A 72,089-nucleotide genomic window follows, 5' to 3' on the forward strand; every position below is an offset into this window, starting at 1 on the left:
CCAGTCCGACAGTAGTTGGCTGTCAGCTCTACCCAAGAGGAGCCCTAAGGGAAGAGAAAACACGCAGATGGGTTCGTGGGCATTTTACCTTATTGGTGCTGGGCCAGAAGGTCCCCGTGCAGCACCCAAAAGACAAAAGAGCAAAAACACACTCAACCATCGACCTTAGGTCAGGCAAGAGGACTCGAATGATTTAAGCAGATTACTATTGGTTTTAAAAAGAAAGCAAGACATTTAAATATGAAAAGAAAACCGCCATTACTTTTTTTACCTGGCAAAATACTGGATGGTCCACCAATGAGATGGCAAGAATCTCTGTGAGTGTGAGTACTAGACAATCATGCATGTTACCTGGGGTGGGATTTCGTGCTCTGCTCAAAAACCTTGTGCTATGCTTCAGCCTTTCTTTTAGTAGCCCACTTGGTTAGTATATAGTGTGCTTTTAATAGCCCTCGGACACTTAGTGGCCTAGTTTCTAAGGTGTACATTTGGTCATACATGTAATTCTGTGTAATTCTGCTTGCAGGAATTCTTCAATTTCTGATATTATTTCTGTCTTTATTTCATTTCGTGACATTTTGTTCTCATAATTACTGTTCATTTTGATGTTGAAATCATCTCTGTATATACATTTGAAAACAATAAAGTAGCTAATCAAGTTTTTTGAGAGAAGTGGTTTTAACTAGCCCTCAGCAGTTTTTACCAGACAATGTACACCAGGCTATAGTGTTAATCATAGGCCTGCATGTTGTCACTGAGTAGAAAATATTACTGGCATCGGCAAGGACCTTTAATGGAGCAAATTCTATACATGCAATTCCAAGAACAAAATTTGAATAAAAGGATATTAATTTTGTTTTGCCCTACACTATGGTGGCCCTCACTGAAGGGACATGAAATATCGCAAACATGTGCAAGCACGCATGCACTGACGCTAAATTATTTGCAAATATTTGCACATACGTATGTGATGTCGTGAAATTATTCGCGAATGTGTGCACATACCGTATGCAATGTCGTGAAACTATTTGCGAATATGTGCCCATACTGTATGCAATTTTATTCGCGATGTCGTGAATTTTATCCATACTTTGTCGCATACCTTTGAGGTGATGTCATATACACATAATTTTGTATAGTGCCGCAGGCGCCTACAGCGCTATACAATCTGTGCTAAGGACAAAAGAAGCGGCCAGGCCCCTTTAAGGATACCTACACAAATTTATAAACATGAGCTTGGGTACCACACACTGACTTGCCTCTCTCACAAAAACCACATCATGGTACAATACAAACCAGGACACAGCAGCATATACTATTGGTAATTAACTCTACATGTCTGGATTTCAGACTGGATGCTAAAACTCCCCAGATTATTAGAAATTTTATTGAAAGGTATACGACAAAGTATGCAATAAAATTCGTGACAACGCAAATAAATTCACATAAATTATTCGCGAATAATTTTACGACATCGCATACATGTACGTATGTGCAATAATTGCGAATTATTTTTCGATATCGCATATAATTATATGCGCACACATTCTCTTTTTTGCATCCTTGTGGAGACATCTATTGTTCTTTCCTTTGTCCCTGTAGTTAACACTTCCTTATAGACTTTGTACACAAAATTCCTTGTGGAGTAACCACCCCTTTAGAAATTCCCTATGGAGACCAATTGTTCTTTACTTTCCCTTTTGTTATAAGACTCCATAAGGCAGTAAATATGAGGGCACACGTTCTCGATAACTTCACGACATTGCATATGTAGGCGCACATATTTGCAAATAATTTCACGACATTGCATACGGCAACTCAGGTGGGATTCGAGCCCACGACTCCCGCATGACTACAGCAGATGCCTAACCTCTAGACAACTGAGCATGCCCGGTGACGAGGGGGCCAGTTTGAATCCTGTATTACTAGCGGCAGGTACCACAAACAATTAATTTGTTAATGCGGTACACTCTGCTAATTTAACAGTTAATCTGTTATCTGTTAGCAGTACTTCAAGTGTGACCCTTTGGACTCTACAAGGAAAATGGCTTGTCTATACCACATCATCAGAGCACAAGTGCCCGGCCTTAAAGGAAGCACACCAATGGAAGGGAAAAAAAAGTCACCCACTGCCAAGCATGATTAGTCATCCTAGCTCTGTTATGAATTGTGACAAAATGTATGAATTGTAACGGCCATATTTGAATGGCCATATGCATTTCAGATTATCACATGATAATTCTATATTAAATGTTACTTTAACATACATGTACATGTTCGAAATGTTACTGCAGACAATCAAGGAATTTTCAGGATTTGAATGAATGCTAAATAAGGAGGTTTTCCAAATACTTTGTAAAGAAAATGAACCGGATATAAATCTTTTTTGTATGACGACTTCATGCTCAACTGTCCATATACATGTATGTTACTTAGAAGCCTGTAATCCTGAGGTGGAGGCAGTTGATGCTTTAATGTCTCATTGCAGGGAGGAAGCTGGTTTTATGCTTTCCCCCTTTCTGCATGTTAGGCCTATAGCAAGGTTTAAAAAAGTCTTTGATGATGACAGTGCCGAATTAAAGGGAAGATAATTGTTCAAAAATGACCAACACAACTTTCATTCCCAGAACTACTCCATGAATATGTTAATACATGACCCAGTAATTTTGCTGAGATCACAAACAACACTGACTCAGCCAGGTACTAGAAATCTACATGACCATTGACGTGCCTTGAAAGTACATGTATAGGGGAACCAGCAAAGGCTTCAGAGATTATCCTATCCTCATGGTAGCTGTCAACTAAAAGTTACAGTATTATGGATACATTGACAAATAGATTAAGTTTAATCGAAGTCAGAGTAATCCTCTGCAGGAAGATAGAGTTTAAGTTTCTTTCCTACTTCACTGCTTAACTTGGACTGGGATAATATTCTCTTAATTTGCCAGGAGCCTGCAATGGCATCAATTCTTATGTTAAAAGATGGTGCTAGAGTGTAGAGTCCCACCTATGATTACACGGTTTTAAGGTGTTTACACAAACTGTGACAGCCAGCACCTTGTTATTGTCACATTTGTCATGCTTTTGATCTGTTAAGGAAATGGGCTCAGCCAGTACTCTTGACTTAAAATGCCCCACCCTCAAACTAAAGATGTTGGTAGCACTTGGTTGGTTGGTTGCCAAGCAGGGACAAACTATTGATAAATTGAATTTAGACCATGTGCATTGTAAAGAGAGCCAACGTGCTATTCCAAATCAGTGATCTGTCACCCAGGCCAAACTGGGCTCACAGTTACTTTAAAGGCATACCCAGCAAACGGACGCCTTGGACGCCTTTGTGTTTTTATCTCAAACACTTCCTCAGCCGGACTGAACAGCTCCGCTGGAACAATGGAGTGACAACAAACCAGCTATGAATACTGAGCTTCAAGAAACTTCATGTGGCAGTGAGCAAGGATACAATTGCCAGGTGGATTAATATATATACAAAAAAAGTAAGCCCAGCAGGAGTAGACATTGGACTCTTCAAACCGTATTTAACTAGAGCGACCCCCAACTTCAGCTGCAAATAGGCTAGGAGTACCCATCTCAGAAATTCTGCAGACTGAAGGATGGAGCAAAGAGAATACTTTCCAGATATAATACAAAAAGCCCCTCACCTGTCAGCAAGATGCTATGGCTGACACATTGTTGCAAAAGAGCTAGATTGGAATTGTTGTTGTTGGCTGATAGTACCAGACTTCAGTTTGTATTCGAAACTTGAACTGTATACTGTGTACTGTTAAGTAGCTGTCTTAATAGAGACCCAGGGGTCGATTTTACAAAGCTCTATGATTCATCTCAAGTTAAGATGAGTTGTTTGCCATAGTGATTTGTATTGTGACATCACACTTTGCTTAGCAATAATGATTGATGCACAGTTATGATCAACTTTAACTTTTTGTGAAATTGCGCAGTGGTCTTTCAGAAATAGTTTCTTTAGCTTAACAACAATGAACAGCACTATTCCTAGACAAAGGTTTCCAAAGCTCTGATACTTAAATTTCTACCACATCAAAATGTTCACTTTGCATTACTGTTGTGGAGAGAACAAAATATATATATTGATTGGCCCCTTGTAGTTTGTCTACAGGATCACTTCAGTGTTTCATGTATTACTGGAGACCTTTCCATAATTAATACACAGTAGCCTATTCAACCAAAGTTGCTTTTCAAGGGGTAAAACAGGACAAGCATACAATTTAAAGTTTTGTGTGTTGTCCGAAAAGTAAGGGAAAATTGCTGTAAGAAATCGGTTATCTTTTTTGAAGCAGCCTGTGTAGCTAAAACACACGGATTTTAACTCTAGTAAGAACAAATGGACTAATGTAAGTTACAACCACACTGGGGCGACACTGTCCTAACTCAAAAAGCATACGAACAGAGGCACATTGAACCTGGGATTACTAATATGGCTAACCTGAGTTTATGTGTGCCTATTGTGTTAATTGTTAGTTGTAACACTTGAATGGTATACAATTTATGAATTGTAATGATTATTGATGTTGATTATAAGATGCTTATATAAATAAGTGAATACTAAGTAATTAACTGCCTGCCACTGGGCAGAATCAAGAAATTGTCATATAAAAAAAAAAAGATGATTGACTTTTCATGAAAAAATTGAGGTTGCATGGGTGGCAGGTTAGCGGTTCAGACAGCCACCACATACATTTTGTGATACTTGTTGGACTTAGTAAGCCAGTTTTTAAAGATTTGGGCTTAATTATATCAACTTGTATTTGGTGTAGTTGCCATAGCGCTCACAAGTTTCATGGGGCTATGTTTCCAACCGAAGGTTACATCGGTGGAAGCTCAACTAACGGTATACTTAGATGACATTTGGATGGAATCACAAATCAGTATACTATTAATCAGTTGTTATGAAATAATTAATTATTGGGGCCTGGTGTAGGGCTCTTTTGTTTTTTCATGTGACCGGTTTGCTGGTGTGTTCTGAATAAAAAAGTATAGTTAAAGACTGTGGCTTAAATTCACACAACAAAGTTTCTTGGTTTATCATTTTGGAGTCTGATTATAATGACCCACTCGCCCAAACAGTGAAACAACAAGATGGCAAAAAAAGCTCTACTCCACCAAAACAGAGGTGGTAAAATTCAAAAGAGAGCTTAACTATTAAGAAATCCCACCTTTAGATAATGACGCAACTATACTCTCTATGCAAAACAAGTAAAGCAGAAAGGAAAAGCTGAAGGCCAAGAACAGAAAACCTGGGGAGACAAGGTATTACATGGAAAGTATCAAAAAAGGACAAAAGAAGCAGATGTAGACCAACAGAAGAGGTACCAGTGGCTAAGAAACACAGGGCTGAAAGCAGGGAGGGCCTTATTATTGCCACCCAAGACCAGAGTCTCACCACCAAATCAATTCACACTCGCATCATGGATGGAATGAACCCACATTGTAGGATCTGTGGGAAATACAAAGAAACTGAAGATCACATCGTCTCCGGTTGTCCAGAGCTAGCAAAGACAGAGTATATTCGTCAACATAAGGCTGTGGCATACCTTCACTGAAAGATCTGCAGCAAGGGGGGACTTTTTGGACCCTAGGAGGCAGCAGACTTATCAGGTAAATCCGTTGTTCTCAGAATTTCTCCGAAAGCAAGAAGGGGGCAGGCAGGGGGTGCTGGAGCCCCCCCCCCCCCCCCCCCCTCCACACACACACACTCTTGCTCCTAAAATGAGATTTAAAGAAATGCACAAATAAATGGGCTGATGATAATTAAATAGAACCCCCAAACCATGTTCTTGCCCCTGCTTAACCCCCTCCCAAATTGAAAAGGTTACACCACTGAAGAAGAGGACCAACAACATGAGGGCCAGGAACTTGCCAAAGATATGGAAGATGATATTAGATGACTAAGAACAGAGATCTGTACAACAAAAAGACAAAACCCTGGAGGATCCATAAGAAGAGAGTAAAAGTGTTTGTGTCTGTTTCTATTTATGATTTGCTCTTGTCCATACCCAGAACCACAGAGGTATTTTTGTTTTGAGAGTCAAGCGTTTCAATAAACAAAGTGTTTTTTCTCTCATTTCTTTAAATTCTTTTGAAGCTTGTTAAAAAATTGTAAATCTCAACACATAGGTACATGTAGCCCTTAGTCATGTAAGTGAATAGTAGTTGTGTAATATATATTGTGTGTGAGGAGTTTGATGCAAGGCCTCTTTTCATGGAAGGTTTTTGAAAAAAAAGTTTAGTTGATCATCACTTTTCACCTAAGAATGCATTTCACATGTATTGTTTTTAAAGACAATGAATCACAAAACTAAACTTTTGTTATATTAGTTTGACAATGAAACTTTAATTCAACAGAATCAATAGAACATCAAAGTTAAGGTTTTAAAAGAAGCAACAATATAAAAAATATGTATAAATTAATTAGGGAATAACAGTGCGAGGAGCTGGTCTTCACTGCGTGGTAATGACCGGGTTGGTGGCTGGCCGCTGTTAATGGACAGAGCCGACATGTTAATACTACATGTTAATACACCCCCACGTGATCGCTTTTTGACCAATCAGAGTCTACAAACTGTCCAAGGTATTTATTAATGATAATTATATTTATTAGGGTTGCTATCACTGACAGATTAAGCTTGTAGATGATTGATTCCTTATCAGTTTTACCCATATAGAGAATACGAATTTACTGGAAAATCAAACAATGGATCCCAATACTAAAATCTTTTTAAAAATGAATAGTAATAAATCACATTTATTACACTGAAATGGAAAAAAAAATCTCTTGTGACTGTTACTGTATAAAATACCTACAAATGGCAAAACATTTCAAGGCACTTTAATGAACACAAGAAAAAAAGAATAAAGATTGTTTTTTATAAGTGTTATGATAATGTATAAATCAACAATATTGATTTTTAATCCCATATAAATGTAGATATATGATAAAACAAACCTGGGAAAGGTTCATTTAAAAAGGTGGTAGTTTTTCGAGATATCGCCGATAATCTTGAGCAGTTATGTCCACGCAGGAAGAATAATCCGTAATTGGAATACACAATCTGAGAAAGGTTTCATGCAGAAACGTTTCTCAGATTGAAATTTTTTGAACCCCTCTTTCTAAAACCAGATTCCTTAGAAGGGAATCATTTTCAAAATGTCACACATTATGAACAGCTGCAGTACTTCTTTTATGGTCGTTAATTTTTGGAGTAATACCAAAAGTATACCCTCCCTTTAAATCAACAATATTGATTGAAACAATTATAATAAGTACTGATTTTACCCATTTGAATAAGTTCTGGTATTCTCAATCACAAGCCCTGTGTTTATGCAAGTATGCCGAAAATATAAAACACCATAAAGGAAGAACAGACCACACAAAAGTTACCATATTTTTGTAAGGCCCTAAAAGCATTCATGTTGTAATGTAAATTTGCTAACAATTGATAAATTTGGTCATCACTGACACTGCTTATAACCAAGTCATAACCAAGTCAGTAGAGGGCAAATTGATTGATTGTTTAATATCCCAATGCTTTTGGTATTCTCCATTTACATACTTTATGTAGCTTCAAGTTTGAATATCTTTCAAGTTGTTTGAAGTTTTTTTTTAACAGTTTGTTATTCAATGTAACCCCAGTAACAGTGTTGCTTTAGACCCCATAAGGTGTATTGATTGGAAAACCAGGTATTCAAATTAGCTGTCATAATTTAAAGTTGGCTCTATATGTCATGGGCTGTTTTTTGATGATGCTATCCAATCCAAACATAAACTCCAGAATTTCATCGTTATAATAAAAATATTAGGAAAAACAGGTAAAAATTGTCCAAAGCCACCCCATTTTACGGTAGATTCTTTATGTTTTTACCAGTTATAGGGAATACAAATTTACTGGAAAATCAAAATAAGAACCCAACACTTAATCTGTTTAAAATTGAATAATAACAAATCAAATGTAATTACACAAAAATAAAAACAAACTAAAAACTAACAATTCTTGTGATTGCTATTGCACATTCCAAAAAAAAATAATGAATAAAAAAATACAAATGGCAAGAAAAATCAAGGCACTTTAATGAACAATTTTTTTTTTAAATTGTAACTAGTGATATGATAAAGAGGATGGGCCATGATATGAAAACTCTCTTTAAAACACGTTTTAAATCCTTAAATACACCTATATCTTCCAAGAAAACACTGTGACAGGACTGTAGAATGCACAGATTTTCTTTTACAAAGGTAGTTTTCACGTTTCTTCTCACCCCCCCCCCCCCAGGCAAAATCAGAACAGAAATCTCCAGAAATTCTAAAAAATCTTGACGTCTTAGTACGTACTCCTCCGCCCAATGGCTGCTTGTTGTTGTGCATTGATGCATTGCTCAGTGCAGGACATCCGGAGACAGAGTATGTAAAGTGACGTCACGATTTGTTTGCTGCCCTCATTTACGGGATTTTGATAAATTTAGGAGGCGAGCTACTTAAAGGTGTAAAAAACCACCTGCAAATATCACTTATTTTCTTACTTTAATGTCAAAAAGAGAAGTCGGTCAGATCTAAATATAATTAGAAAGCAGAAAACTACAAAATAAAGTCAACTTTAATGATCATGACCCGTTCGTTTATTTTAAATAAATGCTGATAAGGAAAAGCAGCTCGCAAAATGCTGATTAAGCATCTACACACAGCTTACACCAGTCCTAGCACAGGAGCTCTAGGCTTGAGGTCTTGCTGATAAAAGTATTCTGCTGGGTCTTGAGGTTTTTTTAATAAGTATAATGTACTTATTATAAAAGAATCTTGATTGTCTGTGAAGCAGTTTTGTTTAAAAAATACATAAATATGTATCGGATTGCTCCAGTTCAACAATAGTGCGTGCAGTATACATACACATTTTTTTTTTTTAGCCCAATCAAAGTCCAAGCTATAACCAACAATGCAGAACGCTTATATCTTCCAAGAAAACACTGTGACAGGACTGTAGAATGCACAGATTTTCTTTTACAAAGGTAGTTTTCACGTTTCTTCTCACCCCCCCCCCCCCCCCAGGCAAAATCAGAACAGAAATCTCCAGAAATTCTAAAAAATCTTGACGTCTTAGTACGTACTCCTCCGCCCAATGGCTGCTTGTTGTTGTGCATTGATGCATTGCTCAGTGCAGGACATCCGGAGACAGAGTATGTAAAGTGACGTCACGATTTGTTTGCTGCCCTCATTTACGGGATTTTGATAAATTTAGGAGGCGAGCTACTTAAAGGTGTAAAAAACCACCTGCAAATATCACTTATTTTCTTACTTTAATGTCAAAAAGAGAAGTCGGTCAGATCTAAATATAATTAGAAAGCAGAAAACTACAAAATAAAGTCAACTTTAATGATCATGACCCGTTCGTTTATTTTAAATAAATGCTGATAAGGAAAAGCAGCTCGCAAAATGCTGATTAAGCATCTACACACAGCTTACACCAGTCCTAGCACAGGAGCTCTAGGCTTGAGGTCTTGCTGATAAAAGTATTCTTCTGGGTCTTGAGGTTTTTTTAATAAGTATAATGTACTTATTATAAAAGAATCTTGATTGTCTGTGAAGCAGTTTTGTTTAAAAAATAAATAAATATGTATCGGATTGCTCCAGTTCAACAATAGTGCGTGCAGTATACATACACATTTTTTTTTTAGCCCAATCAAAGTCCAAGCTATAACCAACAATGCAGAACGCTGTGATTGGCTATTAAAAAATGATGTATTAGTCAGGAAAGAACACTTTGCATAACCCCTCATCCTCTCCACCCCCCCCCCCATTTTTCACAAAATTCCAAAGAAAAGCAATAAGCACAAAAGACACAGGATATACAAGATCATCAAGGCTTTGAGACTACGGCTCATGTGATAGGACTGTGGTGCAAGATGTGTGTTAACCCTCAGAGCAGCCACGAGGATAAAAAATAATCCAATAGTTACCAAATATGGTCATAATTTTTTTTCAATGGGCCAATAAGGCCAAGATTCCATGTAATCCTCACTCCTGGTACACCCCACAAGCCTGTATTGGACAGACCCTAACCAGTGCGGAGTAAGGAGTGTTGAAAGACAGCAGCCACCTGTCTCAGTGTAGTAATTGATTGACCTTGTGTCAAGTATTCCCTTGGGACAGGGTGGTATGCACTTTGTGAAAACAACTTGCGCCGCATACTGGTCGTAAATAACATAAATAACACAAGTCTAAGTCTTGACTGGCACTCCAATTCACTAATTATATAGATTAAAATAGGTTTGGGCTTGCTGTTGGGGGTTTTACGTAAAAAAAAATGGGTGGATAAAAAAAAAGACTTATGGATGAACCGCGTGAGATTTTTTTTGTGGCTGCTCGGAGGGTTGATATGCATGTTTTGCGAGCTGCTTTTCCAGTCGTTTTTTGAAGGCCCTCTGTTCATTGAACACTTTGGATCTTATTACAGTCCAGCTCATGTCTGCTGGCAGGTTGCTCGATGTCTCCTTAAATGTGAGAATTTCTGCTTTACCTGTTATGGAATATAAAAGAAATTTGTGTTACTATTACAATAATAATGAGAGTTGAGCTTTTGTTACAAACAAACTAGGTCTTCAGGCATGACGTTTTCGATTGGCAATCGATCCCAGCCATTTCCAAGCCGAGTACCAGTGCATCTGATGCCTTCCCAGAAAATGTTCATACATTGAGCAAACGTTGGCTTTTGGTAGGCAATGTTGAATTGCACACATAGTCACGGACGTAACCCAGAATCGGAAAGTAACAGTCCGAGTCTGCAATACATCCACAAGGCCCATCACACTCCATCGAAATGCCAAGTTAGCTGAACTATCTCAAGTCATTCATGTTGATCAGAATCCCGAGTGCCTAAAGCCGATTGTGACAACAGAAGGAAGAGCATCCGATATAAGATGACATCAGGATACTTGAATTGACACGCCAGAAAAGTCACCAAACAAGGCTCAAGCCCTATACCTTTCTAGCTCAGTAATCAGATGACTCTGAGAGCAGATGACTCTGAGAGAAAACAGCTTGAAGAACTCCTTCTGAAATACATGTACTCAGACAATGTCTCCGTCAACTCGTAGGACTTGGTCACACCTCAGCTATAAAGCACAGCATTCCCCTCAACGACAAACAACCTTTCAGTCTTCCATACCAACGAATACCACCTGCACTCTACGAATCATTTAAAGACGAACTAGCAAGAATGCATATGGAAAAGGCAAAAACTATCCCACAAGGCTGTTCACTGTACACACATCCCCCGATAGTTGTAGCTCATAAGAAAGACGGCTCTATAAGACTGTGTATTGACTACAGACAACTTCACAGCAGAACAGTAAGAAACATATTTCCCCTTCCCCGGATCGAGGAATCATTGGACGCATTGGAAAATGCGACCAAACTCCCCTGTTGACCATTCCATCATCTTACACTTGTTCTTAGAAATGATGTCATTAGTCTTATGTTATTTTTGTATGACATCATTTCTAAAGTTATAAATCCTCACATCTAGAAAACTATATAAACCTATTTCCCCTTTATCTTAAGTAGAGTACGAAGATTTTGAGTGTTCTCCTTCGTCAGGATTTGGTTCCTCAAACCTACAAGCTAGGTATGCACCAAGTATTGATAAGTCAATAAAATAGTTTGACCTGTTATACTTGTGTGTGTTTAATCATTACATCGTCCAGTAATTATATCCAGAAAGGTTCACTCTGCCGCTCGAGCATATGACGAAATCGCCCCTCTTTAATTTTGATTGTGCGTTTACATCATAATAACCATAGAGTCCAGAATAATTTATGTGTTACAATTGCTTGGAATTTTCATTCAGTCAAATCTTAAATGGGATAAACACGTAGACTACATAGTCAAACGGGCTAACAGCCAACTCCACATGCTCCGGAAACTCAAATATCATTTTTTGCCAACCACTGACCTTGTTCAGATCTACATATCTTTCGTGCGACCAATTTTGGAGTATGCATGCACCTGCTGTTTGGTCTAATACAATCACGAGAGACCAATGTATCTCTATAGAGCGCACCCAGAATAGGGCATGTCGCATAGCCTTGTGACCAGACTACTGCAGATACTCTGATGCACTACAAGACTGTAAATTAAAGATGCTTGAGTACGGATGCAACCAACTGTGCATCGTATTTGCAAACTCTTTTAAACAATCCAAACTTCAGAAACTTCTCCTTAGAAAAAAATCATCTACATATATGCCCTCAGAAACTGCAAACAGTTCTCAGAACCCGAATGCAGAACCTCCAGATTTAAGAACAGTTCTTTGACATTCCTAGTGAGCCTTCTAAACAAATGAATAATGCTTCTGGACTTATTTGAATGTTTTCTGTTATTTGCTTTCTTTAGTTTGTCAAGTCGCTGACCTTTTAGAATCCCTTGCATTTCTTTTTTGTTTTGTGGTATTCATATTCATCACCTAACTATTCCTTTTTAAATTCCCTTTTCCCAATATTACTTATTAACCTTTATCTTAGTTTAAACTTTAATAAACTCTTTGCTTTTTATGGGAGTCTCCAATTTTAACTTTAACGCCTTTTTAATGATTGATTGCATATCTATCCTATTAAATTTTTTAATATTTTTAATAACCATTGAATTTCCCCTAATTCAGCCCCTGGCTGCCATGGAAAAACTGTTTCAATGATAATAAACCATAAATAATAACAATATTTAGCACCCTAGATTTGACATCTGGCTACTGGCGGGAGGAACAAGACAAGCACAAAATGGCATTTTCTACACCTACAGGACTCTTTGAATGCAATAGGATGCCATTTGGCTTACAAAACGTCCAAGCAACATTCCAAAGACTGATATCAACCTGTTTAAGGGACCTCAATTTCTTTACCTGCCTTTCATACTTAGACGACATCATTGTATTTTCTTTCACATTTGAGGAGTATATTCAACGTCAAGTCTTCACTTGTTTGAAACAGCACAGTCTTAAGCTAAAACCTTCCAAGTACAATCTCCTTCAAAAGAAAGTTAAATACCTCGGCCACATAGTGTCTGCAGTAGGCAACTAAATTTGAACTTATTTTGAAGAGTTGTATTTAATTATTTACACTTTTTTTACAGCCTTTGTTTTTGTACATACATTAAAAAGCGACGTCATTCAATGTTTCAACCCAACAAACACTTCTAGAGTACTCAACAAGTATATAATTGAAAAAAGTTTGATGATCGGAAGTATATTTTTTGAGATATGGTGGTCTCAAGATTAATGTCAATTAATAAACCATGATAACTAAGTCAATTAATTAATTATGTTCAGGTCTTTATGTTTTATGATAACTTCATGACCTAAGCTTTGATATGGTACATAACTTGTATTGATAGGACATTGTTAGGTGTAAGACTATCTAATAACAAAAATCCCTACACAAAACAAATGGGAAAAGGCCGGAAAAATTCATAATAAGAAAAAATAGTAAAAATCTGATAAAAATAATAGGCATTTCAGCTATAGGGCCATCCGCTAGAGAAAATCTTGACAAAAACCGTATAGCGATTCAGTAAAGAAAATCTTGACAAAAACAATAGCGTTTCAGCTATAGGGCCTAAACCCCTAAATACACATCTTAAAAACAAACATGAAATTAAGAAATCACAATCAGGTCCAGTAAAAAAATCTCCATTGGTACAGTGCACTATTAAAAAGTAAGTTATATATTATGGTGGCCCTGAAGGGACATACCCAGTCGTGAATATTTTCGCGACGTCGTGAATTTATTCACGACTAGTCGCGAATATTTTCGCGACGTCAAGAATTTACTCACGACTAGTCGCGAATATTTTCGCGACGTCAAGAATTTACTCACGACTAGTCGCGAATATTTTCGCGACGTCGTGAATTTATTCACGACTAGTCGCGAATATTTTCCCGACGTCGTGAATAATTATGCGACTAGTCGTGAATATATTCGCGACTAGTCCCGAAAATATTCACGACTAGTCGTAAAAATATTCGCGACTAGTCGTGATATTCGTGACTTGTCGCGAATATTTCTTTAGTAGCTTGAGTGGTGTGAGTGTGTAACTACCAAACCGGCGAAGATGGCGGTGACAGGGTCCGCGCGCTAGTTGAACATGCATTAACGTTATATATCACATGTATCATGCTCTCTCGCTCACACGCTGCATTATTCAGTCATTATTAAGTCAAAGATACTCTAGATGATGGATCCAGCCTGTCACCACCCTCTATCGCCGGTTTGGTTACACACTCACACCACTCAAGCTACTAAAGAAATATTCGCGACAAGTCACGATTATTCACGACTAGTCGTGAATATTTTCGCGACTAGTCGTGAATATTTTCACGACAAGTCGTGAATATTTTCGCGACTAGTCGCGAATATATTCACGACTAGTCGCATAATTATTCACGACGTCGGGAAAATATTCGCGACTAGTCGTGAATAAATTCACAACGTCGCGAAAATATTCACGACTGGGTATGTCCCTTCAGGGCCACCATAATACATCTATTTTCTTTACCCCCAATCCATGATGGCCAGATCTTAGAGGTACACGAAAATGTATACAGTGCTCAAATGGATGGCTGAATCTCAACATAGTGCTGCCACACAGACAAATAATTGTGTTCTATTTTAAAATGAGTAAATGAGTTTGTTTAACCAACAACTGGAAAACGTTTTAAAATAACTATACTTACGTGGCAAACCAGTCCCTTCCACATATTTTAGAAATTCAGTCAGCATTACCCTCGTACTTTTTTTGGTCCATTTTGTACGTGGTTTTTCTGTAGGAAATAAGATAAAAGTGCAAAATGTTAAGAAAAGTATTATACATTCAACCACTAAAAAACAAATTTATTTCACATAACAGTAGAATTAGTAGTCTCTTGCGGTCAAACAATAGGATTAAAGGGGATTAACTCTTGGAGAACAAAGGATATTTCTCTCGAGGTGGTTGAGAACAAAGGATTCAGAAAAAGTTTATAGGTCAAACAATAGAAGTCAGAAAAGGTTTATAGGTCAAACAAAGGATTCAGAAAAGGATTATCGATCAAACGAAGGATTCAGAAAAGGATTATCGATCAAACAAAGGATTCAGAAAAAGTTTATAGGTCGGACAAAGGATTCAGAAAAAGTTTATAGGTCAGACAAAGGAATGGGGAGGGGAAAGATTGGACCAATGTACAGATAGATAGATGACGTAATGGAAAAGTGTATAGGTCGGACAAAGGAGGGTAGAAAGATTGACGCGGAGGGAGAAAACTTTGAGGTCGGACAAAGGAATGGGGAGGGGAAAGATTGGACCAATGTACAGATAGATAGATGACGTAATGGAAAAGTGTATAGGTCGGACAAAGGAGGGTAGAAAGATTGACGCGGAGGGAGAAAACTTTGAGGTCGAACAAAGGAGGGTAGAAAGATTGACGTGGGAGGAGAAAACTTTGAGGTCGGACAAAGGAGGGTAGAAAGATTGACGTGGGAGGAGAAAACTTTGAGGTCGGACAAAGGAGGGTAGAAAGATTAACGCGAGGAGGGGAGAAGGGTTCTAGGTCGGACAAAGAGCGAAGGAGCACTTAAGTTAAATAAATGAGGTTGTAGCGTATGATCAAAGCTTTAGGAACCTTTCCCACATGTATTTTTAATTACGTACAACAATTGCGTAAAGAGGTTAAGGAGTATAGCTAATAGTCTTCTTATCTCTCCTTCTTCTAAACTAATAAATAAGAAATATCTTGGAGGATAATCTATCACGTTGTAAAAAAAACTTCAAACACATCTTATTATGTATTATTTTCCCCCGTAACACAGCAACTATAGTAAACAGGTAATTAAATATAGAGCTGCATTTTACGTTACATAACAACAACTACACAATCCCATATTATAGGGAAAAAAAATAATAATACAAAATAATAATAATAATAATAAATAAAAATAAACAAGTGTAAATTATAAAAGGATTTGCATTTAAGTCATTGGTTTATTTTTAAAGGAAGAATTATAGGGATCGTGTCTAACTTGAAGAATTATTTAAGAACTTTGTACTACGACGTTAGTTGTGAAAGCAGTTTGAGTAGTATTGAGAAGTTGTATCGTGCTGTTAAGAAAGACGGATAGTTTAAAGTATCTCGTTATGAAATCAAAAACTTTCTTCAAGGGGAGAATACTTATACATTACATAAACCTGCTCGTAAAAACTATCCTAGAACTAAGATTCTAGCCGTGGGAACGGATGAAATTCATCAGTTAGATCTGGTAGATGTATCCAATTTAGCAAAGTATAACGATGGTAATAGATACCTTTTAACCTGTATTGATGTATTTTCAAAACATGCATGGGTGGTCCCGTTAAAAAATAAGACGGGAAAGGTATTAGTTGAAGCGTACACAAAAGTTTTACATAAGGGTAAGAGAAACCAATTATGATTCACTCCGATAAAGGTAGTGAATTTATGGATAAGTTATTTCAACGATTCCTAAAAGATAAAAACATAAGATTTTACACCACAAATAGTGAAGTAAAAGCTTCGGTCGTGGAAAGGTTTAATCAAACTCTGAAGTCCAGAATGTGGAAATACTTTACGTATAAAAATACCCTCAAATACATCAACGTCTTACCAAAATTGGTATCTGGTTATAATAATTCTTTTCATCGATCAATAAAAATGAAACCTTCGGAAGTAAATGGTGAAAACGAGAGTAAAGTATGGAAAACTCTGTTCTCACAAGACAAACATATTGTAAAGTTTCAATTTGAAGTAGGTGATCTAGTGAGAATAAGTAAACAAAGATTACAGTTTGAGAAATCTTACCTCCCGGGATGGTCTGAAGAAATATTTACTGTATCTCGACGTAATAATCGCCAAACCAGACCCACGTATAAACTTATAGACTATAACAAGGAGGAAATATTGGGGTCGTTTTATGAAGAGGAATTACAACAAGTTCGTAAAACGGACGATGTTTATAGAGTCGAAAGAGTGATTCGTAAACGTAAGAAAAATGGCAAACCCGATTTTTTTGTTAAATGGCTGGGTTATCCATCATCATTTAACAGTTGGGTGACTGATTTTGAACGGTAAAGATCGACATGGCATCAACTACTCAGTTCTACGTGACATTACCCAGTAATTCATCCATGGGGATGTATCCAAATAATACGTTAAATAGCTACACCACACGTTTAGTTAATCAAATTAATCTTAAAGGTGAATGGGAGGTAGCCATAACGGAGATCCATTACCCTTTGTCTGACCTGGGTACATCTGTTTGGCTAGGTGCATAATTTGTGACCGATCTCTAGGGTTCTTAAATAGCACAATGTAATGACAGTTCAAACTGATGGTTCTACTCTCCTTAGACTGATGAAATAAGTTTTGTACGATGTATATCACCGATAAATTTTGATGATGAGATCCTTTGGTAAATAGTTTAGTCACTTCTGGATCACTCCCGCACTCACTCATTAGATCGTCCAAGATAATTAGATTTCTGACTCTCGGGTCGATAAGATCGGTCCATTCCGTTGGAAGGCCCTCGTGAAATTTAATATCATGAATATCACGAGAGAGTTCATCGTAAATCGGCTGATATTGACCATAACACCACAAAATTCTATCAGGTGCATTAACAAATACATCTTTTCTATTTTTAAGCAGTTTAATCACCCACCAAGTCTTGCCAGAATTACTAGGTGCAGCTATACAAAATGTAGCAGGATGTTGTAACTTAGTCGTCATGAGTATATAAGCGTTACACAATTACCTTTTATAAATTTGAGAGATACATTTCATAATCCGTCTTATCGGATGCATTAACTGATTCAGAAAGGTAATTTTCAACACCATAAACTGCGTCTAAAACCGTGGAGAACTCCACATCAAATAAAATACAAATAACAACAATTATTGCTAATAGAACTACTGAAATGATTAATCGACGGATAAAGTTTGATCGGCCGTTCTCCATGGTATCCTTTGATCAAATGAATGTAGTAAATATTTGGTCTGATACTTATGGTCTTTCAAATCCATAAGGTACTGTATTATATCCATTTATAACAACCCATTTATCGTAAACAACACGATAGTCCTTTTTCATTTCTTTTGTATGAATTGTTTTCGTCTTGGCATTTAGAGTTATTTTATGCGGATCAGTGACAGTGATAATCGGATCGTTATGACGATTTTTTTACCATGTCTACAACTGAATCAAAATTGATCTGTTGAGCAATTCTGAAATTAAGCGTGAACCCTCTAACCTTACAGAATGTTTTCCCCGTATTCAACTTATAGGCATAGTTTTTAGGTCCACCCGATACAAAGCACTGAATGTACTGACCGTCTTTGGGATTAATTTCATTCGTTAATTCACCCAAATAATCGCCAAGAGGTGGTTTGTATTCTCCTGGTCTATCTACGTATATAATACTATCTGTGTCGTAATACAGCACTCTGTCTTGAAGTTTCTCCAATACCTCATATAATCTAAGTCGTGCATGTGCAGTGGTAAATGCAGCGATTACAACGTTCGTACGAGGATTAGGGTCTGTGAATTCTGCCTCTTTCTCAAATTTAACCTCCGCCACATCGTCATTGATAAAATTGATATTATTTATGATAGTATCTTTTGCTTGAAGTAGTTCATACAGCTTTGCTGGTTCGTGGATTATTGCAGTTTCAGGCATGTTCAAACGTTGTCCAAATTTTCCCCAAAAACTATTCAACATAAGTTTTGCTAGGGCTCTTAATCCTGGATTTTTCTCTATTTTACTCTTATCTAATAAAATCCCCTCTCGTTCATAATATTCACGAACGTACGTTTCAACGTCTTCGGGTTTACTACACCAGGATGGGAACCCAGAACTTTCTTGTTTGAGTTTCAGAAATGTATTGATATACTCTGAAAATAACCCCCCCGTTTTAGAGGCTGGATCATATTGTTCTTTCTGATCAAAGTGCCACACTGAATGGATCTCAATAACCTTGTAACCAATCGATAATGATTTCAAAATCTCATCAGATACCCAGGTTCCTTGTAATGCTCTCTGTTCATCATTATGTCTACATGGTGATTGTTGTTTGGTTTCAACACAAGTCCTGCATAACGGAAACATCAACTTATCGTCCGTTTTACATGGGAGAAGTGGATGGTACAAGGTTTTGGGGGGCAAAAGAGTACATTTAATCAGTCCGTAATACGAAGACACATCTCGGAAATTTTTCGTGATAACTTTTGGATGTCCAACTGGATATGAACAGTATTTGTTCGTGTAGGGGTATAGGGAACAAAAGTCTACATAGTGTATCTGTTCACCCTCTGCCACTTCATAAAACAAACATGTTGCGTTTGTCCTCCCGCCGTAAAATGCATCTCTTGGATTTAAGTTAATGACAGGTTTGGGCATAGTTTGATTTATCTTCTCTCTCATAGTGCACGGAAGGTTATTCCAAATATTATTAAATCGACATTCCCACATCTCAACATAGTTATAATTCATGTATGATTTTAGGAACATCTCCTTCCGAATGGTTCGATCGTAAAGCTCAATCATGGGTGTATTATTGATTGGATTGATAATGCCCCGGTTGGGATAACAGCGTGGGCAACCGTGATAAAAACATCCATGAAACTCATACAATGTTTTTTCCTTTTCACTAAACCCATCGACTTTGTACTTTCCAATTCTTTTTTCCCCGCTATTCTGCGCATGTTGAATATGAATACCTTCTGTATAATCCACATACTTCAACCATCGTAAAGCCGCAGCCGATTGTTTATCGGTACAGTTGTAGCCGTTAGGCGGTAGCACTGCAATGGTTTTAGGGGTTAGGAAATTCCGTCTGAATACCAGATTACAGGCTGAGGCAATCGTGATACAGTTCTGAAATGGGTCTACTCCTTTGTCAGAGAGACCCGTAGAGGTTACCTTCTGAAACAAGTATCTGAATTGAACACAACAGCGACGTAAGATGTCTACATCGCTCACGCAGTAAGCCAACAATTTGTCTTGGAGGTTAAATGTTTTGCCCAACATCTTTTCTTTCTCGTACCATGAGTAAAACTCTGTCCTTCTTTCTGGACTTATACTATTGGGGTCGTAATATAGAGGTTCTGGAAGATCTCCATGGTATGACTGATTTGCTTTTGTATTGAAAAAGTGGGGGAAAAACCCCTTTTTCAGTTCATTTAGGCCAAACGTGGCTGGTAGTTTTGAGAGAGCCATAGGTAAGAAATTTATTGAATCTATTACTTTTCTGTTTATCCCAGGTAGATTAATGCTCATGATCTTTGCTCCTGTATAAATCATCTCGGGAATTACAGCATGTTTGTATAAATAATTCAGAACGAAAAATCCATCATACGCTTTCATGTTATGGGCCATGATAATACTGTCTTCTGTTTCCGGAGATGTAAACAACCAATCACAGAACTCTTCACTACATTTCTCTCCCCGAAACTCTTTTTGTTTGATACAACGAGTGCAATTGTCTTCACTTTCTCTGTCACAACATAGTTCACAGACCATCTGAACAACGCATAAATTAGGTTCGTGAATGCCCCCCTCTTGAATGCATTCAAAATCGAAAAAGATATACTTTACACCATCTTCTTTAGATTTCTTCGATTGTGGTGTTTCGTCGAGCACTTGAACATATATTGGTTCTTTATCATTACATTCTACATCAAGATTCTTTTCTACCTTAGAATCTTTTTTTACCACTTTCATGAAACATTCGTGATTGAAGGATACCATGTATTTACATAAATTACAATACCTCTTACTGCAATCATGCACCCCATATTTAAACGCCATATTTTTATTTACGAATTGATCGCAATGACTGCATACGTAGTAAGTTTGCCATACAGTTTTACCTTTTATCTTTCTAGTTTTATGGTTACTGAAACATGTCTGATTCTTGAAATTCCTGTTGCATGTTTGACAGTGAAAGTTTGGATTTGGATTTTCGTTTCCACATCCTGTTGAATGACAAATGGTACATTCAATGATGCAGAGATGATCTGCCTTGCTCGTGTCGTACCCCCTCCCACACAAATTACAAAAGTTGCCTCTATTCAAAAACCCTGACATTGATACAATTAGATCAAAATGGTTTTCAGCAAAATGCAAATATATTGATTTGTCTTTAGGATCTCCTTTGAACATGGGCATATAAAATTGCTCTCTAGAAAGTACAACGATCTGATAATTTGGTATCACCAAAGTTTATACAGTCTATTAATGAAGAGTTCGGTTTCCTCTTGGTTTAAGTTCCAGTACTCGAGGAAAAACTGTACATCTTCGATTCCCAAACTGCTGACGTTCTCCTTCGTGAATGTCATGATGAACAGGAGGAGGGTGATAACCAGTACCCTCTCAACCAAAATTTGACGGGGCAACTGACTGTTCGATGAAACACACGTGTCTTTAACTTGTGTCGACGGAGACGCTCTTGTAGATTCTACATCTGACTTTTGGAAGTACTTGATTATTATTATTATTATTATTTTTTTTTTTTATTTGTATATGGGGTTGTGTAGTTGTTGCTATGTAACGTAAAATGCAGCTCTATATTTAATTACCTGTTTACTATAGTTGCTGTGTTACGGGGGGAAATACATAATAAGATGTGTTTGAAGTTTTTTACGTGATAGATTATCCTCCAAGATATTTCTTATTTATTAGTTTAGAAGAAGGAGAGATAAGAAGACTATTAGCTATACTCCTAAACCTCTTTACGCAATTGTTGTACGTTATTAAAATTACATGTGGGAAAGGTTCCTAAAGCTTTGATCATACACTACAACCTCATTTATTTAACTTAAGTGCTCCTTCGCTCTTTGTCCGACCTAGAACTTTTCTCCCCCCTTGCGTTAATCTTTCTACCCTCCTTTGTCCGACCTCAAAGTTTTCTCCTCCCACGTCAATCTTTCTACCCTCCTTTGTCCGACCTATAAACTTTTCCATTACGTCATCTATCTATCTGTACATTGGTCCAATCTTTCCCCTCCCCATTCCTTTGTTCGACCTCAAAGTTTTCTCCCTCCGCGTCAATCTTTCTACCCTCCTTTGTACGACCTATACACTTTTCCATTACGTCATCTATCTATCTGTACATTGGTCCAATCTTTCCCCTCCCCATTCCTTTGTTCGACCTCAAAGTTTTCTCCCTCCGCGTCAATCTTTCTACCCTCCTTTGTCCGACCTATACACTTTTCCATTACGTCATCTATCTATCTGTACATTGGTCCAATCTTTCCCCTCCCCATTCCTTTGTCTGACCTATAAACTTTTTCTGAATCCTTTGTCTGACCTATAAACTTTTTCTGAATCCTTTGTCTGACCTATATTCCTTTTCTGAATCCTTTGTCTGAACTATAAACTTTTTCTGAATCCTTTGTCTGACCTATATTCCTTTTCTGAATCCTTTGTCTGACCTATAAACTTTTTCTGAATCCTTTGTCTGACCTATATTCCTTTTCTGAATCCTTTGTCTGAACTATAAACTTTTTCTGACTTCTATTGTCTGAACTATAAACTTTTTCTGAATCCTTTGTTCTCAACCACCTCGAGAGAAATATCCTTTGTTCTCCAAGAGTTAATCCCCTTTAATCCTATTGTCTGAGCTCAAGAGACTACTAATTCTACTCATAACTTTTACATTGAGTAAAAGGGCAAAGATCTACTTATAAGCGGCTACTTGTAAAACAGCATTATTTTAACTTTATAATTTGTGTATCCTCATATATCAATTCGTTGGCGCTCCTTTTCAAGCACCTGCACAGTCAACCCTCTTTTTAGTTACATACCCTCTGTGGACCTTCCTTTGTTCTCAAGCAGTGAACATTTCTGTGCACATTCCTATTAGAAAAATCTCTCTGTGGATGTGTGGAAGTCCACAGAAGATAGTTATCCTGCAATCTGTAGACCTCACAGTTTGAATGGAATGTTTAGACATTGATTTCGTCTGCTATGAATTGCCATCAGAAACTGTGCTTCGATCGCTGTCATTTTTTGTACATAACTAAAAAAGAGGAGTACGGATTGCTTTCTCAATTGAATAAGAGGAAGACAACATAATTCTCCATCACACTGGTTTGAAATATATGAAACTATAAATAACAATGAGGCCCATACTTTGATTTTTTTTCTTCTTCTGTTTTATGAGAATTTAGCACCATTTTGTGTGTAAAGTCATGGTTTTCAGTAAACATGTCCATGTGTTTTCCTATGCAAAGTTTCTGGATGAAATCATTCTCTGTGTCAGCCACACTGCACAATGCCCACCTTTACCAGGTCTACCACCATTTGTTTGCTTGGGTAGGTTTGTAAAGGACGCAACCCTGCTTGGTATGGTTTTCCTTCCATCTACTGTAGTTGACCCTTACCTCTAACAGTCCCTCTGAGTGGTGCAGTCCTAGGTGTGGAGGATTGTTGCCTTGGTGATGGAGATGTTGGTGATGTTGCCTTGGTGATCAGTGCCCTCTGTAGAAATTCAAATTCAAAAGGTAAAAATATTTCCATTTAAAAATTTGTTGGTCACCTCCAGATATGCAACTTTGTAATTGCAATGAGCAAGAGAAAATTACCTCTTTTGTGTTTTTAGTTTTCTGTGGCACTGTTAGAGCCTATCATGTATTCAAGAAGAGAGAAAATCAGCTAAAAAGTTCCATGCCTGCTTCTCACTGAAGATTTTTTTCCCAGTAAAAAAATTAATCTCTGAATTAATTCATAAATCTCTTAACAGTTTTGCACACGCAGTAGTACCTAAATAAGGCTATACATTTCAAAGTATGCATTGAAAACTTCCCGCCGTCGGTCATGTTTATGTCATCGTACACAGCTGAATGACAAACAACATTGCTCATAATTTCAAATTATTTGAAGAAATCACATAAATTTGAGAAGTGTAAAAGGTAGAAAAAGTTCTGGCTTCCAAGAAGTCTAAAGGAAAGACACTTTTACAAAGTTTGATGGAAGACATTTGGGCTGGAAGACAACACCTGGGAGCCAGTCAGTCATCCGAGGGGTTGCAAAGATTTAATTTCAAGCGTTCAACGCCCAGGAGGAGGCATAGAAAACCTCCTACAAGACACAGACAAAAACTGAAATAAAGCATCTCCAACAGCGTCTCTCTCGGAAGGAGCCCAGCCACGCCTGATGTCAAGATTATCAGGAATGGGGGAGGAGACAGTGTTCTCTCAAGGAGGTCCATACGGAGGGACTCAGTATGGATGTCAGATCTGGCGTAATGACCATCGTCACACCAAGGGCAACACTCAGGGTAACTACAGGTGGGAAATCGGTGGGGACAAAACCATCGAGAGTGACGGTGTCAAAGACAAATGCTGCAGAAGTCAAAGACATACCAAAAACCAACTCTGATGGTGACGATGATCACATGTCACCATACGTCTTCCCGCCGTGCTGCTTGTTTTAATTATCGAGCAGTCCTTTTCTTTATTTATCAGCCATTGTAACTACCTGTTGGCTTTGATGGAGATCACCAATGAACTTGTCTGGAGTGACAGGAGGACCATGGGTCAGTTTCATATAGCTGTTTCAGCAGAAAATTTTTCTGAACAATTTTCTGCAAAGCAAAAGTAAGCAGGGGACCAATTGAAGATGGTTGCATGCATATGATGAATCGACTGGTAGCCTTATTCTGGTGTACCAGGCTCATTTTCAAGAATCCCCAAATTTGCCCATGCTTCTCTTCTTCTTCATGACTTCCACTGGCTCCCACTTGCTAAACCTATTCAATTCCACACTCTAGTTCATAAATAACAGGCTTGGGACCGGGCTTTTCCTGTCTCTGCCCCCATGGCAAAGGAAGAAACTTCCCACTCGTGGTAGAAAATCTACTGTCTCACTGCTTTTAAAAAAGCCCTCATAAGACTCATCTTTTGTCTGCTTGCAAGTAATCTAGGTTTCTCCAGTCTGCCTCCCCCTTTCTGTTTTTCTCTTTTTTCCTTTCCAGCGATTCGCATCCTCTGGTAAAAAGCGCTTTATAAATGTCCTGTTTATTATTTATTGTTGTACCTAATAGTAATAATTCATGGGGTATTGGTCATTTGCACATGCTTGTCCTTCAGCTAATAATATTTTAAATTTATATTGCGCTCTTCCATACAAAACAATCAAATGCACATAACATCTTTTAAAATGCACAGATCAATGGAAGAAAAAGATAAAGAAAAAAGCTTGGTCACCAGGCCAGTGCCCAAACCAAGGCTAGGTGCACTAGTATGACCCCGGTTTTGCCTGGCCCGACCTTCGTTTCCCACCCCGGCGATGGTGCCGCTACTAAACTGTCCTTTTTTCTCTTCTCTCCATTTTATTTCCCCTCCCCGGAGTCACTTTCCATTCCTACATCTGCCAATACGTCACTTACTTTCTGTTAACTCCTATCTTTTAAAAAACAAAATATATGACGCATCATCAGACACCTTTTTGCCTCTCACTCCACACGGAATGAAATTGACAGCTTGCACGCACGTCACACGCAGCGTTTTGTGCCACGCTCACCACAAACCCATTAACGGTTGTATAATAATATTCTTTTCATCTTTGAGTGCGATTCTGGTCATACTTTTTCTATGCATATCATTCTTTTTAAAAATAACTTCTCTTTGGTACTTTTAAATTTATACCATCGAAATTGTTTTTTTTGTGGTCAAACCAAGATCTTTTCCCGTGACTTTAATCACCACAACTACATGTATGATTTCGCTCTTCCCCTCATAAATAAAGCTTTGTTTCGAAGAGTTTCAAAATTTAATGTCAGGTTGCGTATACAGTATTCCTGCTAATGATCCTCCCTCATGTAATACCTACAAATGCCATGAAGCATGGTGGACGTGGGACTTGAACGTATGTACACATTACTGATCAACTGCACACCGCACGTGCTGACCATTTACGACTACCCCATCATGGATCACCGCGACTCATTTCGACCTTTAACCCGCATGCTTTTGGTTTTGCCATGGCGCTTTTGCTTTTGCCGTGGTGCTTTTGCTTTTGCCGTGGCGCTTTTGCTTTTGACATGTCAGTTGTGGGCCACCGAATGATGCATTGATTATGAAAATCCAATGTGTGGTTCAGGAGTTATGAATTGTTTAAATATTAGATGGATCTTTGGATGGGCAATAATACAATGAAACAGCGGTGCCAGTAGCTATACAGTAGGCCTACATTATACTATGTAAACTGAACTACATGTACAATATACAAGTAGGTTCATCAGCAGATGTGTACATGCAATATTACACTGTCAATATGGGACAACAATTACATGCGCTTTAACGTCCGGTTTTGACCAGATGTATTGGTAAAAATGTTGTCAGTCTGTGCAAACACAAGAGACATTTTCTCAAGTGGAATTTCCTTCGTGTAAAACCGAACAGCCGGGATGAGTTGACTTGTATGTAAACCATCCACATGAACCATTGAGTCATGCCAGACATGTTCATGTATTGTATGAAAGAACATGGTGACTATATGTAAATGCAAAGGTCTATGAGTATACCCAATCTGGGATATGCCAGTCTATAAGACCTTGACGAAGGTTTACCTTAGCCAGTGGCAGAGCCATTGCCATCGCAGGTGCTTTCCTCTTTGTCAGTTGTCTTGACATTTGGGTTGTTGTGTGGGCCGACCTGCTGTCCCGATGTGGATGAGGGGCTGTGGTAGAAAAAAACACAAGTTAGGCCTATATATGTAGGTTTGAGGCATTGTCAGGTATCAATTTATGGTCGGTTTGCGGTACACCATATGTATATTATCTACTTTGCTGCGTAGATTTTGCTCTTTGAGAGCTTGTCTTGTTATTTATTCTACTGCTGTAGGGTGGATTTTTGAATTTGGGATGTTCTAAAAAGAATAGTTCTGCTTATTACCTGGGCGGAAGGTAGGAAAATCGGCCGGGTCTACTACTTTGCCCTAGTGGATTTCGGGGGGACTTTTCGTTATTTACTTCACTGCTGCGGATTGAGTTCTTAATTGCTTGTTCTAGTCATCGTCAGGAGACTGAAGAGTGTGAGACATGGTGGTCTATTTGCAGGGATTCAGAGGTTTCAGTGTAGAGTCAGTCAATGCTCTGATACTTGTCTCCCGAATTGTGAAATCTCGACCCGCGGCATGTAGAATAAATAGCAAGACAAGTTCTCAAAGAACAAAATCTACAGAGCAAAGTAGATACACAAGGAGTTACGGCAAACCGACTATACTACAACACAAGTTAGTCACAAATTCTTACTGCTTTTCCCATTATGAACGTTGTTTTTGTGTTAACATAAGGATGATACATTTGTGACACAGGATGTTCAATTTAAAAAACATCTAGAGATAAATATGGCACCCCTATAAAAAATTCAGCTTTTTATAAGCAGTCTGTAAGCGGTCTACTGCTGACCTAGGCAGTCATTGGAATTATCAAGCAGTCTGTAAGCAGTTGGTGACGACGACTGCTTATAGCAGTCCAAAAGTAGTCATTGGAAGCAAAAGATGCTATCATAGGTAGTCGTGTATGAGCAGTCATTGGATAATTTTAATTATCCAACAACTGCTTAAAAGCAGTCAATGAAATCCACTTCTTTTTTATATAAGCAGCCGAAGGCTAATTCTAAAGAGTTGCAGACTATAACTGCAAAAAATAGTGACATTCTGTACATGAAGGCCTCATAAAGTGTAACTTGACACTGTCCATTGCATAACACTTCCTGTGGGGTGTGGAAGTTTGAATTCTAACTGACACTCATATTGAAAGTACAATGGCTACTGGAGGATGCTTGTGTAGTGTTGGTGTGTAGGTTTTTCAATATACTTGCAAGCAATGGAAGTTACACTCTATATACTCAGTAGAAATTAAACAAGACATTAGAGATGATAACCATGGGTATAATAAACAGTATGTAAGCTATTTTCTGTTTGTCTACACTAGATAATGTATATCTTACATGTAATACAGTATGTCTAGTCTGTGTGTCAATATCAATTTGTTTTTGTCAATGTATCTGTGAGCATGGAGATTATTTTCCTTTGATGATTGGAGAAGCCAAGGATTTGTTGCTCATCACTGTGAAATGAACTTGGTAATGTTAAATCATCATGGAGGTACAAGCAATGCACTCTCTGTGCCTGAAGTAGTCCATATTTTAAACTAAAGTAATGTTGCATTTTACTTTTTAATGTGAAAACAGTATATATTTTTGGACCTTGTAAGACTCAGCCAAATTCTGTCCTGACTTGGTTCCAAAGATGGCCAAATTGTTCAAATAGAGACAACTATTTTTATCAGATGCAACAGTTTTATATGATGATGGTCTCTTCCATGGCTGGGAGTGTGGAGGCTGCACTACTTCAAGTCAAGCCCAAACACACTAATTGCTTAAAGGATTTGAGGAAGATCTGCACCTTCTTTCAAGTACAATAGATATTGTGTGATGTGATTTAGCCTGCAAGATCAGGAGAGTCTGTTATAGTTATTTGAATGTAAAATATCATTTCCATCAAGTATCTGAAAATGGCTGGTGACTCCTTGTCAGCAAAACAAACTGGAAGTTACATTACAATTTAGTGTTTGAGATACTTGATGGAAATGTTTTTAAATGTGGAATAAATTTTCATCATGGTTAAGAAGATTAATAAGTAGTTGATAATCCAATAGACCTGGGTTCAATTTCATGGGTCTGCTTAGTATGGAAGCAAAGAATCAAATGATACGGAAGAAGGGAATTCCGTGCATGTGTCAGTGTATTTCACAGGGAAGATTTGCTTGTGGGCATGCGTACTTCACATTTTATTCTTCGCTTACACAGTTTGCACAGAAATTTGGCGCTTGGCCTGTATATAGGCCCTAAGTATGGTAAGTGAAGAAAGGTGATCACAAGCAAATTAATCAGAGCCATGAAATTGGGCCCTCAAATGCTTAAATATAGAGCTTCATTTAGACTGTCATAACTGCTTAATAAGCCTTCATATAGAAGTGGTCCACTGCTTAATTATAGACCATTTAGACAGTTGACTTCTTATTATTAAACCTTCGCAGAAGTGGTCAACTGCTTAAATATAGAGCTTTAAGCAGCCTATCTATGACTGCTTAGCTTAAAATGAAGTTTATTTTAGCTCATTTGCATTTTTTGTCTGTTGGAAGGCTTAGTGAATGACTATATGTAAGAGCCATGTCCACAAGAGGCAATTTACTTGCAACCAGTTCCAAAAAGACAAGGCATTCACATTTGAAATTACTCATATTTTCTTGCAGATTGCTGACAAGTTACTCTTGTGCTACCAAAGTGGTCCTGCAGCATACACTGCAGTTGGTTGCCTCCAAGTTGCCTGCAAAAGTTGGCCCATGTGACAAGGCCCTAAGGCTTTGAAGGTCTTTTGAGCTTTCAAAGCCCTGTATGAAACAATTAATTGAAGACAAAAAATTGACTACAAAAACTTGCTTGTTAAACTGCCTATATGCTTATTTGACAAATTCACTGAAGGCATTCAATTTGGCGAGAGATCCTGAGTAGTGTTTGCTCGAGGGATCTATGAAGCTTACACCAAAAACAGAGCGATGGCGAAGTCAGTGCGTTTTAGACACAGAGGTGACTAACATCCGGTTCAGACTGACGCTCCAGAGTCGCGCCGAACCAAATGGAATAGGAGCGACTCTCTAGGTCGACCCAAATAGACATTGGTTACACACTGGCGAACTTAATGTATAAGGTTCTGCCCATGACAAGGTCGACGTCTGCAACCAAGATGCTCCATGCAGAGTCATTCCGACCGACTGCGTCAGTCGATCTTTCGACTTCTAGCGCATCTAGTCGCTCCTAACTGTTTCAGACGTCTAACTTTTCATGTACTTAATTCAATAGTTTGGTTCGGCACGACTCTGACGCCAGTCTGAACTGGGTGTAATGTTTGACATTGACACATATTTGAGTCATGGGAATATGATACCCTTAGCCAACTCTGGTGCACACCAGCGTGTTTGGTACTGTTCTGGTGTACGTCTAGTGCACCTGTTTTCTGCACCAGAAGTGTACCAACACAAACCCTACACCAACAGAGCACCAATAAAGCACCACATTTTTGGGGGTCAATTTTCAATGTACACCAATAGTGCACCAGATGTACTTGGTCTGAATCAAGCTACACCAATAGTGCACCAAATTTTCTTTGTCAATTTGCAGTGTGCACCAATAGTGCACCCAGATATACTTGCATGACCCACTGTGCCGTACCGCATTTGCCAGAAGAAAATTGGAATACCACAATTAATCGGTTGTTTAAAAGGCCGGACCATGCTTGCGATTTGCCAGATTGTAAGCTTTGGTTTCCAGAGACTGATGGGTGATGACTGCGACTGCCGGGCTAGCAGCCGTGAGGCGTGGACCGGAGACTTTAATATCTCCTGCTGACCGTACTGAGTCCTCGCCAGTACCTACTGGCCTGCAGTGATGACTATAAGCCTGGGCGACTAGTGCAACTTGTGTCGAAGTCGCGACTATTGATTGCTATGATACCCATATGGGACTGCATATTCTGCCCATATGGGATTGTGCCCATGTTTTTCCCATACAGGCCCCGGTATGGGGAATACTCCCCATAGACCACACCTAAGGGCCCCATATGGGTATCATATATGGGTTGACCCAGGCTCAAACGGCCCAGATATTTCCCATATGGGCCCCATAATGGGCTTGCTACAAGGGTGATGACCCATTGTCCCAACCCCCAACCGCATATGAAAGAAGAACATTGGAATTTCACAACAAATCAGTCGCTACATGGGGCAAGTTTTACTCGCTAGCTGCTCATCAGATAGATTCTTTAAACAGGGAACTTTTAACAGTCGACCTTTGACTGTGGCTGCCAACATGTTTTTGCCAGTGTTTTTTTCTAAAACAATCACTACCCCAGTACCATTCTTTTTTTATTGACCCAAACAAAGGTAGTGGGGACAAGGTAGGCATAGGCATCAAAACAAAAAAAGGCTGCCTTTGAATGGCTGTTAGTACCCAATGGCAATTTGGCAACAGAATGATTGACCCACATAAATAAAGTAGGCCCTACTGTTTTGTCAATACAAACAAACACAGAGATATGATGGAAGAAAAAATTTGCTCATAGGTGTGTATTTATATATTGCATTTTGTTATCGATTACAATGTGTTTGATGCATCACAGTTGTAGGTGTTCTCTGGAGAAATGTGGATAGTGATTGATATTGTTTGTTTACCTTCTCTCTCATTTGTTTTTCATTGTTGGGTAACCATATCCAACATTAAACTAATAATATCGGTCTTTCTGTCCCCAAAAGAAACATTTGAAAGAAAGTGCAAAATAAAGGCCTCAGACAGATTGCACGACAGACCATTTAGAACCCCAAAACTTCCAGGGCCCGTCAGCGGTCACAAGATGCCATAATGGCTTTGTGCGTCATGCTCATCATTTGTCTATTAAAAAAACCTGCACCCCCTGGCAAAAATGTGTTGATATGGGCCTGATGTGGTATAAAACTTCATTCCTCCCCTTAAACAAAAACAAACAAAGATGGTTTGGATGATAGTTAGTGTAAACTGTGGAATACAAAAAAGACACAACCTACAATCTGTACCGGCAACTCACCTTGAACATTGAAGCAAGATCCATCACCAGGGGAGGAAGAGTCACGATGAGAACCACGATGAGGAGAGTCACGATGAGGAGAGTCACGATGAGGAGAGTCACGATGAGGAGAGTCACGATGAGGTGAGTCACGATGTGGAAAGTCGCGATGAGGAGAGCCACGATGAGGAGAGTCACGATTAGGAGAGTCACGATGAGGTGAGTCACGATGAGGAGAGTCAGGTTGAGGTGAGTCACGATGAGGAGAGTCACGATGAGGAGAGTCACGATGAGGAGAGTCACGATGAGGTGAGTCACGATGAGGTGAGTCACGATGAGGTGAGTCACGATGAGGAGAACCACGATGAGGAGAGTCACGATTAGGAGAGTCACGATGAGGTGAGTCACGATGAGGAGAGTCACGATTAGGAGAGTCACGATGAGGTGAGTCACGATGAGGAGAGTCACGATGAGGTGAGTCACGATTAGGAGAGTCACGATGAGGTGAGTCACGATGAGGAGAGTCACGATGAGGAGAGTCACGATGAGGAGAGTCTCGATTAGGAGAGTCACGATGAGGAGAGTCACGATTAGGAGAGTCACGATGAGGTGAGTCACGATGAGGAGAGTCACGATGAGGAGAGTCACGATTAGGATAGTCACGATTAGGAGAGTCACGATGAGCTGAGTCACGATTAGGAGAGTCACGATGAGCTGAGTCACGATTAGGAGAGTCAAAATAAGGAGAGCTTCGAGTCTGCTTGAGCTCATGAGTGCCTAAAAGGAAAAAAAACGTCATATTTAAAAAGTAACATGAAGTACAGCTGCATTTTCAACTAGGGTTTTCTTTGTTAAGTTTTAGTTTAAATTTAAACAAATGTGACCCGCTCTATTGTAATCAGGAATGTCCTCCAAGCTCCCATTCCATGTAATTTGACACCAAATATGAAACATCGTAAACAAAATTGAACAAAATCAATTTTTTATTTATGCACTATTAGATAGTCCAAACCTCAATTTTTCTTGCTTTATTCTTACCTTTTCTTCAAAAGATTGATAAAGATGGAAAAAAGGACGATTCCTAGACCATGTTTGTGTCATAAAATTGTGAAAATTGTTTGTAAATAACTACCAAGAGACGAAAATTCACACCTATTTGAAGCGCCCTCACAAGGGCAATCAATGGCCTAATTGTGCAATCTATACCATCAATGGAAAGCTTTGAGTCGTTTGCGTCAACGTATGGTGTGTTTGTACTGAACGTTGTGGAGAAGTGTGGGAGTCTGTTTTTGTGCATTGCCCGGGGGGCCTTTATTGAACTAAGCGACAGGCCTTTCCGTACGGTGCGACACTCACATTTCTCGATGGAAATAACACCGGAAAAAGTCTAGAAAAATCAGGTAAAATTTTTTAAACTTGTTGTTAAAAGTGACTGCAGATTATGACTAAACCTGTCATGGGTTGTTTATGTATCTTGGGCCTACTGTTTGTCTGACATCAGAAAAGTAAAAACTGGTATTTTTTAAGGATTTCTTTTTTTAATTTATCGCCCTGTGGGACCCATCGCGTTTAAAATTAATTTTTCTTAAGGAAAGCTTTCCAAAACGTGTCGTAAAATTTAGTGTAAACATCGTTGTAAATTCCTCCTCATTTCAGCTGGGAGTGTCGCTTCATCATTATTTTGTAATCATTTAAAACGTTGTGACTTTTCTTTTTCGGGTCAAAAGTCAAACTTGGAGGACATTCCTGACTACGACAGAGCGGGTCACAAATTCATGAATAACTCAAAACTGAATTTTTCTGTGACCAAGCAAAATAAGTTGCATATTAATTAATGTTCACATCTTTTGGAGAAATTTGAGCTACATGAACATTGTTAACTAAAATATTGGCAATTAGTGGAAAAGTGAATAACGATTTCATTGCATCACATTTGTATTCAATCAAATCAATTAAGTTTGAGAGTCTGTGCTGTTTGTTGTGAAGTTCAGTGCATTGTGTAGAAAGAGAAGTGTTGATGACAAACGCAAATTCACTTTTTGTTTGACATTGTGTACAAGTTTGTCACCCTTTCCATATATTTAAAGTTTTAAATAAAACTGTCCTTGGATGACAAAGCATATTGAGTTGACGTGACTGAGCAGAAGAGGGCACCATCACTTTTGCGCAATTTGGCTGTTGCGCAAAAGTGTGCGTGTGCATTAGATCACGCGATATTAATTGCGCGCCGCGATTTACGTATGACCAGCGTGTACATGACAAACTTCAGATAAGTACCTGCACAAAATTTGAATAATTCTTGAAATTTATCAAGGAACTTAAATAAGTAATACCTAAATATTCATAAACCAAGTGAACAAGTTGGCCACAAGCAATCATTTGGCCACACAGAGCGATTCAAAAACTTGTTGTTTACGGGCTCTTTCAAGGCCATTGGTAAAGCGTAGGGATCGGAAAAAATGTGGATCATCGATATTAGTACCTAAATGGATTTGTCGTCAAATTGCATAATTTTAGGAAGAGTTAATCTTGAATAAATGTAGAATCATATACTAAATAAGTGAACAAATTGTGCAGACTATTCCCGCTCATCACATTTTAGCTAACAATGTCGTAATGATAATTGTGCCCATATAATTTTACATGCCTTTCCTACTTCTGCCAATAGGTGGTGCTCTAATGAGGCATTTCAACTCATAATGGGTGAGTTCAATTAGCTTCCACGGGGTGCCACGGGAATGGGAAGATGGATGAGCCACGCGTGTGGGGCTAATATTAGTTAAACAAACAAACTGAAATAATGAGATAATAAAACTACCTTTGTATTTTTGTTACCCTTTTTGACATACTTATTGCATTATTCTAATATAAAAAATAAAAATAACACGTAAAGGTAAATTTATGAAACATTAAAGGTCTTACCTCATAAGGGATTAGCTAAAACAGATATACAGACTTATTGATAAGTCATAACAAAAATGACTTTATAAAGTTTGTATACGATAATAATGTACACAGCTCTATCGCCCTATTTGACATACTAATCTTAATTTTTCAGTTGTGTTCTTCTAATTAATTACACTCTAAAAGCATGCAGAAAAAAATATGGAAATGACGCAGGGCTATATAGGTTGATTCAGTTGGACTACCTTGTCAAAGTATGAAGCATTCAGCTGACATCTGAATCGACTGTGGTTAAGTCTGGTCGATTCTAGTCAGTTTCCTGAAGCATTACTCTTAGTAAATTTGCTTTCAACACAATTAAATTTAGATAGAATATAAAACTTTAGAAGTCTTGCTCAATCCAGTTATAAAAGGCGTCAACTATAAACACAGGGACTTTAACTCTAATAAAAACTAATGGACTTAAGACGAAAGCAGCCACACTAGGGAGACACTGGACTGTCACCTTATTCAACACATTCCCTTAAGGTTTTTGACACCTTATAAAAACTACCAGCAGCATGTCTGAGGTGGACTTTGCGAGTGGGAGCGGCTGTAGATGTATGTTTTGTTGTATTATTAAAATGGCTGAAGTAAGCCAAAGGCCAGGTGGCCTGTTTTGCTAATTTTGTTAGGAATATTGCCTCAATTTTGCATCATCCACCACCTTATTTGTACTGTGCTGTAAGTACTGTTTTTATTTTAGTTAAAGAGGAAGGGAAATAACCAACTTATTTTCCCAAAGTCTTTAGCCTCACGTTAAAATGATTAAGTTGTCATTGTAATCGATGCCCTTTCAGTGCAAAATTAGTCAACATCCAAAGCATCTGATGACATCATTCCGAGAAAAATGGATCTCTACATTTTTCCACAGGGATGTTTTGTTTCATTCCTGACTTGTGTTTGATGCTTGCCTTCTTCGAAGGTTTTCCTATCGTTACATACCATTTTGACTTCTGCTGGGTCGGGAAATAATTTTCTGAATTTTTACTGAAAATTTATTATGCACTGTATTTGTATGGGATCAGGATTTAATGGATGTGTGCCCTTATCGGCTACAATTTAATAAACATTTTCAAAAAATTTATCATTATTAGCCGATATATCTTGCCCTAGATTTGGGGCCAATACTCCTTACCTTGGAAAACAATTTTTTTATTGTTTTTCTTCAAAATTTCACAACAGTGAATGATTCTTTAATGTGGGATTTACAGATAGATTTTTGATCTGCTTGGATAAGTTTAAGAGTCCATAGCAGACCAAATTTGGAGTGGACTCTACCGCATTGTATGCAATGGAGTCCAAACTGGGCTAAAATATACTGTGTACACATGACATGCATGTATCAGTCTAAATGTTTATTATTTGTCATGATTCATGAACAATGTTGTAAATAAAATAATAGGATTAATGATATTATTATTTTTTTATATTAACCATCCCCACCACAGGCCCATCAGTCAAAGTGATCTTCCGTGGCTTAGGGTCAAAATAATTGGAGACTCTTTACATCGACGGGATCTTCAAGTGCTGGGAATCATCACTGAGTCGGCGGAGCAGAAGGCCGGTCTCCTTGGAGGACCCAAAGGCACAATACAAAGATGGCTATACCAATTAAACCCACCGGCTCTTTTCAGAACCACCATATTTAAAAAAAGAGTTTGACCATATTTGTTTTCATAAAAATACATATACACTAAACATGTTCCTTTATTTCTTTGACTTGGCCTCTTGCATGTTCTACTTAAACTTGTATAATGTTGATGTCCATCTACTCGCATTGTTTTCCTTTTAGCCTTCTCAGTCCTTCTTCATTTCCTTAAGATGATCATTCCTTATAAAAAGCTTTATCAGCTTAAATTAACCCTTTCAGCCCCAATGGCGACTTTAGTCGACTGTGCACTATACCCTGCTTGAGCCCCAATGGCGACTTTAGTTGCCCAAGATAACAAACAATAAAGCACTCAACTGAGCACAAAGCCGATTTGTTAAACTGTAGTTTTGTCCATGTTCTCCTTCCATACCCAAGCTTACCATCATTGGAAAGAGAAAGATTGGATCTTTCCAATGATGGTAAAATATAATAAGGATGCTATTATGCAATCACTTCAAACTGGAGTGGAAAGATCCGCAATGGAATTGGTCATTTCCCTTCCTCTTTAACTATACCTTGTACCAATATTTCACCATGCTTGTCCATTAGTAGCTTTTACTTTGCAAAAACTGTCCGCCATTTAACTTAAAGTTCTGTGGAAAAATTAGTTTCGACCCTTGACTTAATACAAGTATGTATATCAAGTTCAATGGGCAATGTAGCAGGACCAATTTACACAACCTAAATTCCCTTTAATAGTTTAAATGCAACTTCTTATTTTAGCCTTGACATTTTAACCACAAATTCAGTATGCTTCTGTTCCGTTTCAAAGACAGCCTTAAGACCTCCCTAAAGAGCCTTGAAATCCCTATCGAAACATGGGAACATCTTGCCTTCGATCGTCCTTCATGGCGCAGTCTGATAAAAAGAGGGGCCAAGTCAGCTGATCAGCACCGAAGTGCCGCAGCTGAAAGTAAACGGGCAGCAAGGAATGCTAGATCTGTTAGCTCGTTCACCCAGCCACCCACCGGCCCAAAGTGCAAGACCTGCGGCAGACAGTTCCGTGCCCAGATCGGACTAATTAGCCATCTCCGAACACACAACAAATGAAGTCTTGGTCATCATCGACATCGATGGACGAACAACAACAACAACACAAATGAAACGTATTTGCATGTTAGATTGCTATGGGTTCGGATGAATTATTGGCGCAAATGGCACATTTCAATTTAAACCTGCCATGAAAGAAAATCATACTACTACCCCCCCCCCCTTTCTACTCTTTTTACTCAACATTTTTAAAAGAAGATTTAATCATTGTCGAAGTGGGTTTGCTAAAAGGCTAGGAAGGAAGGGTGGGGATGAAGGATGGGTGAGGGAAGGGGTTGTGTGGAGAGGTGAGGAGGGGTGAGGGAAGGCAGAGGGATAGTATGGTTGGGAGGGGGAGGGGAAAGTATGGTGGAAAGGGGTGAGGGAAGGGGAGAGGAAATATGGGTGGGGAGGATGGTTGGGTGGGGAGGGGAGGGAAAAGGGTGAGGAGGTAGAATGGGAAGATTGGGTGGGAAGAGGGATGGTTGGAAAGGGGTGGGGAAGGGGGAGAGTTGGAAGGGGAGGATGGGTGGGGCGAGGGAGAGGAAGTGGAAGGAGGGGAAGGATGGGTGGGGAAGAGGATGGGTGGGGGAGGATAGGGGAGAGGCTGGGTGGAGAGGAGGGGCGGGGGAAGAGGTTTAGTGGTGTGGGATGGGATAGCGGGGTGGGGACGGTGGGGTTATGGAGGGGTAGAGGCAGGTGTCCCCGGAGGGAGTCCCCATACATGAAAGTGGCAACACACCAAGTTTGGAGATAATATGCCAAGAGTTATTGGGCAAACAAAAACAATAGGCTTCTGGGGAATCCCACCAATCCACACACTAAGTTCAGAGTTGATATGACAAGTTCTTTAAGCGTTATCGCTCGGACAACCTTTTTTTTTTTTTTTTTGCCATAATAACAATTAATTTTTGCCTAGGGTCCAAAAGCAATAGGCTTCTGGGGGTATCCCATGACCAATCCACAAACCAAGTTTGGAGTTGATATGACACTTCCTAGTCGAGGTATTGCTCAGACAATATTTCTTTTGTTTTAGTCACATTGACTTTATCATTTGACTGGGGTGGGTCCACAAACAATATACTTTCGAGGGACCCCCAAGACCAATCCACAAACCAAGTTTGCAGTTAATATGCAGCGTCCATCTCAAGTTATCACTCCAACAACATTTCTTTTGTTTTAGCCATAATGACCTTCACATTTAACCAAAGGGGTTCAACAACAACAGGCTTCTGGGGGGGATCCCAAGACCAATCTACCTACCAAGTTTTGAGTTGACATTTGAGTCCTACTCAAGTTATCAATTGCATGCACGCACGCACGCACACACACACAAACTTACGAATCCGGTTTGTGCCCTCACCGAATTGGGGTGTACACCTCAATGATTGGTGTAGTTTTGGTGCACATTTGGTGTACACCAATTGAGCACCACGCTTATGCAAATGAAGTGACTACACCAAACATACACCACAAAATCTTTGCCATAGTGGTACATACACCAAAAGTACACCACAAACTGTTTGTTCTCAAAGCAATGGTACCAAATGTGCACCACAAACTGTTTGCTCTCAGAGCATGGCACCAAATTTGCACCACAAACTGTTAGTTCTCAGAGCATGGCACCAAACATTTACTACAAACTGTTAGTTCTCAAAGCATGGCACCAAAATGGCACCAAAATGGCACCACAAACTGTTAGCTCTCAGAGCATGGCACCAAATTGGCACCACAAACTGTTAGTTCTCAGAGCATGGCACCAAACATTTACTACAAACTGTTAGTTCTCAAAGCATGGCACCAAAATGGCACCACAAACTGTTGCCTCTCAGAGCATGGCACCAAACATTTACTACAAACTGTTAGTTCTCAAAGCATGGCACCAAATTGGCACCACAAACTGTTAGTTCTCAAAGCATGGCACCACGTACTGTTAGCTCTCAAAGAATGGCACCAAATATGCACCACAAAAACTTCAGTTTATGCACTTCAAATTTACCACAAACATGTACGTAAATGTATGTACATTTACATGTACATAGGCGATTCAGCGGTAACACGCGTTACGTTTTAGGGTGTCCTTCATTGTTCTCCGTTTTCTGGCTGCAAGACTAATTTGATTTAAGTGTTCATCTTTTGTATTTTAATACATGAAACTCTAAGCTAGATCCCCATGTTCACACAAAAGTGAAAGATTAACTGGTGTAGCTGAGAGAGCTCTGCGAAAATCGGTAACACGCGTTTCGCTGAATGGAAAGGCCAAAAAAATACCAAACTTCATTTCAACTTTGTCCTAAAATTAACCAGTCTACAACAAATTGGTTTCTATGGTCATCAAGTACTATGCTAAGGTTTATTATACCGGAATCAGGGGGGGGGGGGGGGGGGGGGGCGGACACGAAAAAGAAAAGGGCGCCATCAACGTTGATACTCGTCTCATTCGTGAGCCTGCCTTACACCAATGCACACACACACGGACGCACGCACGCAGTCAGGGCTCTGTCAAAAGCGAGCATACCCAGGCTGTGTGTGTGTAGCCGTTATTGACATCGTGCAATACACGGTTCGTCACCCTGACTGCTTGGTATACCATACCAACACACACAGATTCCGGACGCCGACTGGTCTACACATGAAACCGATAACGGAATTTACTATTTAATTCAAACGTTACATTTTGAAAATCATAAAAATCGATTGGGTAGAATGGGTGGATTTTTAAAAAAAGCTTCACAATGTTAGAAAACCATATATTAAAAGAAGAACTTGAAAAATCTCAGGGGTAGAAATGGCCAATTTGTCACTTTCGTCACGTTTTGTGACACTGTTTTAGGGGTGTCGGAATTTTCGTTCAAAGCAACATTACACATTGACTAACGGTATGATGATGTTGCCCGGCTACGTGCCTGGTGTTGGAGGGACGGATGCATTTTCCAATTTTTTTTAATTCATTTTTGACAAATCTTTGCATTTACTTCCACTCCAAAAATATTACAAATAAACTATGCATATATAATTGGTCAAATACTGCCTTACTTTTATCTAATTAAATCCATTCGTGTTAGAGCAGAAATTATTTACCCCTTTTTTTTAAATGGTACGTTCACACAGCGCCGCGGAAAGAATTGCGCAATATCGTGTCCGCCCCCCCCCCCTGACCGGAATAATAACAATAATCCAAGTGCTACATTTTTTAGTAAATTGCAAAATAGTCGGTAACACACGTTACGGTAACACGCCTTTCACTTTTTCCTGCTACATTGTTGATAAGTTATTTCAAGTATTGAGTTACAAATTCTCAAAATTATCAACCAATATCAGTTGCACATCATATTTGAAGAGCAAAACAGTAAGCAGACCTTCTTATTTATTTATTTTTTTAGTTTCTCTACAGATCACAAAATTTGTAGTGCATGCGATTGTTTACTACCACTGGTTCTCCAAGTTTCCTAATGATCTGATTCCTAAAATAAAATGTTTTGTCGTCTTTAAGACTTGGCCACTTCCAATTCCTTCCGGCAGGATGCATCACTGAAACACGAAAGTAATTTTCTTCACTTACTTCCATTACAAATGTACTTCACCAGGGAAATAATCCCCATCATATACCACTAGAAACCAACTCCCCCATGTATCTCAATGTTATTATTCACAAAATGGAAGTTCGCACAACACAACAATAAAATGAACATACATGTACATGTAATTATTTTATTTTTGATGCACTTCGCGCGCGCTGCATGCAGAGCGTTGACCGTGTACTTTGAGAGAGGATGATTCACAGCGGCGTACGTGGAGTGTGTTGCCAAATTTGTCTAACATCAACTGCACGATTAAATTGCAAACAATACATCAACCTCGTAGACGTTGCGCCTTTGACTCGTTTTGTTGCTGCAGTGGTATTATGGGAGAACGAGGTACGTGGGGGTACGTGGTTGAGACTTAGGGTCAGTACCCTATCCTTCCCTATCAGCCTTCAGGCACAGAGCCAAACAAGTTCATAAATTTTAAAAGCCAATCAAGGTTCAAATTTGTGTGTGAATAATTAACTCTTTCAGTCTTTCTCAAAAAAGACATTACTTCAAAGGGGGTTGTTTTTAACAATGTTTTATAATACAAACTTTGCCGGTGCTCTTTACCAAGTATGTTTTCATGGTCATTATTTTTTGGATTAGTAACATACCGTCCCTTTAAAAATGGCAAAATGAAAATTGAAAGTAAGGTGAAATGGGACTCCACTGTAGGAATCAAAGGACTACACAAATTTTTGTAACAGTAGTATCAGTATTATGTGTCCCAATGAATTATTGCGTCCCAATGAATTATTGCATATCAAGTTCAGTTGCATACCTGATGGTTTTGGAAGCATGGGCTGTGAATGATTTGAAAATTGTCAAAAAGTGACATCAGTATTTCATGTTTCTTTTTCTGTGTATTATTACTATTTTATATGTTTAAAGAAGGGCTTCAAGGAAAACATCAGTTTTGTGATGTATAAATTGTTTAAGGTACATGTGCAGTCCTTATATGAAAGACATGAACAAATTGGGAGGTTTTTACAAAAATTGCACTTGAAGAGAATCAAACACTCGTAGCATTTTATTAAATAATGAGAAAATAACAAAAACACTTTACCTTGAAGCCCCTCTTTAAGTTCACGTTTCAATATATTTGTAGCCTATTTTTAGCGAAACAACTTATTTAAATGTATTCCATGTCAGCATTATACACGTGTATGGTCACTGCAGCTAATAGTAAACCAAAGTTATACTCTTTTTTTTATGTTATATATTTGTGGCTTATTTATAGCGAACAACTTATTTATGCATTCCATGTCAGCATTATACACGTGCATGGTCACTGCAGCTGATAGTATCAAACCAAAGTTATACTCATCCTTTTTTGTTATTTATTTTATATGTATAGAAAAATAATTATATTATTGTTTTATTGGTTGCCAAAACAGCTCAAGATTCCCAGCTGGATATAAGCATTGCTCGTGCAAAAGGGTTCTGCTTCTGTATGGCCCAAATTGTACTACTTGCTCAGGTATTAAATTTTGAAATCTACATGTATGTTCAAACTCTATTATGTTTTAATTGAACAACTGCAAAGTGTGTGTAAGTTTTGCACTAAGCAACAACAGGTATTTGTTTGTTAATAAAAACATGTTAAATTTTGTTTTAAATGCAATCTCCTTTCCATTTTTTGTACCTAATCATAGTTCTGTATGTATTAATTTCATCGATTATAATGATTGGGCTCATCTACATGTAAAGGTGTTTAAGTTAATTTTTATACTACACATAAAGGAGAGAATGACATTTGGAAAAACATTAGATGCAGTGTGTATAATATGAAAATTTCAGGCAATTGATATTACAATCCAACAATTAGGTAACGAATTGAAGACACCAAAAGCGCACCACATCACAAGGTGCAGCTTTGGTGTAAGACTTCTCTACAGATTATCCGCCATTTTGTTGACCATGGTTACCGGACCGACCAAAAAGCGATGATGTGCGTAGTAAAATGGCGGGCCGATCGAAGCGGCGCCCTCATCGCACGATCCCGAGTGCTATCCAGTCATTAAGACTTGATTTCAAGTCTGAGAATGCATGCGGTTATTTATCTGCATCAGCCACACAAAATTGGGAGTATACTCTCCGCTTCCACACGTTAGTGACGTGTACACCGATTGGGGACCCCCACCCAAAACACGTGTGGGCCATTAATTTGGTCGGTCGGGTCTACAATCTCGAGCTCCGCGCATAGAGCAACTAGTAGTAGTACACAGATAGAGCGATCGGCCGGAAATGGGTCTGCTGCCATCATCAAGTAACGAGTTGGCCGTAATCGTACTCGGGCGGTAAACGCAGGTTCCCAGTTGGGATAATAATCTTATTCAGGCTCGGATCGTCCAAGAAATACGCATGGAAATGCCGCGTTTTTTTTCTGTACATCAAAATTGCCACAGGACCGATCTCAGCCAATTACGCGCAGTTTGCTTTGTGCATACCACGTGTGTCTGGTACGCTGTGTTGTGATGTGCGAGGCATGGTAGTCGACGTCAGCATACAAATTGTCTGCGTGATTGGCTGAGGTTGTGAACTGTGGTAATTTCGGTGTACAGAAAACAAATTTGTGCAAAAGTCGAGTGGTCGAGGGGTTTTTAGAACAACCACTCTGCATCGTCTATCATGGACACCACCATGGGTGTAGGGTCCTTTGATTTCTAAACTCAGAGGTTTCCTCATTAGGAAGTAACAGGTTTGTTGTTGTTGATGCCTTATAGATTCTGTTTTTGCTACATCCTTGTAGTTGTTGCTAGCTTTTGCCCACTCTTTGAAGGGCTTGTGTTTTCCTTCTTTACACATGCAGGAGTACTGCAACAGTGGTCCAAGGAGCCGTATCAGTCGGGGGTAATGAATTACATGGTGATGCTTCGGTATTTCAAGTTAATCAACCCAAATAAAGCTAATGAACCTGATGAAATACGGGGAAGAACTCTCAAATGCTGTGCACGACAACTCGCAATGCCATATAGAGAGTTGTTTCAGATATCAGTTGATCAACAAGCATTGCCACTATGCTGGAAAACAGCTATCATAACACCAGTCGCTAAAAAACCACATGCGTCGGAAAACAATGACTACCGCCCTGTAGCAATTATATCTGTGGTGATGAAACGCTTGGAGCAGATTATTCTACATAACCTCATCCAGCCTATTCAGGAGAAATTCGACATCTACCAGTTTGCATACCAGCCCAATAAATCAGTCCAGGATACTGTTCTGAGTTCCACGCACGAAATCTACCAGCAGTGCTATGCAAGGGCTCTGTTTATTGACTTCTCATCGGCTTTCAATACGATACAATCAACTTTGTTACTGGAGAAACCAAAGATACTATAAAAGGAAGATAGGACACTGAGTGCGCAACCGTGAAACGCAAAATGGCGGGAGCATGGAAGGGCGCCCGCTATTGTCGGGCAAGTAAAACCAAAGTCGGCTCTGCGCGCTACAATGCACTCTATGGCTATGGAAAACTTGCAACCAATAGGCGCTAGCTCAGCACAGCAAACATGTCACTATGGTGCTCTGCCGTAAATTGTGTGAACAATTCACAACGGAATAGTAATCTTCACTATTACAGATTTCCAAAAAGCAAAGAAAGGTAAGGCGAACTTTATGGCAGAACATTTTGATGTAATAATGACATTAACATCAACATCGTCCAGGCAGAAATTGGCAGAAATTGGCAATGATTGACTGGAGTTGTTTTCTGCAAAATGTTATTAATGTTTACACAGAAAGGCATGATTAATTATTATACACGGCTGTTTCACACGCTATGCAATGCGCGCTATCTAAGTCATGCAGTTTGTTTGTTGTGCTTTTCGATATTTACTCCACTTACGTTAACAAACGTACATTGGTAGGTAGCCATTGCGCAACCAACCGTACGCTACTCGCCGCATACACGACAGTAAAAGTTGTCAAATTGTCCGTTTTTCTCGTTGCCTTGAACTCTTTTAGGCCTGTAATCCTTCGTAATGAGTTTCCCAGTCAGATTCTACGGAATATTTCTTATAATTGTCACAATATTTCGAGGTTTAAGTATTTTTGTGGTGCTTTTTCGATCATAGGTTAAATCCACGGGAAAAAAACTTGCTCCAGTAAATCTTGAAATGTCATCAAGTTGAGCATAGTCAGCAAATTTAATCACTACCACTGTATTACTACATAAATTTGACATAATAAAATACTTACTCGGACTTTGGGACATTGGGTAATAATTTAGAAATCATTCGTGAAAAACGTAAACATTGAGCATCCCACAACGCAGTTTTGACGAACCATGCACATCAAACAACTTTGCTCGCTGGTTAACAAAGGCATCAACTGCGGTACAACACACACTACGCGCATGGTACCAGTTATTTTGCCGTGAGAAGCGCGGGGGTATTGAATATTACAGTACAGTACATTGTATACAGTTTTGTTTATTTGTTGTGATTATGTTACGGTCTTCCGTGAAGAGAGCTGACAACAATTAAAATGCTACAAAGACTTCAGTTCATTTTAAGTGCTTCATAATGATTTATTGCTCTTTCAAACATGAGTTTCAAATTCCACCAGTTAGGATTAACAAAAATATGTAGGGTATGTACAAATCGAGTAAAAACATCAACAAGAAAACCAACAGTCTGCAAAGAATTCGTTAAGGAAATTAAACTGTATTTGATGTATGTACATGGGCTGACACTCCTGATCAACACCCTCATCATCTTTGTGAACTATGTGCGAGGAAGGTTCGTCACCAGAGAGCTGGTACTCGTGATTACGGTTTTAAGATTACTTCATTAACACAGCGGATTCAGAAAGACTGGCAAAAACATCTAAGGACAGGGTCATGTGATGTGTGTGAACTACTCCAAAAACAATCGCAAGGAGGTCCCAAACCATCATCAACCAAACCCAAAAGAGGACAACCCGTAAAAGTCAACGCCCAACAGATAATTCTTCCATATGACTGTTCATCGGAAAATATTTTCTGCTTTCTGCAAATGCCAACGGCTACCTTCCATCAGCAGGTCTCAGCCAGCATAGAAATTATCGGACATATTGAACAAAGTCTGTTTACATGTGCCATTTGCCTGTGTATTTTAAGCAGACCCTGTGTACAGACACCGTGCCAGCATAATTATTGTGCAGTATGTTTGTCAGCTTACTTTACACATCACAAATTAACTGAGCTTAACTGCCCAATATGTATGAAACTGGTCAACTTCAACAAAGTAACAGCAAGTCCAAGGGTTCTTTGTGTTCAGCTTGACAGCTTGGATGTTGCATGTAACAAATGCAGCCAAATTGGCAACATCCACAAAGTTGTGGGTCACACTTGTGAAGTGACTGTTGATGTTCGGCCGAGAGTGACCATAGTAAAACATTCAAAAGTTATCGAGTCCCAGGCGAAAAGCACAAAAACTTTTAGCACCAGAGTAACCGATGCTGCAAGGCTGCTAAAATCCCTTGCTAACGATCACCAACAGGGCAATCCCATTCCCCATGAAATAGAGCAAGCCGCTGATAAATGGACTTGGATCAAGCTGAACGAACACAAAGAGAACAAGGCTTATCTTCACACTGGTGGAAGAGTAAGTAATAAATTGTTATTGTTTTAAAGAAAATATTCCTAGTCAATAACCAAACTTCAAAACTAAAATATATTTTTAACAGTAAAAGCAGGCTTAACTTTTTTTTAATAAAAATTGTATGTACAGATAAGAAGGAACTTGTCACGTTTACAAAATTTCTTTTGAAGAATATTTTAAACATTTCGAAACAGGTTTGTTAACTGAACATCATGATTGATTTACTTGATAATGTACATGTAAGTCATTATAATATTGCACAAGTTGCTCCCAAAACATTTCAATTTAAGTTAACAAAACTAAATGTACAATAAACATATGATACGTGTTTTACAAACATTGCTAACCAGAATTGATAAAACATTTAACATTACAAAAATTTAAAAAATTTAAAGAATTACAAATGATTTAAATTGTATTTTCCAGCCTGCGTTAGTTCAGAAAGTGACAAAGATAACCGAGTTAGAGTCTGCTACCAAGAGTACATCTGATACTGGGCAGAGTACGATGTCAACGAATCAAGCATTAGCTATGATGCGTGACTGCCATCTTGCATGGGACCAGCTTCGAAAGCTGAAAAGGTACATTTGTTTTGTTGGAAATTTATTACTTGTTTTAAGACTATTTGAGTTAATATGCATCATTTTTGTAATGCTTTCCGCAATCTCCAATTACACTCTTTGATCACCGACTTAATGTACAATTTGAAATATAAGAACAAGTTAGTATTGTTATGTTTGTATTTTTTGTACAGGTATATCCCTAAAGGCTTCACAATTTCATCAGAAAGAAAAATGAGAAAGCAACAAGACATCTTCATCAAGGATAACCTGTGTGGGGAAATGATCAAGCTTGTGTTTCCTTCCACCAAGGCAGATGGCATCAATGGCTTTGAAACGAAAGAAACCCCTTTTGTTTATATCAACAACCTGCCTTCCCTAATTTTGGACTACCTTGACCGCCTTGACAGGTACATGTACTTATAGGTACAATTTAAGCTGTGCAAATACATTGTATGCTTGACAATGTTTTTAAATAACAAGTTTGAATTTTATTATCAATAGTGCTGGGCTTTTGGTGTGGCATGATGGAGTTATTCCGAAGGATGAAGTCTGGTTGAAAATTGGCGGGGACAAGGGAGGGACATCTTTTAAGATGAACTTCCAGATAGTGAATGTGTCTCATCCAAATTCACTCAGCAACACAATTGTGTTCATTGTTTTTGAGGGAAGTGATTCCCTCGTCAATTTGCAATGTACACTCCCCAAACTCATGAGACAGATAGCTGACTTGGCAACAGTAAAGTGGAGGTGAGATGTGTACTTTAACCTGTGATTTTACTATAAATAAGTTAAATAAGTTACATGTAACATTTTCTATGAGATGAAATATGCAAAAAATTCACCTTTTTTACCCCTTTGTTTTCTTTGGGTGGCAATCGCTTTTGCAGAGACAAGTCCTTTCGACTTCTATGTTTTGGAGATTACGAGCTCTTGAACAAGACTTACGGCCTTTGTGGTTGCAACGGTAAGTACATGTACATTTCTGGTTAATAATAATAAAATCATGACTTTTATAATTGTGAAAAAAATAATGTAGATTTTAAATTAATTTTAAATTTTTTGTTGCATCGTTACAGCTCGTTACTGTTGCATTTATTGCAAAGCATCCAAAGAAATGATGCAAAAACCCCTAGCTGAACGTGGACTATCCCCTGCACGATCATTGAATGATATTAAAGCCAACCACCAACACTTTCTCAAAAGTGGTGCCAAAAGGAGTCAAGCCAAAGATATTTCCTTCAGTGTTGTCAGTGAGCCGCTTATCCCCATAGAAGTTGATCATGTAAGTCAAATGTAACTTAATTAACTTTTATAAGGGGATGTGTTGTGATCAAAGCAGGTCTGTTGCTGTACATGGGATTATCAACTCACCAGTTACAGCACCGACACGCACACTCTCTGCTTGAAAAGCTAACAATTCCATGTAGAGTCACAGGCCTGCTTTGTTACTATTTAATGACTTACCGGTACTAGTTTGCATGTTTATATACATGTACACATGTATACCTCTTTTGGGAAAGTATGCAACTTTTATGTACATGTTCTTCTATCATTAGGTTATACTTCCCAGTCTTCACATCTCACTTGGAGTTTTTAAGAAGCTCTTTGACCTGTTTGAGAGTGACTGCCACAGATTAGACGAGCACCTCTTCAAGTTGCGAGCTCAAGTGGAAGATGAGGATGAAGATGAGGATGAAGATGAACATCGCGACACTAACTTTGATGTGCAAATTGCCACTTCTGTTAAGCAGCGAAACCACATTGCTCAACAACTGACGAAGAAAAAATCACGCCTTGAAGAACTCGAGGATGATCTACCCCTGTATGTACTCCAGCACACTGAGCAGCAAGATGTGGATGCTGAATTCCGTCAGATGGCAACTGAGACATATCAGTTGAGAGTTGATGTACATGGCCTGGTGAGTTTGCCATGTAAAACACAATGCAGTCTCAAAATTCTTGGAATAATGTTGCAATTTTTCTCTCTTGATTTGCAGTTGCTCCGTGTTCATGAATTTAGCATGCAAACTTATTGCGTCCATTTGTTTTTCACAGGAAATCGAAATGAATCATGCTGACCTTGCCTATGGAACTGGTCCTGTTGTCAGCTCCTTGGACAAAGTTTTGTCAACGTTTCATGTTCAGCGACAGGCCTACCACGGAAAGTCATTTGTGGGCAACCATGTTCATCGATGCTGCACTGTAAGTACCAACAATATGCATTAAATCACGAGGGCCATCTCGCAAACTCCAAACAAAGTTCAGTTAAATTTATAAACAAAAGCTGCATTTTCCAAGTCATTTTTGAAGTCATTGAAGCATTAACTGCGGCTCCAATGAAGGTCATGCTGGAAAATATGACGGATGATGTTCCTCTTGCAGCCCACGAACGACTTCTCAGGGAATCTGCGAACATAAAGAAAAAGTACAGTGACATATTTCTTAAGTTCGCAGATGTACATCATGGCATCAACCATGCGAGGGCCATCTCACCACAAGAAATTAATCAGATTGGTAATCTTTGTTTTATATTCTGCTTTGAAAAAATATACGTTGGTTTTATATATTTCCTGCACTTAGTTTTATAGTGAGAATTTTTTTCTGAGCCAACTTTGTAACAAATTCACACAAGACAAGTGGGCTATAGATGGCATGGAACAATCTGCCGGCTGGATAATCTTTGTGAAAAGTTAACTGGTGTCACCAACTTCATAATTTTCACTTTCAGTCTTACACTTTGATTGTTATGATAGATAATTACCACTTACCTTTTTGTGTTTGTGCTAAATGTAGATATCTGCATCAAAGAATTCCTGAAGTCATTCCGTGCATCATTCCCAAGCTCCAACATCTCACCAAAGCTCCATCTTTTGGAAGATCATGCCGTCGAGCAGCTGAGATAATTCCGGGTAGGATTCGGCCTGCTAAATGAACAAGGTGGTGAGCTGATACACACAGACTTCAACAGAACTGGACGAGTGGTGCAATGAATGAGGGATCCCCTTCAACGACTGATGGCTGTCATGAGAAGACACCTTGTGGGCACAACACCAGAAGTGCAGACAAACATCGCCAAAACCTCCAGAAAGCATGAATATTAAAGACAAAATTATAAATTAGTGATGCCAATATTGACCTGCATGTGAACAGCAAACAAACAACAACTAACATGTGCCGAGTGATAATTAATGTTAAGTAAGAAGTCTTTTCGTACAAAAAATACAACATTCAAAAACAAGATCCTATTCATTATTCTTGGTAATTAAATCCTATCATCTATCAGCCAACAACAGCTAAAGCCCGGTTCATACTTCCTGCAAATGCGAAGCGAATTTGACGTCACAACCCTCCTTTCGCAGCTTTATTCATAAGTGAGTCAAACAGAGTTCAACTGCGGCGAATTGTTCATTGCGAATGCATTGTGACAACATTCGCTTCGCAATTGCATTCGCAGGTAGTATGAACCAGGCTTTATTATGCTTCAATTCAACTGAAAAACATCGCAACAACTTCTTTCCGAAATAAAATAAAACTAATGGACCGTCAGAAAGTGTCAATTTATTTTCTTGAGTTTTTGTTTATAATTAATAAAATAAATATATTATAATTTTTGATAAATTAAGTTTAAATTTTAAATTTAATTAAAATAATTATTTTATTACATAAGTGTCCTGTAAACACAGCACAGTAATTGCTTTGGCCATGAATTGCAATATATAATATGTAACAATTACCCACCCCATCTACCCATCTACCTATCTTTATCCATGATCCCATCAACAGACAAAAAAGAAGTAGGCCTACGTTTACTCGGTTTGTTTTAGGCCAAACGTGTGTATACTGTGTATGTATGTACCAACTGTACATACATGTAGTTTACACACGAAACATGATTCCCACGTGTGCATGTACAAAAAAACGCCAAAAAAATCACAAAAGTTAGATGACGGTTTGCTAATTAAAACCAAATGTCCCAAACTTACCTTTCACATATCCACTTGAAAAGGTCATTAGATGACAGACTTGCTTGAAGATAGCAACAACAAATGCTCAGGCTTTTTTAAAACGATACAAATATCACGTCGTTTTTCACATCAGAGCAAGCCACATTTCGCGGCGCCTGGCCGCACACATCGGACTTTTCGAAGTAGTCTCTACGTCAAGAAGTTCAGCGAACAAGCCCACTGAGATTGAAAAAGACTGTAGCACACGTAACTCAGACAATCCCAAACAAAAATAAACGACTTGACAGTCATAGCCAATAAACGAACAGAATTTGCAGTACGTCACGACATCGACAACTGGCGAGTTTTAGCTTCAGTCCTTTAAATAAACAATGACGTCACGCGTTTTGACAAGCAAACCGCGCTAAGCAATAATAACCGCAAGAGGGCGCACTTTTTTTTGCGTGAAACAGCCGTGTATATTAGGCTACTCTACAATTACATCGTTTTTTAATGATCAGGAAACAAACATTCATGACCCCAGAGTGTAGAATGGGGTAGCTGTGTAGCAGTGTTCTTGTATTTATTCCAGCCATTTAAGTTTTTATTTTGTAATTGACTAATAACATTATTATAAATTTGTGAATGTGATGGTAGTCTCTTGAATAATTTATTGTAATGTTTTGATAAACCAGGTCAACCAATAATCAATCAAGATGGAGGGTTTGTTTTTAATTTGGCCTCTAGTATTAAAATCTGCACAGATCACATGGGTTTATTACGATGCTTTTGTCTATTTCATTTGTGTACCACAGATCAGACCGATGGGTTCAGTCTACGAGAAGATCAGATCTGCGGAACAAGTCACCCAAATACTTGTACAATAATTGTCGAATCTGCTCAATGCATTTTGAGCCATCCCAGATTCTGTGTACTGGTTAGACTGGTTTGGAATGCGGTCCCTACAATTTTCAACATACCAAATCACCAAAGAAGGTGACTTTGAAAGCGGAAACTACCCAGCAGACATGTCTCCATAAAAGATCTAAGAAGAGTAAACAGGTACTGTTTGTTGAACCTGCTTAGTTGAATATTTTAACTTTTTCTTTTCCAAAGGTGTGAACTACATGGTAAAGTAAATTACTTATGGGAAAAATTGATGCTGACAGAATTTAAAGATGATTGGTGTGATCATCGCGTTTGAAGTTCCTATTACGGCTGTCACCCCACAAAGCTATTGTTTATTAGCTATTCAGAAATAATAATGATGCTTGCCCAGGTGACACGTAAAGGAGGAAAAAATGAGTGAAGTATTGTATTTGTTGATTTTAAACAAGCTTTTTAATTGTTTATCATAACAGTTGAAATGATTAGCTTCTGGAGGAGAACACAGTGGGGTAAAAGCAGCCACACCTAGCAAAGAGAGACAATGTACAGCACAAAGTACCACAAACCAGACACCTCAAGACCTATTGGACATACAGACCAAGATCTGAGTAGACCAATCAGCTCATTGTATTAATAAACCAGGTAAAGATAACTGCAATGATATCCATATACCACATTCAATCCAGTAGGCCCTTTTGCTAGGAAATGCCCACTTCATTCCTGTACATAACAATTACAAACAAAACTACTGCCTTTTGTTTGTATTTAAGTCATACTGAGGTGCTTTGATACCTGGATTTGCATTTCCATAATCTCAGCCAGTTGTTCATTCCATTTTTTCTTACATAAGTGGAAGATGTAAAGCTGGTCCAGATACTGCAAGAGAGAATGCTGGTCAACGTACAAAACCCAAAGTGTCCACACACCGAGTAAAGATTCACAGACTAAAGGGGAAGATCAAAACGCTTACAGCATCCTTAGAGAAGCTTCCAAGTCTGGATCAATCACCAACATTATCAAGAATGCGAGTAGATACCTGGACACACGCACTTTAGATTTCTTTGCTAGCCAGCTTAGAATAGGTAAGCAGCGTTTGAAGGGGCAGACGATACACAAACAAGGATAAACTCTTTGCCTTTGCCCTTCACTACCAAAGTCCGAGTGCTTACAGGTTTTGCCGCAAAATTTTTGCTTTGCCATGTGAGAGATCTCTTCGAAGATGGCTGGAAAAAGTGAGAGTACAGCCTGGCTTTAATAACACAAGCTTTGAAATATTGCAGCGAAAGGCTAAAACTATGTCCGAAAGAGATAAAGTTTGCGTACTAACACTAGATGAAATGAGTCTTAAGTCAGGGCTGTACTATGATTTGCAAAAGGACATCATTGAAGGAATGGAAGATTTTGGCTCTCTTGGCAAGTCCAAAAATTTGGCGACTCAAGCACTTGTGTTCATGGTACGAGGCCTTGCATGTAAGTGGAAGCAAACAGTGGGTTATTTCTTGGCTAATGCAGCTACACCTGGCAGTAAACAAAAGGTTCTCTTACTTGAATGCATTGAGAAAATAGAAGAGGCAGGCTTCACTGTAAAGGTAGTCATTGGGGATCAGGGATCAAACAATCGAAAAATGTTTCGTATGATGGGTGTGAGTGCGGACAAGCCATTCATTGAGAGAAAGACAAGTGAAGGTAATGTCCAGAAGGTATATTGCATGTTTGATCCACCTCATCTGTTAAAGAGTGTCCGCAACAACTTGAAACAGCACATTTTTGTAGTTGATGGACACGAAGTTAATTGGAATTACATTGTTGAGTTTTACAATCATGATTCCAAGTTGCCTCTCAGAACGGCACCCAAGCTGACAGCCAAACATATAGAGCTCCCACCATTCACAAAAATGAGGGTTTGCCTTGCTTCCCAGGTCTTGAGCCATAGCGTTGCATCTGGGATACTAACCTACTCTTCACTTGGTAAATTACCATCAGAAGCAGTGTATACTGCTGAGTTTCTAGAGCGGATGGACAAACTGTTTGATTCCTTTAATTCAAGAAAGTTGAGGGAAACTAAAACATACAGAGCAGCAGCAACACCAAGCTCATGTTAGCTTCTGGAAAGATTGTATTGAATGGATAAAGAAATGGAAAGTAAAAGACGGGTCTACAGACAAAATTGCTTGCTTTCAGGGATGGGTAACCACTATCACAGCTGTTGTCCAATTGTTTAATGAGTTGACCACTGGGGACCAGTTCTCATTTCTCCTGACAAACAGGCTTAACCAAGATTGTTTGGAGAATCTATTCTCGATTCTCAGAAGCAGGGGAGGGCATAGAGATAACCCCACAGCAAATGAGTTTAGAGCAGCTTTGAAACAAGTAATGTGTAGTAAAATGATGGCCCCTCTGGGAAATCAAAATTGCGAATCAGACAGTGATAGTTTTCTGGACTTGACAGCTTCTTTCAAATCACAGGGAAATTCTGGAACCTCTGAGGGGTCTACAGAAACAAATGATGACCATTTCAACCATATCTGTGATAACTTGGATAAAATGATAGACCAGCCTCAAAACAATGTAATAGTGTATGTGGCTGGTTATCTGGCCAAGCAGATACTTGCCAAGCATAAAAATTGTGAGACTTGTAAAAATGCATTGTTGAAAAATGCTGCATTCATGGAATATCCATCTGAACTACTATTAAATTATAAGGCCTACTGTATTGAGGAATCGGATTTTGGTGGTATAACTGTTCCTAGTGACAATTTTCTGACTTTGTTGTTGTATGTGAGAAAGTGTTTGTCAAATGTTTTAATGATTATTTCCACATCAATGCCATCGGCAAAAGGATTGTAGAAAGAATCCATATTGGTTTGACCAATAATAACCTTCATCTTGATTTGTGCAGTAGTGAAAGGGTAACATCGTTCATCTCATTTTTTGTGAGATTTAGGTTGCATGCTGCAGTGAAGTTTTATAACAAGAGCTTGTTTAACAAGAAAGTTGTGGACAGTGAAAAGAAAGTGAAAAGGAAGAGTAGAAAGTTGGTAAAAATTTCTCATCTGTAATTCCTGTGGTCTGTAATCGACAATGACTGACAAGGCTAGTAGTGTGTGTGTGGGGGGGGGGGCAAGCGGGACAAATACATAATTTGGAGGGCGCTTTTTATGTATCAAACTATTCATTTGTTCATTTGTTCGATCTCATTTGGGATCAAGAAGGGTGCTGAGCAGAGGGGCTCTGTTGATTAAAAGAAAGTAATAATGACTTAATATATTTTTTATATATGTTAATTAAATTATATAAACATTAATTAAATTAATATATAATATAGTTATGTTACAAAGATTGGTAAAAAAGCGGAACAAAGACATAATTTGGAGTGGGCTGTTTAATGTAGCAAACCAACCCTACTCATCATTAAAATGTGATATTTGTATACCTACTAATTCATGTATTTATTGTTTACAAACAGAGTTGTGAATCTTGGTCGAATTGCATGGCTCTGCTCACTGCGTAGAAATCTGCATAAGCCCAGAGTCATGGATTTGGTCCCAGCTGGTCATTAATTGAACCTTGTTATTGTCTGTAGCAACTTGCAAGTGATTATTAAAAATGATTGATACACAGGATACAATGTCATACTTTTGCACTTTATTGGTTTAATTAAAAGATCCAAGTATTCAGTATCCCCATTTTACCACATTTACTATGAAATTAAAAGCTTTTTCAAAACTACCTCAAATAATAGTGGTATAACGGTCAAAAATAAAATAAGACTAATTGGAATGAAAGATTACCACTTGTAGAAAATTATGCAGAAAAACTCTATCGACCAAGAAACACTCTTTTGAATTCTTAAGAAAAAAACCTTTTAAATCCCTAATAAACACACTTTAAAATCCTTAAGAAACACCCTTTTAAATCCTTAAGAAACGCCCTTTTAAATCTAAGAAATCTTATTCTTTTAACGCAAATTTGCCATGACCATCCTATTTATTTCTATACTGCGCTGAACGTCGCCTGCTTCGTTTTACTTGCCCACCGAGTGATGGCGCCCTTCCCCACGTTCCAATTGTGCCGAGTCATCGCGTTACAACGGCTGCGTGTAAAACAGCGCTAGTGTCCTATCTTCCTTTTATAGTATCTTTGGAGAAACTCAAACACTTAGCCGTAAAACGATCTTTAATTCTCTGGATAAGGGACTTTTCCTCAGCAAGAGTCCAAAAGGTTAAAGTCAACACATTCTTTCAGACCCTATTTTGTAACACTGGTTTACCTCAGGGCTGTGTCATTTCGCCCATACTGTTTATCATTTTACACAAATGAATGTACATCCAACCTCAGTTCAGTGACAGTATTTAAATATGCCGATGACACAGTGATTCTTGGACTCATAAACAACCAGCAAGAGGGGAAAATAGGAAAGCGATACAGAACTTTAGCCAGTGATGTAATGATAACGTTCTCATACTGAATCCTCAAAAAACAAAAGAGATTGTGTTTGATTTGAGACATTTTAAGAGAGGTGAACCTTCAGCAAATAGTATACCCAGTAAACAGACACCAAAAAATCACCAGTTTTGACCAGTGACTTTCAGGTGTTTTCTAGGTATGGAGTTTGTTGAACCAGCATTTCACGTTACAAACACGTAATTCTTGTTAGATCTGGAGAATACCTAATTTTCACTTTCTTTTCAAACGTTTAAATCACCAAATTATGACGTGAACAAAGTGACGTTCTTCCAGGAGGTGGAAGAAACTAGTGAAAATCGCGTTATATTTAAGTTTTTTGATCTTCTGTATTTCACGCGAGTGAAACACGTGATTTATTGGTATCAACAAAAGGAGATTATTTTGTTCCCAACATACCAACTGTTCTCGTTTCAAAATCACCTCCTTAACTAGTGAAGATTACGTTATTTTAACTTACAGCACACTGGGGTATTTCACGAGTGTATAACACGTGAATGTTCGGTGACGGAAGAAGTTATTATCCCGTGAACTACCAGTATCTCTGGTTTTGTAATTACTTAAAATGACCAGTGAAAATTACGTCTCCTTCACTGCAAATTTACTTAGTAAACTCACCGATTTAAATAACGTGATTAATTAGTGTAAAAATGAGGTAGTAATTTAGTTGATGAAACACCAATAGTTCTCGTCTTACAGAAACTACAAAATCACTAGGTAAGACTACGTGATTTCACTAAATGCACACCAACACATCATACGGGTGCAAAACACGTGATTATTTAGTGTCAAAATGAGGTGATAATTTTGTTGATGAAACACCAATAATTCTCGTCCTACAGAAACTACAAAATCACCAGTTAAGATTACGTGATATTCACTAAATGCACAACAACACATCCTACGGATTTTACAGATATGATTATTTTAAGTGTCAAAATGAGGTGATAAAGAAGTTGTTGAAACACCATTAAATCTCGTCTTAAAAAAAAAACACTACAAAATCACTAGTAAATTACGTGATTTTCACTAAATGCACACCAACGCATCTTTACTGGTGTAAAACACGTGATTATTAAGTCTCAAAATGAGGTGATAAACTAGTAATTGATGCACCACCAATAATTCTAGTCTTACAGAAACTACAAAATCACTAGTTAAGATTACGTGGTTTTCACTAAATGTACACCAACACATCACACGGGTAATGAACACGTGGTTAATTAGTGTAAAAATGAAGTGCTAATTAATAAGTTGATGAAACGCCAATAATTCTAGGTTAACAAAATCACTGGGTTAGATTACGTGATTTTCACTAAATGCACACCAACTCATCTTACGGATGTAGAAAAAACGTGATTATTTAGTGTCAAAATGAGGTGATAATGTAGTCCACCATACTTGAGAAACATCTTTAAATTAGGACAACAGTCTCCCGATGTTCACGTTCACGTTTTTGCAGCTAACCCTCCCTATACTGTAGTGTGCTGTGTACTACGGTATCCACCAGGTTCCCACAACGTTCGATCGAGATGTCCCCTCTGTATTATGTTGTGTGGATCAGACATTCCGCACGCTGTATACCATACGTAAGAAAGCTTGACTAGACTCCAACTCCGAACCGGTGTTCATGAGCCGGGTGAATTGCTGTACACAGCATGGCATGCGTCCACGGATTTATGTGCTATACACAGCCTTGGATTTAGGCTACTTGCATCGACAACTTTGGCCGATAGAGAATGCGGGGGCAAGGTTCGATTGGATCTTTGTTCTTCGTACTGTACTGCATTTCTGTGAACTTCACTTCCATTGTTTTTCACTATTTGAAACTTGTGTGCATTATTTCCTTGGCCGTCCTCCAATTATGTGGGCTAGTGAAAAAATTCCATCCCCAAATTTAATTGACAGAAAATAAAAATAAAAAATTGTTGAATTTTTGACATTTTGGTCCTTTGCTTGTAAAATGTTAACGCAACAATAGAATCGTCCCAATTTTTGTCTAAGATCTCGCGTCAACTATCTGAACTCAGTCTGAAAAGCTTATTTCCATAATCAAATTTAAAAAACAGTTTTCTAAAAAAAATGTTGAATTTTGACATACAGGTAGTGCTCAAGTACAAATGCGGAGCCTTTTTGCTTGTAAAAATGTTAACGCAACAAATATATCGTCCCACATTTTTAATGAGATGTCGCGTCAACTATCTGAACTCAGTCTGAAAAGCTAATTGCCATTAACAAAATTGAAAAAGAGTTATCTGAAAAATGGTTGAATTTTGAAATTTTGTGGTCAATTCTGGAAACTTTATAGCCTTTTGCCTGTAAAATGTAAACGCAACAAAAGAATCGTACCAAACTTTGTATGAGATGTCACGTCAACCTATCTGAACTCAGTCTGAATAGCTATTTGCCATTAACAAAATTTAATAAGAGTTATCTCAAAAAATGTTGAATTTTGACATTTTGTGTCAATTCTGGAAACTCTAAATACAAATGTAGAGCCTTTTTGCTTGTAAAAATGTTAACGCAACAAAAGAATCGTCCCTAATTTTGTTTGAGTATCTTAACTCAGTCTGAAACGCATACTTCCAGAAACAAAATTGGAAAAATGTTATCTCAAAATCTGGTCAATCAAGGATCAATCCTGGAAACATTTTATGGAAAGATCTATCACTTTGGGTCAAATTTTGTGAAAATTTAAAAATGCCAAATTTTGCCTTATTTGAAGTTTTGACCTTAAAATGAGTCGTTAGACTCCACATAAAGGTGTTATTTGAATTATTTTTTTTCTCAAAAACTGCCTGGGTATATTTACCTTTCAAAAAAAGTTGTTTGAAACCAAAATATGCACCAATGAGGATGGGGAATGCAAAAACCATTGGTGTATTCAAAATGTACCCTTTTCAAAATAATCACACTTTTAGACTTCCTTTTGCTTATACATTTGTGTACAAGGTCAAAGTTTGTACGTTAATTACATAGGTTTGTAGTCTATCAATTGTGGTTAAATTTGACACAAATTTAGAAAATATTGATTTGACCTTTTTTGACCTTTTTACCCCAAAATTACCTTAAAATTCAAAATCAAGCAGGGCATCCACCCTTATTGTCTTCCTGAGCCCATGATCCATACATCTAGCTTGGATGCCAGCCATTAACAAACTATGCCGTCCAAAGTGTAATTTCACACTTTGGCTGGCCACATCATTTTAGCAACGAACTTCTCAACCTGTGTGTCAATATCTATGTAGCTATCATCATCTGTCAGTTCTTCATTTTCCTCATCATCACTTTCTGTATTGTACACTGTTTCCTGCGCTGCATCTGCCTTAGGTCCACATTGTTGACGTGAGGTTGGTTGTTTAACTTTATGGGCGTGTTTGGCCAGTATGTGCCTCTTATAACTAGAGCAGTATGAAAATACCTCAGTACAGCCATCTTGGATACATTTTATTTTTTGTTTACTTCCAGAATTAAGGCCATGAATAAATTTAAGATGACTAAATAAATGTTTCACTCCTCCCCTGACTTTAGCCAAACACTTAGAACAAGTATACTCCATTTTGACATGAACTACCACAACTTACTTCTTCTCTCCAACCATATAAGAACATTACTCTCACCCCAACTTTGGCAATCAGTTCCTCTATAGATTTCTCATCCAGCAGAGGGAGTGTCTGTACATCTATGTGCTGATCTAAACACACAAATAAATAAATAATTAATGCAGGAAAACACACAATTAAATTATACACTTTTTGTGTGTTTTCATTGCTCAAAAAAACTATTCATAACAGTTATCCCACCATTAGCACCTATTACGGGCTTATGTACAAAGTTGGATAAATCAATAACATAAATTAAAAAGAGGAAGTGTGCTCTGACAACTTTGTCATTGATGGATAAATTCTCAAATAAATTAAGTACTGTGTATGTTGGCCTCAAAGTAATTTAGTTCCTAAATATGTAAAGGATCTTTGTTAGTAGATTTTCTCTTATGTTTATGAATTTGAAAAATCATTTCAACCAAACACATTGCCATGCTCAAACCGTTTATTTGACTTTTAACTAAACTCTGGTTAATGAACCATTTGCCAAAAGTTATGGCAATTGCATTTGGGTAATTGATAACCAACAAGTGAATAACACATTGGTTAAATAAGAATTGCCCAAATTTTAGTGTTAAATTCCCAGTAAAAGATTAAATGTTAACCAACTTGTTATACAACATAGATTTTTTAGCTCAACTGTCAAGTTACTTTTACCCAAACTTTGGTTGTAAATCTCTGTGGTAGACTTAAACTATGTTAATGGAAAGAACATGAACTTGTTGAAGAGCTAGACCCACTTGCTTTGTTTAATTCCGTATTCAAGTCTGCCAAACATGATTTAATTGTAAACTAATCCGAATACAAGACGTGAGTACAAAACCCCCATCCCATCATGACAAGTTTCCCACACACTACTTGGTCTAAAACCATCATTATTGCATTATTTAAGCCAAATAATAAACGATTTAACAACCAAGTACTACCCCAGAGACACAATTAAAGCTTGGTTGGAGTGTAGGCCAATTTCCTTTCCTATTGTTAAAATGGTACAATATATTTTTCCAAAAATATTCTATTTGTAAGGCTAATCAATGTCAAACATCAACACCTCCAATCAACAAGATGTATGTATTTTCTTATTATGATAGTCCTACTTTACAATACACCTAGACAAGTTCAAACGTGTTTGATTCCACTGTGTGTCAGTACCGAGTGTATACAGACAGTAGTGCAGTGAACATGAATTCAACTACATGTAAACTGTATGAACTTATGTGCAACTTTCCAAAGCACATCTTCGTTTATCTTACGAGAAAATTAACCTTTGTAAACTGTGAACGATTTCTCACCTAGAAAGTGATATTTCAGCTACTCCCCATTCAGATAAATAGTCTTTTAAGGACTTCTGGGTTTCCATATGGACATCATTCCACGGCGCGGCCTGCTGATGTTGTTGTGGATTGAGCTGTCTGTGCACGTACTACACACAGCACACACACAAGCCCTGCTGCTGAAACCATCCCGCTTTCACCAAACTATTGGGCAGAAAGGCAGGCTAGGCGGCGAGGCCGAAATTGTTACCAAGAATGGGCGTTGTGGGACAATTATTTTGGTATCGTTGGGAAAGCTGTGGGCGGGGAGGGGGGTCTTCTGTTCTAGTGAAGGCCGTATCTTTTGCATTTATGGGTTGCTACTGTTGTTGTTTAGTTGTGTTTTTCCCTGAAATGATGTAATGTATCTTTAACTGCATGTATACAAAGTTATCTTTAATTGCTTTGTGATGATCGTAAAAAAAAAATCATGCAGGGCCGGTTTCCTTCGGCAATATTGGAACGGTCTAATGTTGTAGCCAAAGAAGTAATATCTTAACCAATTTTTATATACACAACTTGTTACAACAGTCCAGTTAAAATTGCCCTAAAACTCTGGTAAAATCCATATTATCTATTTGTCCAAGTCATGCACTGTTAAGAGCTGGGCAAAACTTTTGTAATTTGTTCAACTATTGAGTAAACTTTAGAGTTGGTTAAGAAAAAAAAGTTACCAACGTTGAGTATAGTTTGAACAACAATTGTTGGATAAACATTGTCCAATTAATTTGTATTGTTTATTAGATTTATCCAACCACGACTAGCTGGGTAGAAATTGGAGAAACACTCCCGGCAGATGGGCATTATGGCGTGAATAGTGTGACGTTAACCATTTTGTTGTGAACTTTGTTATTGTGCGCACAAGCGCTCATTACCAAGTCATGAAAGTTCCAATGCGATGTCGATGATGGCTGACCCAAGTGTTGAGATTGCTGGAGGAGTGGTGTTAAAAACCATATTGCTATTTTTGCTCATGTTTTGTAATCCTGCATTTTAATGTTTTTCTTGACTGTACAGCGCTTTGAAACAGTGTTAAAGCGCTTTATAAATGCATTTTAAGTTAAGTAAGTTAAGTTAAGTTAAGTTAGCTCCCTAATGGACGTTTTCTGAGGTGAGAATTGAAAAATCTCTAAATTTAAAAGTACATGTTCTCATTATAATTTAGATCAAGAACGTGTGGGCCTGTTCGAAAACTCGGCTTGCCCTGTGAATGCATGGCCTACCGCATGTTATCCCAGTTTCAGGGACATCATCGACACACAACACACACACACGACGCCACACGCAGAGCCATGCCTAGACCTTGTGTAGTAGTACAAGCCTTTATAACGTTCAATAGAGTCATTAGTTAACCCCTTATCATTAACTTTGATTGATTATATCCCTTGGTATAAAACATGTAGATGAACTTGGGTGAACATGTAATGTATAACAATTAAAACAGCATGGGTTTGGTAGGCCTCTTCTTCCCAAGGAATGGGAAAACTTTGTTAATTATCTCCAAAGATTTGGTATTTTCTCCTTAAAAAATGGGTAATCGGTTCTGATCTTCCAAAACGTTGAGTACATGCTCTTATCTTGCTCAACTGTTTGCTTACTGATCTTAAAAAGTTGGGTTACATGTTCCTGATCTCCCCAAGGGTTGGGTACATGTGCACTCCCAATTATATTCTCCCTATAGTGGGCGCATGGGCTCTTAAACCAAGTAGTGGGGGTACGTGACACTGTTTTACTTGGGATCGGGGTATGTCCCTATTTTTCACTGATGCTGACAATTTGGAAACAAAATGACCTCTTCTTCATAAAAAGGGAACACAAAAATCAAAGCAAATAAAAAGTACCCTTAAATTTACCAAAATTTCACTAGTTTTAAGAGTATTTGAGGCAGTGCATAGTTACACACAGCTACTTTTAATGTAGGATAGCTATATGCCCATGTGTAACAGCTTTGCAATTAAATTAATTTATGTTTACAACTCAAACAGATAATGAGATAGACAGACATGCAGGCAATGAAGGTGCTGACCGAGGCAGATAATTTGCAACTTATTCCCGAAACCATCCATCGACACTCAACGGGTAAGTGATGAATTTCTCTGAAAACAATCAGCCTTGCTTTGGTCTTCTTTTTGTCACTGTTATCTGAATTTGTTTATTTAATTGACTCCAGTATGTTTTGAAAATCTGATTTCATGAATCATTTGTTTTCAGAAATAATGCATTCTTACAAACCCAACACAAAATAATAGTAACACACATGTCTCTTGTATAATACTGTTACTCTTCTCAGTATACAGATCTTTCCTGGTGTTCGTGCGTGGATGTCTTCAGATTGTGCCGTCACCTTGTAAACCATAACAAGGCGCTTTAAACAGTTCTCATAACTCAACCAAAAAATAACTCTGTATATCTTCTTGTAAAAAAAAATTATAATGATCACTTTACTTGACATTTTAATGTTATATTAGGCGTAATATGTTAAGAACTGAGTATTAGGACATTAACAAGTTTTATTTATTATTCTTTTTATGCCACAGGATATCATAATATGCCACACTACCTGAAGAATAGACACAAAGCTTCATCACCAGCCCTTTGTGCTATCATTAGGCAGCGCTGATGTGGAGTCAAGAAATGCTTTTCCACAACCATCAGTCATGAAAGCAGATGTGTTCTACAAGGCACACTATGTGTGTTCAGCCAGCAAGGTGTGCAATCGAGAGAAACAGCCACACTGAGCATGCTGTAAGTCACTGCAGTAATGCTGAACCTATCTAAAAGTATACAAGTCATAATTATTGTAGTCGGTGTGTGAGAGAATCAGTTTATATATATTTTTTTTTTCTTTGGGGGGGGGGGGTGGTATGTGTACAAGTAAGCAGCCTTTAAAGGTTTCATTAGTAAACATAATACAATTTAAAAGTGTAAGTCTCTATTACATCTGACTGGTCTAGCTTGTCATTCAAGTGTCAAAAAACTGACAACTCTTTTTTGTATTTTGCTTAGAAAGTACTTTACAAAATAACTCTCTTTGGTTTGAAAGTCACTGCAGCAATATCTGCTATAAACCCATTTCAAATTATATAAGATTCTTAACTTTGGTATGAAACAATGTTATGAGTAAACATTACATTTTGAAAGTGTACATCCCAGTTACATCCGACCTGTCGGAGTTGTCATTCAAGTGTCGTCAAATTGATAGTTCTTTGTTGTATTTGTAAAAAAGTCAAAATCAATATTTTCAAATTTTGTGTCAAATTTAATCACATTTGATAGACCTATCCATAAAATGTATTTTTAACTTTATGTTGATACTACAAACCTATGTAATTAACAGATAAACTTTGACCTTGTACACAAATGTATAGCAAAACGAAGTGTAAAAGTGTGATTATTTTGAAAAAGGTACATTTTGAGTTTGTCAATTGTTTTTGCACTCCCCATCCTCACTGGTGCATATATTGGTTTCAAACAACTTTTTTTGGAAAGGTAAATATACCCAGGCAGTTTTTGAGACAAAAAAATAGTTAAAAAACCACCTTCGTGTGGGGTTTTAACGGCTCATTTTAAGGTCAAAATTTCAAATAAGAATTGTATTTTTGAATTTTTCACAAAATTGATAGATCTATCCATAAACTGTATTTTTAAGTTAATGGATGCCAGCCATTAACAAACTTTGCCGTGGTTTTTTTTTCTAGAGCACTTTTTTAAAGTTTGGCTGGTCTACTAATAGAACTTTTGTCAAGATTAAGCTTTTGTCACTATAAAATATGTGTTTTGATGAGTAGAATATAAATAAGCAGTTCACTATGGTTCTAAAAATTTCCTTTCCATTTTATTAACAAATTTAAAAGTAGGCCCGACCCGAGAGGGCGCTGTTTGTGACGTCAATCGAGGCGCGATATTTGAAGCACGGTGGCTCAAAGTGTTTGCTGCAGAGCGCTGGAAAAGACGCAGAAAAAATGCAAGAAATAAACCTTTTTTCGAAACGTACAAACTCACGACTAGGACTTGCATGTACTTGCACGACGTGTGTCCAATGTTCGATCTAGGCAAAGTCTGCCTCGATTGACGTCACAAAAGGTTTTTTTTTTAAACATATATATCGTTCCAAACAATAACTCAAAAAGACATTTTATTGTTCATTACCATAATTGCTCTAATGTTTGAAGAAAATAAAATTATTCTTCCAGGTGACTTTAACATTTTTTAAGTTTTAGGAAATGGCTCAAGAACTTGGTAAACTCAATTACTTGTCATGATACTTTAGCTTCCTTGATTAGGGTTTTAATATGGATGCCTAAAACCTACACACACATACAATGTCAGAGATGCCAACCTCTGTCTCCAAAAAATAGTACTCCAAAGAACAAAAAATAGTATTTTCAAGACAAAAATAGTATTTTTTGAAAACGGCAATTACATAAAAAAAAGAAAAAGACTTACGCCAATATCAACGCCAAAAATCCATCCCGCACAAAACTTTCATCTGATTGAGGTCACGTTCAAGTTAAAAAAAAGCCCTACATTATACAGTCTTTTAATTACATTGTTCATATCTGGTGCAACAAAAGTTTGTTGTCTATTGCCTATTGTAGGTTCTGGCTGCCTGCTTGCATTTTACCAAAAGTTGGTCGTCCAGGGTCATTTTATGACAAACTACTTTTTTTGCTTGGCTGTACATTTTTTGAGTAAGAAAGTCGGAGAGAGTCTGTGTGGATAAGTTGGGTCTGAAGTCTGTTGCATTTTTTCTCACAAGGCTGAAAAGACGTTCATCCTCGGCATTGCTGTGTGCAAGAGACAGGATCATTACCATGATCTTGGAGAGGTACAAGTATTTCTCCTTGCCAGTTGTTTTGTCTTTGATACCAGATATCTCCATCCACACTGTATCAACTCTTTGGTCTAGCACTAGAGATTCAAGTGGATCTACCTGAAACTGACCAAACTCTTCTTCCAGTGCATCCATCTTGTCTTCCATATAGTGAAACCTCTTCACAAAGTAGGCTACTGAGCTAAACTTCGTGGACAATCTCCTACTTGGATCTGCCATACATGCATTAAGAAGGACTTCATCCTTCAAGGGAAATGTCTGAATCACATAATTGCAGACGGTCACATAATAATTTCTCACGGAAGTGAAGAATTCTGCCACTTCTATTGAAGAAAGTTGTCCTGATGCCAGAAACTCCCTCACTGACTGTCCAAGAATTAGTTCATCATCTAATTTCTGGTTATCAACAACTTTGTATTCACATTGCTCAAGACTAATGGCACTTGCTAGTACACAAGGCTTCACAAAGCGAACCATGACATCTCGTAGAAAGTTTTGCAATTTCTCATGCACAAGATGTATTTTAGGGGCCTCCTCTTGCAATTCTACATTAAGTCTATTGAACATCGAAATAGTGTCCAGGAGAAAGATGCAGTACATTTTGTACTTGTTATTCAGTTTGGCATATATCTCACCAGCTTTGCTTATAGTTTGCACTGCTTCCTTATTACTTTTATTACTGCAAGTAGTTTTGGCTGAGCTACATGTATGTGTCGCTGAAGTTGATGATTTCTTTATTGAGCTGCTTGCAGTATTGCTGGTCAGACTTCTGGAAGTAGTTTTGGCTGAGCTATGTGTCGCTGAAATTGCGGATTTCTTCATTGAGCTGCTTGCAGTATTGCTGGTCAGACTTCTGGAAGTAGTTTTGGCTGAGCTATGTGTCACTGAAGTTGAGGATTTCTTCATTGAGCTGCTTGAAGTATTGCTGGTCAGACTTCTGGAAGTAGTTTTGGCTGAGCTATGTGTCGCTGAAATTGAGGATTTCTTAATTGAGCTGCTTGTAGTATTGCTGGTCAGACTTCTGGAAGGATTTTTGGCTGAGCTATGTGTCACTGAAGTTGAGGATTTCTTAATTGAGCTGCTTGTAGTATTGCTGGTCAGACTTCTGGAAGGATTTTTGGCTGAGCTTTTGGTCACTTTCAGTCTCTTTGCCTGACTAGGGCCACATGACTCACTACCTTTCCTTTTCTTTGTTCCTAATTCTGCTTCCCCCTTGAAGTACACTTGCAATGGAACCCACTGCTCCAATAATCTGCCCAGTGCCCTCTCCATTGATAACCACCTTGTGCATATGTGTTTCAGAATGGTGTGTGTTTCTTCACTGCACATGATTTGAATCTGTTTGAATTCCTTATGACGCTTACTCGATTTCTCAAGGTAGTAGTATATTGGGATCAGCAGATCTTCAGGAGAAAAGGTAAGCTGCTTTGCTCCTTTCTCAGCAGCTAGGTGCAGCCGATGGCAGAGGCATCCCATGATGTATGCATTTGGATTGGCTTTTCTGATGAAAGCAGCTGTACCACTAATAGAACCCGTCATTACAGCAGCGTTGTCTGCCGAGAAGCACAACACCTTGTTCCATGAGATGTTATTTTCCTTGAGAACTTTGTCAAGCATGAGGAATATATTTTTGCCAGTGGATCTTTCTTTAGATGTTGCTATCTCTAGAAGAACGCTAACAACACGCTGTACTTCATTGTCAAAATATCGAACGATAACTGGATAAAGCTGCTCATCGGCACCCCTATCACTGCTCCCATCAGTAGAAATAGAGAAAGGAATTTCTCTGATCTTCTTGACAATATTTGCTGTTGAAAAAGAAAACGAGCATCAAAAAACCTGAAATTCATAAGTCAGCAAATCAACAAGTTGTTCCTAAAAATGAGTCTGCAATAATTTTATTAAGTAAATGTTTATGACTGGTTTTAAGTGCCTACTCAATTTATTGAGCATTAAGGTTTTTTTCCTTTGATTTAGAGCTTAAATACATTCAGACATTTAAACAAAATAAATAAATAAATAAGATATAACTTAAGGTTATCTAAATAGCTTTTAAAACAATACAACATACCTTTCGCCTCTTGGCCAAGAGTTCGGGCGATAGCAGAAGTTTTGGTGCGCCAAGAAGCAAACTTTGAGGCAATGTTACTGTCGGGAAACATTACTTTGACCAGATCAGTCAGATGATCCGCAGCTGCAAATGCGATGTTATGTTCGATGAAGAAGTTGGTCATCAAAGTTTCTGCTCGTGTAACAGAGTAATCTGTACGCTGCCTCATTATTGAGGTGATATTAGCGGTGGACCGGACAGCCTCGGCAGCTTCCCGGTGTTTCTTTCTGCTGATGTGCAGGACAATATCGGTTGCTCCACCATGTGCTATGGATATGTCACAAGAGCAAATCTGGCATCTTGCCGTAAAAGTATCCTTAATTGAAGGTAAAATAAATGGCCACTTCACAGAGTATTCCTTCTTAAAAGACTGTTTCCTGATCTTGGAAGATGCCATTGCGAATCGATAGGCCTATTCTTAAAAAAAACTCATTAAGATCCTGCCCACGCTAAACTCTCACTCGTGCAAACATCGAGCTAGACACGCCGTAACAAACACACACTACACAGGGAATGGTCTTTGTCTGGCGATTCACTTTTTCATTGTACTTAACCGTGACAAGACTGGGTACGCGATAGTCAAATGTATAACTGGTATCATGTTATCTCAACCTTAATGATGCAATCAGCGTGTCTGGAAACCACCCTTGGCAAGTAGACTTGACTCAAGTCCTAATCAAGTCCTGTGCAAAGCCCTTTTTCCATTGCCTAACGCTGCATCCACCAACCAACATTGGACAGTGACCTCGCAGGACTTGAATCAAGTCTACTTGGCAAATACTGCACACAGCATGAAGCACGGACGCATGTGTGTATTATTCGTTGTTATAGTTTCATGGCTGGACTTTCGGCTCCAGTTAGTCAAAATAAACGACAAGCACTCAAATTTGAAGGTTGAATAATTCGTTTTTATTTCCTGAATAACGGTAAATAGAATATTTTACATTTTGTGGATGAAAAGGCAAGTTTTATTCAGATAGTTTGGTTGTCAAAAAAAGAGGGAAAAACGTTAGTATTAATTTTCAAAATATCGTATTTCACCATGGGTGGTCGTATTATCGTATTTTACTATTTTTATCGTACAAAATACGACAAAATCGTACTACTTGGCATCTCTGCAATGTACAGACCAACAGATTTATTTTTTGTTTGGGGGAATTTTTGGAGTGCCTAAAATAGCCTAATGCCCATTTTGAACTATTACATACATTTTGTTCAATAACAGATTAGACACATTTAAAAAATATCTTTCTGAATCATGTTTGGGTCCTATTTAATACCGAGGGATGTTTGTTGAATGACAAAAGATGGATAGTCATTAACAATTCCAGAGAAGGTGTCTCTTCAAAGAATGAAAATCCTCATGGAGAGAGGCAAGAGGGGTAGAGGTGTTCCGATTCTAATTCCAGAGAGCATAAAAACAAGTATGGAAAAATTAGCTTGAGCAACTCGCTAACCATATGGGGCACATTATAGCCACTTATTGAGAATATTACAGGCTTCCAGATGAAACAGTGCTCCTGGCGAAAATTAGCAAAAGACAATACAACAAGTGGAGTCAGGATCAAGTGAGATTTCTTGAACAACAGAAAGAAGTGAAAATCTTGCTGAAGTCAAAAAGATGTGCTAACGAATCTTTGTGTTTGTTGGTAATAAAACAAAGTAAGGTACTACTTGATGACAAATTGAGGAAAGATGTGAAGAACAAAAATTCACATAAATAACAAGTCTTTGGCTTAACTCCGAACGCATGAAAAGTAACACAATGGTTATGTATGAGAACTGCATTAGAATGTAGTTCTGACTGTGTACTGCAGATGAAGTCACAACATGATATTGTAGCGTGAAATAAATTGGGTTCTTGTTTAAACCTGTCACAAAACGCCAACAGGAAAACATAACGACAATCAGATATTCATAACTCACAACTTTTATTCAACTTCTCAAAAACACGTCCACTAGGGACAACATCAGCTTCAGAACAACTCGGCAATAATCAATACACACTAGAAAAGGGCGCCAAACAACCAACCGCATCCGGTCAGCGCACCTGGATATCTCTAATCCTTTACACAATATTATACAATTGTTATACAACCGTCATTGCAAGTCATTATTGTCCAATCACAGCACAGTTCACACGAAGTTCAGCCCAACTACGGTGGGAGCACTGCCCTTCCTGACCCGGCGGGGCACTCCAGCGCACCCGGCGGGCCCTTTCGACCATATCACATTATACACAAGTTTGTGTTCGTTACATTGATCCCTCCTAAAATTGAACTTTTTTCCTGGATAGTTGGAAGATTTAAATTTTAACTATTATTTTAACGAGCGGTGTCCACATGGAATGTTGATTAACGTCGATCCTGGTCCCACATAGCTAACTATGGTAACTCAGATGAAGCGAAAATCAAACAAACCGTGTCGACCCCCAACTCAAACTCTAAGGTTCAGTTCCCCCCTTCAACGGGCTCCTCTTGTTGATCCTGCCACCGGTGGAAATCCGGCGCATTGGAGAACCCTGCGGCGGTGCAGAACTGTTGACCAAGTCGAAATTAGCATTGTCTTAAGGGCGGACTCTAGCTTGAGTGGGCCTTTGTTGATGTGCCCATTCATGGCGCACAAGATATTCCTTTCGGCGATATGTTTCAACGCAAGTCGAGCAGGTGTATCGCCGCCCTTCATGGACCACCTTCTCATGCCGACGCCTTCCATGTTTGTGGGCGTACTTCTTTCTAACAATTACTAACAATCCTTCTACGGGTCATCGCGGATTCCTAACGATGCGTCCACGTCGGGTACGCTGAGGTTCAGTTGGACTGTGTGCACCATTAGGGCTGCGTGTGGCCGCATTTGGACTTTCGGCGGGGCTTCCAGCGGGGCTTCAAGCGGGTCTTACGGCGGGGCTTCCAGCGGGGCCTCCAGCGGGGCTTCCAGTGGATCTTCCAGCAGGTATTCCGGCGGGTCTTCCAGCAGGGCTTCAAGCGGAGCTTCCAGCGGGGCTTCCGGCGGGTCTTCCAGCATCAAGGAGGTCATTAGCACGGACGGGGCTCCAAACCTGCTCACGGTTATCCAGACGGCTTTGGTTGCCAACGCCGGCGGGGCTGCTGTTTCGATTGGGCGTTAAAACCCACATAACAACGAGTGGTTTGGCACGAGGACTCTTCTGGATCCTGTACACAACATCAGACAGCTTATCCATGACAACAAATGGCCAAGTCCATGTTAGGGTGAACTTGTGGCTCCATCCTTTCACCCGGCGTTTTTGTGTAACCACACCACTGAACCAACATCGTACAGTACTTGCTTCACATTCCGGTCATAATGTCGTTTCTGCGCTAGCATCTGCCTACCAGTTATTTCCCTTGCCACTTCGTGAGCCATGTGGAGTTTGTTTTGCAATGTCATTACATATCGATTGGTCGGCACTGGTGCTTGGGGTGTTCTTGACCCGACTAGCAAGTCAATGGGCATAGTTATTTCCCGGCCCAGAATCATTGTGTTTGGTGTTTCTTTCATGGACTCGTGCTCGGCTGATCGATAGGCCATGGTTAGAAGAGCAAGGTGCTGGTCCCAATACAGTTGAGACTTACCAACCCAGAGGCTCAGCATTGCTTCCGATTGTCCGGTTGAATCTCTCGATCATGCCATCTGACCGTGGGTGATAAGGTGTCGTACGTGTCTTGCTTATGCCCAGCAGTAAGCACATTTTTTGAAAGACTTCCGATTCAAAGTCCCTTCCTTGATCAGAGTGAAGCTCCAGTGGCACTCCGAACCTCGCCACAAATTCTTCAACAAGTTTGGTATCCACTGTAGGGGCCTTCTGGTCTGGAATTGCGTAGCACTCAGTCCACTTAGTAAAGTAGTCCCCTACCACCATTATGTATTTATTTCCGCGGTCTGTCATTGGAAGGGGTTCCAT

The 72,089-nt window shown here is 38.5% G+C and overlaps 2 protein-coding genes and 1 long non-coding RNA gene across 3 annotated transcripts; 2 read left to right on the plus strand and 1 right to left on the minus strand.

The window, feature by feature from the left end:
- The first annotated feature begins 43,825 nt into the window (after positions 1–43,825).
- On the plus strand, positions 43,826–44,203 carry LOC117299158. Its single transcript, XM_033782619.1, has one exon. The coding sequence runs from the start codon at positions 43,826–43,828 to the stop codon at positions 44,201–44,203; it is 378 nt and encodes a 125-aa protein (XP_033638510.1).
- Positions 44,204–46,065: 1,862 nt separating this feature from the next.
- Positions 46,066–49,299, plus strand: LOC117299159. The gene is made up of 6 exons (XM_033782620.1): positions 46,066–46,449; positions 46,873–47,027; positions 47,201–47,416; positions 47,490–47,756; positions 47,897–47,973; positions 48,086–49,299. Exons 1-6 carry the CDS (start codon positions 46,066–46,068, stop codon positions 48,304–48,306), a joined length of 1,320 nt encoding a protein of 439 aa, XP_033638511.1. The 3' UTR covers positions 48,307–49,299.
- Positions 49,300–49,319: 20 nt separating this feature from the next.
- LOC117299299 lies at positions 49,320–51,198 on the minus strand. Its single transcript, XR_004520059.1, has 3 exons — positions 50,993–51,198; positions 49,778–50,088; positions 49,320–49,415 (listed from the first exon to the last, which is right to left on the minus strand). It is a non-coding gene; the product is annotated as an uncharacterized LOC117299299 (long non-coding RNA).
- Positions 51,199–72,089: the final 20,891 nt, after the last annotated feature.

The sequence above is a fragment of the Asterias rubens genome, chromosome 14 (genome assembly GCF_902459465.1).
Source record: "Asterias rubens chromosome 14, eAstRub1.3, whole genome shotgun sequence".
Taxonomy (NCBI): Eukaryota; Metazoa; Echinodermata; class Asteroidea; order Forcipulatida; family Asteriidae; genus Asterias; species Asterias rubens.

Bases quoted from the DNA above. Each gene is read 5' to 3' on its own strand.
- LOC117299158 (XM_033782619.1), top strand. From the start codon at position 43,826: ATGCCATATAGAGAGTTGTTTCAGATATCAGTTGATCAACAAGCATTG.
- LOC117299159 (XM_033782620.1), top strand. From the start codon at position 46,066: ATGAAACTGGTCAACTTCAACAAAGTAACAGCAAGTCCAAGGGTTCTT. The intron at 47,757-47,896 runs GTGAGATGTGTA...TCGCTTTTGCAG, and splicing joins TTGGCAACAGTAAAGTGGAG to AGACAAGTCCTTTCGACTTC. The intron at 47,974-48,085 runs GTAAGTACATGT...GCATCGTTACAG, and splicing joins CGGCCTTTGTGGTTGCAACG to CTCGTTACTGTTGCATTTAT.